This window comes from Notolepis coatsorum (assembly GCF_963971535.1).
Source record: "Notolepis coatsorum genome assembly, chromosome: 6".
In the NCBI taxonomy this organism is placed as follows: domain Eukaryota; kingdom Metazoa; phylum Chordata; class Actinopteri; order Aulopiformes; family Paralepididae; genus Notolepis; species Notolepis coatsorum.
In genome coordinates, this window is record NC_140170.1 from 174,208,585 (window position 1) to 174,280,673 (window position 72,089).

Here is a 72,089-nt window from a genome sequence, read left to right on the forward strand (position 1 = left end):
ATTTCTTTGAAAACGTTCTGGGTTATTCCAGAAAACATTGAAGTTGTCAATGAATTTCAGGCCGTGTACGAGACATGCAGCCCCTAACCATGAATAAAAATTTAGGAGTAGACTGAATGCTTCCTGTCCTCTGCGAAAGCATGCAATTGGTCCACTGATGGACACATCAGTGTTTGTGTACACAGACTGATGTTTGTCTAGTGTGTTCATTAAACGTGTGAAATCGTCTTTCAAAGTCTCTGTGCCAGTCTTCTTTCGCAGGATGTCAAACGATCCAGAGTGAATGACAATTTTTGTTATTCCCGGTCTGATTAGTGTTGGAAGTTTTTCGGCCAGCTCTTTGACAGATGTATTGTCTAGACAGATATTTTCTGTGTTTGCCATCTCCACATACCTTGTTGTGGAATCTCCAATCAGTATACAGTCTATTTTCTGTGTGAGGTTAGCATTTTTCTTTCCAACAGTTTTGGGGCCGTTTGTTTTTGGGCTAGGCCTAGTCTGCCGGTTCTTTCCACAGTCCTGTGGCCTTGGTGAAGCCTCGTTAGCCTTCTCAATAGCCGGCATGTTAACGCTGGTCCCGTACCTTCGGCGTTGGCTACCGCGACGTTCTCGGCGCATGATAGTCTCTTCGCTGTTAGCCGTTCGCTCGGTCTGGGTCGTGTTTGCTAGCCGTGTCGCTAGTGGCTCTGTTTTCCTCGTCGTCTCGTCGTTAGCGTGTGCTCCGATGTGCCGGCTGTTAGCTTCGCTAGCATTAGCGTGAGCTCCGGCATGCCAGCTGTTTGCTTCGCTAGTGTTAGCGTGAGCTCCGGTATTCTTGCTATTAGCGTCGTTAGCGTGAGCTCCGTTTCGCCCGCTGTTTGCTTCGTTAGCGTTGTTAGCCACGCTTCTATGTCTCTTTGCTTTGGGTGTTGATATGCATGTTTCTGAGAGTAGGTTGAAACTATTTCCTGGCGGTACCGGGGGTGAGGTCCTGGTTCGTTTTTTTCTTTTTTCCTTGACGGTGATCCACTGCTTTGGTCTAGTTCCTTGGTTGTGCCAAGGACCGTCTTTTGGGTGGTGCTGTTCTGTAGCTACTAGCATAGGCCAGGTTTCAATCATGGTATTGTTGGCTATATTTGTAGTAGCTTCAAACATAGAGTCAAGGAATTGCTCATTCTGCCGTATTTGGTACAGGGCAGAAACCCGAGCCTCCAGCTCTACAATCTTCATACTCATCTTCAAGCAATTAGTACATTCTGTGGGAGAGCCGAGTCCCGGCATATTCCCTTATTTCCTGTCTTTTCAGGTTAGGCTAAACTGAAGCTAAGCTAGGTACTTAGCTGGTGGTGGTGGTGATGATGGTGATGGTGGTGATGGTGGTGGTGGTGGTGATGGTGGTGGTGGTGGTGGTGATGGTGGGTCACTCACTTCACAACCGGGGTCTTTATGAAATATCATACAGGAGAGCTGTCTGTCGCTCTCTCCTAAACGGGGCAGCTTCCGTCGCTCTCTCCTACACGGGGGAGTTCCGTTGCCCTGGAGCTGTGCTATTACTCAGACAACCAAAACCACTGTCGTCTTCCGTCTTGTTAAAACTCAAAATGAAGTATGAAGTATTCTCGCCTTTCATAAATATCCTCGACTTCAGCAGTGCCCGACATAGTCCTTTGTGTGTAGCTGATAAGACGGAGACTTCTTCATCTCGTCGGTCCTCCCACGGAGAGATCTCGCTACTCGTCCTTTCGGTGAAGTACTGCGGTCATAAATCTAAATAAATAAATTCACAGTTCTGGAGAAGTACCATAGGAACTGGGAGTTAACATACAGAGTATTTAGAGTTGAAAGGGCTATAATAAATCATTAAGGTAGCGATAGGTAGAAAAACACGGAGCGACAGTGAAAAGCAGCTTGCATAGCAGAAGCAGGAAGTGAGGATTATAGGAGATCTGCGCTATGTATAATATGTATGCTTTCTATTACTATTAAAGTGATTATTCAACTTTGTATCACTGTCCCCTCGCAGTTAATAGAGTGTCCGCCATTTTGTGTACCTATACTGTCTGGCTAATTAATATTCTTTAGTAGTGGTTTAATCTAGCATTTCAATACAGTCAGGGTTGTGTAGCCCCTTAGCTACAATTGGTCCTTCGAGCCGGAGGGTATTAGTGATAATATTAGTGATAATATGGCCAGCGGCGGACACTCACCAACCAGATCTCCCCCATTAGCGCGCCCTAGGCGCCAGCGTCAGCCCCCTCCCTACTTGGAGGGCTACGCTGTAGATTTACCTCATAGCTTATCCAAGAGGACGCTAAGCAGGGATAACATTGGTAGCTCAAGCATGCCCAACCTTACAGAGGAATCAACCCTAGATGTAGAGACCCAAGCTAGTTTAAGTGAAACTAACTTAGCTTACAGGGGGGTAAGTACCGGGGGTAAGTAGGGGGGCAGTACCGCGCCCCCGAGATGGACCTCGGAGCGTGTGAGAAGACAAAGTACCGCGCCTCCGAGATGGACCTCGGAGCGCGTGAGAAGACCCGGTCGCCGCCCAGCCCAGGCAGCTCCGAATCAAGGTCATCAGCGTCATCCCCAAGCGGGGCCGATAGGAGGCTAGCGCAAGTCCTGATCGCCACGATAACCGCCTCGGCTGAAAGGGACCGCCTCCAGGCGCAATGCGAGAGTGAGCGTGAACATCTCAGACTGGAAGAGAGGCGCCTCCAGGCTGAAGAGAGGCGCCTCCAGGCTGAAGAAATCATGGAGCGAGACCGCGTCAATGCGCAGCGCGAGGCAGAACGAGACCGCGTCAATGCGCAGCGCGAGGCAGAACGAGACCGCCTACAAGCACAAATGATGGCGCAAGCGCTCCAGAATGTAACTCCCCATTCTTCCACCCGAAGCTCCCGGAGATCATCACGCCAAGGGTCGAGGGCACCCTCCCCTCCCCGACGAAGCTACATGGGACTCCGCCTAAGAGAAGAACCTGCTTACGTTGCAGAGCAGCTAGCCGAGCGACTACAAAGCCTGACTGAGGACGAGGGAGGGCAGAGGGCCCACCCGCACTACTCCATATCAGACCAGGAGGCACAGCGCAGCCCCGGTCTCAGTCACGACACGCTGCGTCATGAACCCCCAACACGCCCCAGTGGGGAGTTCGAGCACCAGACGGCACTGAGGACTAGCGCCTGGCAACCCAGCCCCTGGTTCCCGCCCAGCACGAACCAAAGCCCCAACGTACCGGGAGACTCGCCGAGAACGCCCCTCCCCCAACGTGTGTCAGTGTCACAGCCATCTATGGCACCCTACATTGGGACCCCCATATTCCCAGGCTTCACAAGAGAAGACCAAGCGCAGTATACCGAGCTGCGTATGTGCCTAGAGACAATCATGTCAGGAGTACAGGACGAGCCATACAAGTACGCCATTCTCCTTAAGCATCTCAAGGTAACTAGAGCGCACAACATAGCGCTGGCATACTCCAATTCACAAACTCCCTATTCTGACGCCCTGGCTGGCCTCGACGGGGATTATGTCATTCAGGAGATACGTGAGATCGAACGCCTCCCCCCGGCTAAAGACAACCGAGCCCTGGATGACTTATCCGTCAAGGTACAGTCCCTAGTAGGGATGCTCGGGTCCCAACGAGAGAAGGGGATGTACGAGCTGTACGCCAACTCCAACGTGGAGCGCATATTAGAGAAGCTCCCCCCATTCCGCCAAGAACGTTTTCGACGGCAACGAAACTACCGTGACCAGAATGCCCAAGAACAGTCACTGCTGGATCTTGCTGACTTCCTAGCCAGGGAGGTTAGCAGCCTAAGGATTGACACCTTCGCTTGGGGTGGCTCGAACTGTAAAGAGGGACCGAGGAAGTTTAAAGACCAAAGCAGGCCCATCACAGTGATGCACCAGGCCGAGTCGGTGTCACGGCAGAAGAGTCACAACCCCCCCGCCAAGGGGAAATGGAAGATCGCATGTCAATACTGCGACAGCGAACACTGGCTGTCACAGTGCGACGCATTCAAGAAACTGACCACCGCCGAAGTAAGTCAGTGGATTAAAGCTAACCGCCGCTGCTTCCGCTGCGCGCGTGGCCACATGGCAGCAGAATGCCGCCTTAAGAAGAAGTGTGGCAAGTGTGACGGCGCTCACCTCGAAGCACTGCACGAGAGCAACAAGCGAAACCCAGCCCCACAAAGCAACTCGAGAGCAGAAGTACTCTACATCGACCCTGCGAAGAGTGGGAGCTCCAGAGTGCTCCTCAAAGTGGTACGAGTACTCCTCAGTCACGGGGACAAGGTACTCGACACCTACGCCGTCCTCGACGACGGGTCGGAGAAGACACTCCTCCTCGCCTCCACCGCGACTCAATTGGACCTGCAGGGCCCAGAGGAGACCATGACCCTCCGTACCATTCGTCGAGACTTAAAGACAATCAAAGGTGAAAACGTCTCGTTCACCATCGCAGCGATCGACCAGCCCGAGAAGCGGTACGCCATCAGCAAGGCGTTCACGAGCTACGACATAGGTTTGTCACGCTACGATTACCCCATCCCACAGCTGAGGGAAAAGTACGACCACCTACGCCAACTGCCCATACCGCCTATCAGCGGCGCTACACCGACCCTACTCATTGGCTCCGACCACGCGGACCTCATTGTCCCAACTGATGCGGTCCACATCGGACCCAGAGGATGCCCAGCCGCGGTTAAGACCCGACTGGGGTGGACGCTCCAGGGCCCCCTCGCCGGGCCTTCCAGCCGACCAACGTCCACACGCTGCCTTTATACCAAGGCGAGCGACACAGACAACACTCTCCTACAGCACGTTGAGAGGCTATGGACACTAGACGAGCTGCCATTCAAGAACGAACGCAAGATGGTTCGGTCCAAGGAGGACAAGTATGCCATCGCTCTACTAGAGCAGAAGACTACGAGGGTCGAGGTCGACGGAGTGCTAAGATACGCAACCCCACTCTTGAGGCGGGAAGGGATGCCCACTCTGCACGTGCCTAAGGGAGCGACGCACCACTACCTACAGAGCACCGAGCGGCGCCTCGCCAAGAATCCCCCACAAGCAACAATCTATCGCGCCGAGATCGAGAAGCTGGTAACGGCCGGCCACATAAAGAAAATCGATGACCACGAGGCAGAAGGGACGACAGAGTCCTGGTACGTGCCCCACCACAAGGTCACCCACAACGGAAAGAACCGCATTGTGTTCAATTGCAGTCATCAGATTGGACAGTAGAATCTGAATAGCCTACTCCTGCCCGGTCCTACACTCGGACCCTCTCTCCTCGGCGTCCTGATACGCTTTCGTCAGGACAAAGTGGCCATCAGCGGCGACATCAAGGGGATGTTCCTACAAGTTCGACTGATGGAGGAAGACAAGCCTTTACTGAGGTTTCTGTGGAGGGAGAGGCTCGACGACGAACAACCCTCGATATACCAATGGGAGGTACTCCCCTTCGGCACCACCTGCAGCCCGTGCTGCGCCACGTTCGCATTACAGAAGCACGTGGCCGAAGACCCCGGAGCTGACGATGATGTCCGACACAGCGTTGAACGAAGCTTCTACGTGGACAACTGCCTACAGAGCGTATCCACGCCAGAAGAAGCAGAGAGCATCCTAATGAAGCTACGGGCTTCGTTAGCCAAAGGTGGATTTGACCTCCGACAGTGGGCCAGTAGCGACCCTCAAGTTCTCCGGCACCTCCCTCCAGAGACTAAAGCCGCTAGCAGCGAGACCTGGATGGCGCACACCCCAGGCGAAGCGCAAGAGATGACCCTGGGCCTCGTCTGGCGCTTCAAGACAGACTCGCTTCACTACCGACACACACCTCTGAGGACGGATCAGGAGACGTCCACGACTAGACTGACCACTCGGCGGAGTGTGTACCGAACACTCGCCAGCCAGTACGACCCAATGGGGTGTATTCTCCCCTACACCACCCGGGCGAAGATGATGGTGAGAGAACTGTGGGCCAAGGAGCAGGGCTGGGACGACCCCATACCCGAGCACCTAGCCACCACATGGAGAAAGTGGGAGGATGAACTTGTCTTACTCCGCGAGGTTGCCATCCCGCGGAGTTACTTCCCCCCTACCGTGCGACTGGAGACATGTCAGATAGACCTGCACGTCTTCAGCGATGCCTCTGAAGTGGCATACGGATCAGTGGCCTACCTGAGAGCTCGAGAAGAGGGAGGAGAAGTCCACGTAGCCTTCGTCCTGGCCCGCTCGAGGATAGCTCCCCGCAAGCAGCAGTCGATCCCGCGACTAGAGCTCTGCGCAGCTCTGGTAGGCGCGCAACTCGCCAACATAGAGTCTGCGTTATCCCAAGTTTGTCTGCGGCTCTCTGGAGTAGGAGCTCCAGAGAATTACCGTCTCCACCCGCCATCTTGCTTTCCCCGTGCTGCTCGCTTCTTCTCACTCCATTCCAAGCATCAATGGTCGAGTACTCGTAGTTCAGGACTATCGTTACCTCTGACATTGTTGCATTGACATTATCGTATTAAAGGAGATCTGCGCTATGTATAATATGTATGCTTTCTATTACTATTAAAGTGATTATTCAACTTTGTATCACTGTCCCCTCGCAGTTAATAGAGTGTCCGCCATTTTGTGTACCTATACTGTCTGGCTAATTAATATTCTTTAGTAGTGGTTTAATCTAGCATTTCAATACAGTCAGGGTTGTGTAGCCCCTTAGCTACAGGGACCTTTCAGAGAGAGATGACAGGTGACAGATCCAGTATTTCCCAACCTACTGCGCGATTGGTTCTTGACAAGCGCGCAGTCGTTCAGTATTCGACAAAGCCTATTTTGCTGGAACGATTTATTTCGCACTATACAGTACGTATTCGTATAAGTACAAGTATAAGTCTTTATTTGTCATCAGATTAACACACACACACATGCACTGAGTCGCGAGTCGTGAGACGTTTGTGTGTGTTTGTGTGTGTGTGTCAGTTTGAGATCAGTCGCAAATCGCTTCCTGTTGAATGGATCAGACAGCGATCAGATGCCGAAACTCGGCTGTTTTACACATGCCTCATTCGCCTTATAAGGAGATGGTGAGTGTGTCTGTATGCAAATGATTTGAGCGCGAACGCGCATTTGAATTTAAGAATGAGTGGGATTCATCATGCAACAGACCTGGGTAAGAACAGATTTGGACGTTAAGAATGGCTTGATGAATGTGGCGGTGGCTTTTCTTATTGTTCTCTTAACAGACAGGTAAGCAAGAATATAAGAAAAATAATAAGAGAGTATTGTTGAATGAGGCCCATTGAGTATACAGTACAAGTAAAAAAAAAAAAAAAAAAATGGAAAATTTTATCCAAAGCGCTTTACAATTTGTTCCTCACATTTTACCCATTCACTCACACATTCACACAACGATGGCAGAGGAAACCATGCAAGGTGCCAACCTGCTCATTGGAAGCAGTTAGGGGTTAAGTGTCTTGCTCAAGGACACCGGGGACCTCCGGATTACCAGACGACTGATGTATACCTCCCAATCCACTGTCACCCTGATATAGAATAACACAAAGATAAAAAAAAAGATAAAAACAAGTAATCTGTATGATAAAATCAACTTTAAATAAGATAAAAACAGGGGGCGGCTACGTGGTGCAGTGGGCAAAGCGCTCACCACGAATGCTGGAGACGCTGGGTTCGCCTGTTCGCGCCCAGCGCTCCACATTGCTTTCAGTTTAGCTGGTCGTCCGTACTAATACACATTGGCAGTATTAGGGGGTGGGAAACTGATGGGTGGGGATTGGGCGTTGTGGACAGCGACTCCTACAGGTCGGTTGGTGCGCCTGCGCAGTAGAATCAGGAAGCGACGGGGGCGGGGCCCCTCCAAAGCGCAGACCCCTGACGCTGAAAGATCGCGCCGCACAGGTGAGAAGATGCGACTGCTGTTACCTCGAGTATCGGAGGGGACTCGTGCTATGTATGACTTAGTCCACATTGCAGCCGGCTTGTGGGAGGCAAGAAACAGCGTTCGAGACAGGGGAGGGTTGAATTGGATGATATGAAATTGAGATGGGAGAAAAATAGAATATGGGAGAAAAAGTGGATCAAAAAATAAATAAAAAATATGATAAAAACAGGAAAAACAGACTAAAAGCAATTCCAAAATGTCATACAATGGTTATTAATCAAAGCTATAAATTGTTCAAAGGTTTGAAGACTATTAAACTCTAAAGTGCATTGAAGAGCGTTCCAAGAATATGGAGCACTAAAAGAAAAGGCAGTTTTAACTCAATTAGAACTAGCTCTGGGATGATTGATAGAATCCAGAATTCCAATCCAACATTGTTGTAATGTAAGGGGGTTGCTTACCAACAAGAGCTGAAAATAAACAAATAGTTGGTTAAAGTCACCCGTAAGAAAATCACTAGAGTCAAAGTCTCAAAGTAGCTCACATTAAATGTACTACTTAAGTATCAAAGGTATCTGGTGTTAGAATGTACAGTACTACATACAAGAGAGATGAGAGAGAAAAAGAGAGAGAGAAAGAGAGAGAGAAAAAGAGAGCGGGGAGAAAGAGAGAGAGAGAGGGAGAGAGAGAGAGAGGGATAAGAGAGAGAAATGGGGAGAGAGAGAGAGAGAGAGAGAGAGAGAGAGAGAGAGAGAGAGAGAGAGAGAGAGAGAGAGAGAGAGAGAGAGAGAGAGAGAGACTTTTGATGTTCTTTATTAAAACATGTCAACTAAAAACAGTCAGTAGAGACACAAAAAACTCACGGCATCTTCATAAAAACAACACACACACCCACACACTCACCCGCACACACACACACACACACACACACATACACACACACACACACACACACACACACACCCTCACACACACACACACGCACACACACACACCCCAAAAACTCCTTCAGCAGTCAGCACATAAAACCCACTTGACCTTCAAATGCATATGAGAGAAATGGGGAGAGAGAGAGAGAGAGAGAGAGAGAGAGAGAGAGAGAGAGAGAGAGAGAGAGAGAGAGAGAGAGAGAGAGAGAGAGAGAGAGGGAGAGGGAAAGGGAAAGAGGGAGAGAGGGATAAGAGAGAGAGAGGGAGAGAGAGAGAAAGGGGGGGTAACTGAGAGAGAGAGAAAGGGAGAGAGAGAGGGAGAGAGAGAGAGAGAGAAAGAGAGAGAGAGGGAGAGAGGGATAAGAGAGAGAGAGGGTAATGTCAGCGCTGTGTGCAACAGTTTGCTCTGAGCTCCACCATGTATTTTGAGTCACTGCTGTCGTAACTCTTGTAGAATGTTGCTGACTGACTCAACCTGACCTGCAGCAGACTTCACACTCCAGCTCACAGGCTGTTCATACAGTAGCATGAATACCGCCAGCCACTGACAAGATGTCGCTCTACTCTGGTTTAACCCTTTCAGTTTCACTGCCACACGACAGAAGGTTAACGGTCGCCATCGGTAGTGTGATAGTAAAGGGTTAACCTTCTGTTGTGTGGCAGTGAAAGGGTTAACCTTCTGTGAATTGTCGCAGTGAAACCTTCTGTGAATTGTCGCAGTGAAAGGGTTAACCGTTTGGTAGTGCGGCAGTGAAAGGGTTAATGATGCTTCGCTCTGCTGTAAGAGACGTCAACCGTCACTGTTCAACCCGTGTTGGGAAATGTTTTTTATTTATTTGTTTGTTTGTTTGTTTTTAATCAGAGAGAACAAACTCCTGACGTATTTAATGTCTAACCTGACGTATTTAATGTCTAACCCGATGTATTTAAACTCTAACCTGATGTTCCTCAAGTTCAAGTTCAAGTTCAATTTCCACACTTTGGGGTCCAGTGGATCCAAACACCACGTATGTAATATAAATGTGCATTCAATGAAAATGTGTTCTTTTATACAGGTATGCTCTTCACGTAAAATGATCCAAGGCCAATGAGCCCCACTGACCTCCCACAGACACAAGGGTTAACACTTTGGGTGCCGGGAAACGCTTAAACACGTCATTGCACGTCGGACCCGGCGACCTTTGCCGAATGTCTTCCCCCATATCTCTCTCCCATCCTTCCTCTCTGCCGGACTTGTCCAATAAACAAATGAAAAAGCTACCAAAACATATTAAAAAATAATTATGATTTTCAGTTTTTGAGAAATGGTCAAACTTATCCAAATATGGTATTTTCATGGAAAACAGTGCAGCTGCAACAGATAGCACTTTAGTGATAATTTTCTGTAATCCAAAAAAAAATATTAATCTCAAGGCACCCCTGGCAGCTCTCTGCGGCACCCCTGTTGAGAACCGCTGATCTATAGTACCTTTAAATGTAGAGGACATATAGGCCTACCATTCCTGGTATATGTAAAAATGTACTTGGCAAATGAAGAGATATTTAATCTAGAGAGGGCCTCCCAGCAACGACAAGAATATTGCCTTGAAGCTGAAGGTTTATAGCCTCAGGCCTGGGGCACTCTGCCAGGACATCTGAGGAAGTAAAGCCTCGGGCCTGGGACATCTGAGGAAGTAAAGCCTCGGGCCTGGGAAGTTAGTTACATTTGTTAGTTTCATGGCCCATACACACGTTTCCTCTCAGAATAACATGCATATTGACAGGACATACAGACTTCGATTCGATTGTAAAAATGTATATTCGAATTGTGTGATTTTTTTAAATAAAAAATAAAACAGCCCCGTGGTCTCCCTCTCGGCTTCTCGTGTGTGTCTGAACATGCTGCATGACAGACAGGAGAGACGTGACAGCTATATATATTCATCAAATATCGCTGCGCCCTTTACGTGCACCTTACAAAAGCACTGGATAAAAGTACACGTTCACACTAATAAAACGAATTGTCTATTGGCTGAGCAGCCTGGCATTTGTGTGACATCATGTCCGGAATCAACCAGGAAATATAGCTAACGGCTGTTGTCGTTGTCGAAAATGTATAATAATCACAAGATACATTCAGTGCTGGATCTAACCAAATGGATTTATGGAGACACATTTGATGGAAGTTCAAGACCGGACCACCAAGCTTCTGGAAGGGTTAGAATGACACGCGACGGCGCTTCCAATTCGTGATGATGGCAGAGAGTTCAGATCCCAACTCGGCTCCGGAGAGAGTGATTTGCACTCCAAGCTCAATCTGAAAAGCCCTGTTTAGAAATACTTCGGATTTATGCTGAACCAGTTAGCGTTAAGTCAGCCAAGTTACATGTATCTTTTTGTGTGCTATGTGCTAACGCTAGTGTTTTGAGAGTTATAGCGTCAAGAATTTAGGCGCCGTAACTTTTGCATTTTTTATAGCACTTTTAGAGCAAAACGACTTTGTTTAGTCACATTTCTAGGAATGTGTGCCTTAATTTCATTTAAACAAAACATGAAACAAGTATGTAGGCTAACGTAGGCTTACTGAACAGATATTGAATAATTAACCTGTTCCACCCGTGGAATATTTTCGCCTAAAATATATACCTAGGTAAATGGAATATTGCTCCACTTCTACAAGGGCCATTTGCATATTCTTGGTATCTAGGGACATCTATGGACCTCAGGGAATGTATTCACAGTGTCAGAAATATTGTGTCTATTACTAGGCTTGCTTAAATTGTGATGAAACAAAGGAGAATATGAATTATGATTTTTCTTTGCATCTTTGACAGTGAATAACAGCATGCTAATAATGACCAAACTTAAAAACCTGCCACTGATCTCGTTCAGTACCCTCTTGAGATCATGTGTAAAAAGAAAAAAAAATCGAAGGAAATTAATAAAGGGAAGATGATTAAACCGAAGGTTCTGTAGATATAGTACTGAATTCTCCCATCCGGACCAATGCAATTTGAAATATTATTATAGAATATAGAATATGATGCTTATAAATTACCTTATTATAGCCAATTCGCACATTTATATATATACATATATTATCTTTCAAATGCCCGAGTTCAATTTGGATTTAGTATCACCAGGCATGCATAAGAACAGATAATGAAATCTACTGTAATCTACTGTACTTTTTCATTTTCCCCACAGTGCAACCGTTTTGAAACTAATTTCAGATCTAATTGTTCCTACATGTTAACAATAGGGAAGAGAAACTAACTGCGTTTTAAGATTTGTCAAAAACATTACATTTTGTGGCTTATTATCCCGAATAATAACAGTTATTGAAATAATTCATACAGAACTGTGAACCTTGAACCCCATATAATCTTCCAGGAAGTGTAGTTCGGAAAAATTCCAACGCTGATCGACAGCTATGCAAGGCCTCTACAAAATGGCCGCAAAAAGACTACAATTCCCACTGTTCAAAATGTCCAAAATGGTCGCCCTCACGACTAGACTTCACCAAATCGAAACGTTAAATCTATCTAATGGCACTTTTAACCTATTGCTAAACTAACGTATTGATGATAATATACATTCTACATGCTTTTGTGACATGTTAGTGATGTTAATACTTGAAAACGTTTGATATTAAAATCGCAAATGTTATGCAACACAAATATTGATTTATGACCAGATGCCATTTTGGGACCGGTACCGGTCCCGTCGGGTGGAACAGGTTTTGACAGAAGAATCATACGGATCCCCAGGGCCAGGAAATATAGTGCGAAATATAGCCCCAGTCAGGCCACTTTTTAAGCGGTGGGTCTGGGGGTCCCCCACCAGGAAATGTTTTGTTACATAGAATTAATTCCCTGCATTCTGGTGCAGGAATTCTTTTAATTTTACCCTTTAAATGCCAGTGTGTGTGATGGCATCGCAATTTATTGTTAAAAAAAACACACAAAAAGTTAAATATTTTCAATGTGTCAATGATTAGCAACAACACTGATTTTGATGGATTTTTTGTTTTTTGTAATGTCAGATTTAACAACAACTCTTTTCAGAAAAGTGGGAGTATTTCATTTTTAATCTGACATTACAAAAAAAGATTATCTAAAAATAAAAATGGTTATGATCAGGGCTGAAGGTGAACAAAAATGTATGGAAAAAGAAAAGTTGAAAAGTATTTCAACGTTCAGCGTTTTTGAAGAGGACAATTTAGTCCAATTTTGTCCCCTAATGGAAACTTTAGTTTTCAGACACAAGGGTTCAATTATTGATTGTTCAGTTTCTTGGCAGCTTTAACATTGGGCTTTTGACAGGGGACTGCTGCCAGACATCCAACTACAACTACTAGGAACCTAAAAAGGACAATAACACTACCTTATGCATACTGCACCTTATGTGAATACTGTATATTTCAGTTAGTTAGTTAGTTAATTATATTGACTTGTTATATTGTTTACCCTGCTTGTTTTTACTACCTGTACCTGCCCTCCCCTTCCCCCATGCTGCTATGATGCCTGCATTTCGCCAAGGGGATCAATAAAGGAATATCTTATCTTATCTTATCTTAACTAGAAACACTGGCCTGGCCTGCTTCTACGTTCAGTGACCTGACTGCGGGAAAATAAATAAATAAATAAAATAATGACAATACATTTTAATCTAATGTAATCTAATTGATTGATTGATTGATTGATTGATTGATTGATTGATTGATTGATTGATAATTGTATTAACAGATTGCAGAATGGGTGCATACAGTACAGCTCAATACACACAATTTTAGACCCATCTCACAATTATCAAAAATCCTGGAGCGCATAGTCTACATACAGCTACAATCATTCCTTGAACACAACAACATCCATGATAAATTCCAATCTGGCTTTAAACCACGACACAGCACTGAAACGGCCCTCCTCCGTGTCTTAAACAACCTGATTTCAGCTGCTGATGCAGGTAACCAATCCCTACTACTACTCCTTGACCTCACAGCCGCCTTTGATACGGTAGATCACCATATCCTTTTAGCTCGCTTCGAGCATTACGTAGGCCTTAGGGGCCCCGTCTTAGACTGGTTCCGGTCCTACCTAAGCAATAGGACCTTCTCTGTCCAACTTGGCAACTTCACTTCCTCTGTGGCCCCCCTCACCTGCGGGGTGCCCCAAGGCTCGATATTGGGTCCCACCCTCTTCCTCCTATATATACTCCCCCTAGGCCAGATCTTGGCAAAACATAACATCTCATTCCATTGCTTCGCCGATGACGTGCAGGTCTACCTCCCCTTAAAACCCACCCAAGGGAAAACATCAATAAAACCACTACTTGACTGCCTGGCAGAAATCAAGTGCTGGATGTCTGAAAACTCCCTGACACTAAACGAAGGGAAAACCGAGGTCATTGTTTTTAATAGTGCCCCCCCCCCCCGGCCCCCCTCATTGATGCACTTGGTCCCCTGGGTCCAAACCTCTCCACCTCTGTCAGGAACCTCGGGGTCATCTTCGACAGCAATTTTAAATTTGACAAACAGGTCAGCGCCGTAGTCAAAAACAGCTTTTACCACCTCAGACTCCTGGCGAAGACAAAGGCATACCTCTCCCAAAGTAACCTAGAGATGGTGATACATGCCTTTGTCACCACTCGCCTCGACTAGTGCAATGCCCTTTACACCGGCATCGACAAATCCCTGCTTCGCCGCCTACAACTGGTGCAGAACGCAGGCGTGCGCCTCCTCACCAAAACAAAAAAACATGAACACATCAGCCCAGTTTTGGCCTCGCTCCACTGGCTGCCTGTTCGCTTTAGGATTTTAAATGAGCCCTAAATGTTTTTAAATCACTAAATGGCACGGCGCCTCCCTATCTATCCGAGCTCTTGCACCGCCACATCCCCCACCGATCCCTCAGATCAGCTGACCAGCTGCTATTGGTGGTGCCTAGAACTAGGCTCAAGACTAGGGGAGACAGAGCCTTCTCCACCGCAGCGCCTAGATTGTCGAACAGCCTCGCCCTCAGCGTACGGGCCGCCCAGACCGTGCAGGCTTTTAAATCACTTTTAAAAACCTACCTGTTCTCCTTGGCCTTCCCCCCCACTTAATCACCACTAGACCCCTGGCCCTTCTATCATCTTTGTTTTACTGTGTCCTACCTGTTTTTATTACTTTCATTGCTTTACTATGTTTTTAATCTTATATCTTGCATCATATTATTTTGTTTTTATCAACCTGCCTATGAAGCACTTTGGTGCCAGCTGCCGCTGCCTGGAAATGTGCTATACAAATAAAATTGACTTGACTTACATTTACATTTACATTTAGTCATTTAGCTGACGCTTTTATCCAAAGCGACTTACAAGTTCTGTACGACAAGCCATCAGGAAGGGCACAACTCTATCAGCTGAGCAACAATGTTCATCAAAGTGTTGAGTGCTACAGTGTAGGTTAGTTTATTAGGACAAGTGCATGACAATTTGACTTGACAATTGTTAAGGGGATGCAGACCAGAAAGACTTTCGTCTTGTTGATTTTGTCTGAAAAAGTCCACCATCATCCCTGTACCCAAAAGAAATACGGCCGCTTGCCTCAACGACTACCGCCCTGTAGCTCTCACCTCCATAGCCATGAAGTGCTTTGAGAAACTAGTGAAGGGCTACATCTGTTCCTCCCTCCCCATCAATCTGGACCCCCTGCAATTTGCATACCGCCCCAACAGGTCCACGGAGGACGCCATAGCCCATGTGCTGCACACAGCAGCATCACACCTGGACAAGAGGCACGGGAACTATGTGAGAATGCTGTTCATTGACTACAGCTCAGCATTCAATACCATAGTCTCCTCCAAACTCATAGCCAAGCTCAGGGACCTGGGCTTGAACTATGACCTCTGCCAGTGGGTCTTGGACTTCCTAACGGGTAGACCCCAGGTGGTAAGAGCAGGAAACTGCACCTCCTCATCCATCACGCTCAACATAGGGGCCCCCCAGGGCTGTGTTCTGAGTCCCCTCCTCTACTCCCTGTACACACATGACTGTGTGGCACAGCGGAACAACAACACAATCATCAAATTTGCTGATGACACAGTAGTGGTGGGCCTGATCTCTGCCAACGACGAGAGGGCCTACCTGGAAGAGGTAGAGAATCTGTCGCAGTGGTGTCAGGTGAACTGCCTCTCCCTGAACGTCAGCAAAACAAAAGAGATGATTGTGGACTTCAGGAGGTCGGGGGTCAGGGACTACAGCCCCCTCAGCATCGACGGGGCACCAGTTGAGAGAGTGAACAGTTTCAGGTACCTAGGAGTCCACATATCTGAGGACTTGACATGGACCACACACATTGACAGTGTTGTGAAGAAGGCACAGCAACGCCTCTACTTCCTCAGGCGCCTAAGGAAGTTCCAAGTCAGTCAGAAGATCCTTAAGAACGTCTACTCATGCACAATAGAGAGCATCCTGACTGGCAATATCACCTCCTGGTTTGGGAATAGCACCGCACAAGACCGCAGCAAACTACAGAGAGTGGCCCGTTCAGCCGAACGCACAATTGGAGGGGGGCTTCCCACTCTCCAGAACATTTACAACAAGCGGTGCATGGGTAAGGCTAAGAGAATTATCAAAGACTCCAGCCACCCAAACAACTGCCTCTTTGAACTGCTGCGGTCAGGCAAGCGATACCGGAGTCTCATGGCAAACACAGAAAGACTCAGAAGAAGCTTCTATCCCCAGGCCATCAGGTTGCTCAACGAACAATAACACTATGCAACAACCATCAAAAGCACTCACAGCACACACATCCACACGCACACACTCAGTTTAAACAAACAACTCACTGCAGCACCCACTCTACACACTTTAGAACATCTAAACACACTTTATATTTATTGGCAAAGAATTTGCACTACAACCCATACCTCAGTACACCTTACTGTAAATTGTACCTAAATTGTACCTCATCCCATTTCTGCTTTGCACTATATAGTATATTGTAATTAGTATATTGTATAGTATATTGTATGGTAACTCAGTTACTTCTACTCTGCATTGAACATTGTACATGTACATACTGAACACTTGTGTCTACGTACGTGACTTCTATTTTATACTTGCTATACTTATTTTATTTTATACTTATCCTTTTGTCTAGCACAGTCTCTGGAGCATAACAGAAAGAAGCATTTTGTATAAAAGTATTCTGTACTTCTGTATGACAACTAATAAAACTTGAAACTTGAACTTGAAACTTGAACTTTTCTAAAGACTAAACTCCTCTCGGGAGTTACTTTGGGTCGGGATCCTCTTCTTGACCTAGATGCCTCTTCTGAGCTGAACTGGAACTTTTCATTTGAAGTCACAATCTCACTATTTCATAAGATATGCACATGATTACACTTAAGGCGCATCAAGGACGCTAAAAGAGGGAGTGGCTAAGTGGTCTATTGCAACAGGGCCACCTGATTTCAGAGAGTTGCACTGCTCTCTCACTTTGTGGTGGCTATGTGTGAACTGTAGTCACCAGGGTGACGAGAGAGTGTGTGTGTGTGTGTGTGTGTGTGTGTGTGTGTGTGTGTGTGTGTGTGTGTGTGTGTGTGTGTGTGTGTGTGTGTGTGTGTGTGTGTGTGTGTGTGTGTGTGTGTGTGTGTGTGTGTGTGATAGAAATAGGGAGTGTGTGGTTATATTATAGGTAGTCACTATGTGAGAAAAACTAAGAAGATAATGCATGCGTATGAGAGAGAGAAACACACACAGAGAGAGAGAGAGAGAGAGAGAGAGAGAGAGAGAGAGAGAGAGAGAGAGAGAGAGAGAGAGAGAGAGACGCACAGGGGGTGTGCTTGTTGTATGTACAGTCAGTCATTGCGAGGTTTCCTCTACTGATGTCGTCATGCAAGAGGGGCGGGGCTTAGATGTTGCAATCCTTCCCTGTTCGCTCATCAGCAGCGAGAGACACACACACACACACACAGCCACGCTGCCAGTCTGCGGGAGGAGCGACGGGGACACAGACTCATTTCTCACCGGACAGTATAGGAAACTTGTTTTTGGACTTAATTTAACAGGATTACTGTAGTTCAAATCGGACAAAGCTCATTTAAACCCGAGAAGAACAAGACACAACTATACGGACCTGAAACTCACTTTGAATAAACTGTACACCTATTTGGAAACATTAAAGCCTGTAGCCTATACCGTACGTACACATCGAGTTTAATTAATAACCCGATATGTTGGACCCACAACAACACGTAGTCGGATTCAGAAATAAAGACACTTTGAAAGTTTGAAGGACTTTTTGGACGATCACAGAATCCCTTTTCACAAGAAAGACTCAGGAGTGCCTACATTGCGAGAGATTGCCAGCGTACAGATCATGCAATCAACTTGAAGAAGTCTCATTTGAATGACTGCTATATATATAACTTAATATGACTTGTTTAACAGTATAGGCAGGTTCATCACATCAACTACAAGACTCGAGTCAATTTAAAATTCGGTTCGTATTCATTAAACGTGTCTCAACACTCAAATGTTTGTATAACCGTATCATCAACTTGAACTTTTTCAATTTACCATATTTTCCTTTTTATAAATTAAAGATCGGGCGGTTCCCACTCCTCGTTGAATTTCTCTGTATATAGTTCCAGATTCCAGGATCTTATTTATTTGTCAAGCTTTTAAAATATTTTCGCCTGTTTTCCAAAAACAAGTCAAGCTCCTTGTTGCGCAACAGCTGAGGGAGCGCGTCAGGGAACCACCACGCTGTGAAGAGGGGAACAAAGACGCGTCACAAAGAGAGAGAGAGAGACGGAGGGAGAGACAAAGACGTCACCATCTCCAGAGAGAGAGAGAGAGAGCCCCGTTGTTGTCTCACCGCGCCGCCGTGCAGCACAACAGTAAAGTGTCTGAGTTGCGCTCCTATCCGCCGGCTGAGCTGAAAGTATTAGAACCACTTTTCATTTTCACTTCTGACAGAAACCTCAAAGAAGGAGACTTTTGGAGAAGAAGCGACTCCACCCGGACTCCAAATTGGCTCAGATATATATATATATTTTTCCCCCCACCAGTGTTTCCCGAACAAAACTTTTTACATCTTTGGGACTTTTATTGTGGAGAACTTTGGAACACAACTGGGCACAAACAAAAGACGCACATTTGAAGCCCGACTCCTGCCCCCCCTGGTAGCCAAGTGCCAACAAGCGGGCGTCTCTACTAGTCGCCGTGGGTCCAGACCTGCTGCACCACAAGCCGCCTGGTCCCTTCTCTCCACAGTGCAGCCAGCAGGTCTATTGTTCTCGCAGCTCTGGAGGCTCCTTTGTCTGCGCGCCTCAAGGTAAGGACCGGCGCCCCACGCTGCTCTGTCACCTTCTGCAGCCGCCGACAACTAGAGAAACACTGGGATTTCCCCACTATTACAATTTTTTTTGTTTTGTTTTTTTAAACACAACTCTCATACATGAATCAACGGTTCCATGCGGTCTGGGTTGCTCTCACCTTCAGTTGTGACATAGTTTACTCTCAGACCACTGAGGTTTGAGTATTTTTTTTTAACACAACACTCCTATTCATTCAGGATGGAGATTGTCTCCCTGCCGTTTTGACTGCATCTTTGCCTGACCACTCACTCAGGACAATTTTAGTTTAGATTTCCCCTTAGTTTTTTTTTAAAAAGTGGATGTTTGTTTTTAATTGAAAGTAGTGTACTGGAGCACACTGGTGGTATTCTCGCTTCTTCACAGTTACGTGGAAGCAATTCAAACCAATGTCTGGGGTCAACATACCTTCTTCAGGGCATTTGGAACAAGATCCAGACGAGAAGATCTGTTTGACCCAAACGTTGGTTTTTATTTAATTATTTCCACATAAGGAAGTGATGATACCAGTGTGCTCCAGGAGATTCCTTTCAATTCAAGACGAGTGTCCAACTCCGAGAACCTGGAGGAAAATTAAGGTGTGTGTGAACTTTGGGAATGAATTAAAAGTGGATATTGTATATATTTACCACAACCTTGAGTTGCAGTTTTCAGTAGTGATTGTGAAACAGCAGTTTGAAGAGAAAACGATGAAGCAATCTCTTAACCCTCCCCCTCTCTTTCTCTCTCTCTCAAAGGTAAATTCTCCCTCTTTTTTTTTCTTTGTATCTATCTATATCTATCCTTCAAATGTGCAAAAAAGTAGTTTTAGTTTGCCTATATCTACCGACGCCATTAGGCCAGTGCAACATATTGAGACATTATGTTTGGGTGTGTATGTATGTATATATATATATATATATATATATATATATATATATATATAAACTAAAAGGAGAAAACCTTCAAGGGAAAGAAGGGATATATATAATGTTGCCTTCAGCAGGACAGGAATAGGCAACTCACCAAATCGAAATGGTGAACAAAGTGCTACATACTACTGGTCGAAGTTGTTGGCAGAGTTGCCCAACTGCACTGGTTCAAAATGTTCCCTGTTTATCACAACCTTTAGAAAATGCATTCATGGCATTGTACGGCGCCTTGTGCACATTTTGTGTGTGTGTGTGAAACTACCCTGACGTCACCTTCACCCAGTAGTGACTCAGAGAGAGAATGTGGACAGAGTGAAAGTGAGTCTGACTAACTGTTGATTTCACAGATCTGATCGACACTCAGACACGTCAGCAGCCGGTTGTCAGAGAAACACCCAGAACAGACAAGAGCAGTCGCCACACTCTGAGAAACACTAACTTTATTTCAACTGGATTTACAGGAGGAAGTGATTCAGGGTCACACAGCGACACCGTCAATAACGGCTACGATTACTGCATGACTTCACTGTCTGAGTGAGGGCTGTGTGTGCACTGTGCCATCTGTTGGAGATAGTAGTCGAGTGTATTTATAAAGCATGTTTAAAAAAACAACCTACGTTGACCAATGTGTTGTACAGACCAGTGCAGGTAGTAGTAGTAGTAGTAGTACACAAGGAATAAAAACTAAAAACATAAAGAGCTAACATACGCATCAATAGTAGTGCCTAGGCACAAATCAACATATTAAAAACAACAGATCATAGGCACAAATCAACATATTAAAAACAACAGATCATAGCCACAAAACACATTAAGACCATAGGCACAAATCAACATATTAAAAACAACAGATCATAGGCACAAATCAACATATTAAAAACAACAGATCATAGGCACAAATCAACATATTAAAAACAACAGATCATAGCCACAAAACACATTAAGACCATAGGCACAAATCAACATATTAAAAACAACAGATCATAGGCACAAATCAACATATTAAAAACAACAGATCATAGGCACAAATCAACATATTAAAAACAACAGATCATAGGCACAAATCAACATATTAAAAACAACAGATCATAGGCACAAATCAACATATTAAAAACAACAGATCATAGGCACAAATCAACATATTAAAAACAACAGATCATAGGCACAAATCAACATATTAAAAACAACAGATCATAGGCACAAATCAACACATTAAAAACAACAGATCATAGGCACAAATCAACACATTAAAAACAACAGATCATAGGCACAAATCAACACATTAAAAACAACAGATCATAGGCACAAATCAACATATTAAAAACAACAGATCATAGGCACAAATCAACATATTAAAAACAACAGATCATAGGCACAAATCAACACATTAAAAACAACAGATCATAGGCACAAATCAACATATTAAAAACAACAGATCATAGGCACAAATCAACATATTAAAAACAACAGATCATAGGCACAAATCAACATATTAAAAACAACAGATCATAGGCACAAATCAACATATTAAAAACAACAGATCATAGGCACAAATCAACACATTAAAAACAACAGATCATAGGCACAAATCAACATATTAAAAACAACAGATCATAGGCACAAATCAACATATTAAAAACAACAGATCATAGGCACAAATCAACATATTAAAAACAACAGATCATAGGCACAAATCAACATATTAAAAACAACAGATCATAGGCACAAATCAACATATTAAAAACAACAGATCATAGGCACAAATCAACATATTAAAAACAACAGATCATAGGCACAAATCAACATATTAAAAACAACAGATCATAAGCACAAATCAACACATTAAAAACAACAGCTCATAGGCACAAATCAATACATTAAAAACAACCGATCATAGGCACAAATCAACACATTAAAAACAACAGCTCATAGGCACAAATCAACACATTAAAAACAACAGCTCATAGGCACAAATCAACACATTAAAAACAACAGCTCATAGGCACAAATCAACACATCAGAGGAATCCAAAGGCTAGCGAATAAAAGTGTGTTTTGAGCCTGGGCTTAAAGGAATATTAACAGACTGTATTTTACTACAGTATTACTATAGTACTCACTGAAACATTTAGCTCTTGTCATAATGTAGAAAGAGACATAATAGAAAGAATAAAAAGATGCCATTAGTTGAAACATTCAATCTGAGAAGCCATTGTATTGCGCAAGGCAGCCAGGCCGAGATAGAGCGAGGCAGACAGACAGATATAGCTAGGCAGGCAGACAGACCGATAGAGCTATAGGCAGACAGACAGACAGAGCTATAGGCAGGCAGACAGACCGATAGAGCTATAGGCAGGCAGACAGACAGAGCTATAGGCAGACAGACAGACAGACAGAGCTATAGGCAGGCAGACAGACCGATAGAGCTATAGGCAGGCAGACAGACCGATAGAGCTATAGGCAGGCAGACAGACGTATAGAGCTATAGACAGACAGACAGACAGACAGAGCTATAGGCAGGCAGACAGACAGACAGATAGAGCTATAGGCAGACAGACAGAGCTATAGGCAGGCAGACAGACAGAGCTATAGGCAGGCAGACAGACAGAGCTATAGGCAGACAGACAGACAGATAGAGCTATAGGCAGGCAGACAGACAGACAGAGCTATAGGCAGACAGACAGACAGATAGAGCTATAGGCAGACAGACAGATAGAGCTATAGGCAGACAGACAGACAGACAGAGCTATAGGCAGACAGACAGACAGAGCTATAGGCAGACAGACAGATAGAGCTATAGGCAGGCAGACAGACAGATAGAGCTATAGGCAGGCAGACAGACAGATAGAGCTATAGGCAGGCAGACAGACAGATAGAGCTATAGGCAGACAGACAGGCAGATAGACAGAGCGAGGCAGACAGACAGACAGAGCTATAGGCAGGCAGACAGACAGATAGAGCTATAGGCAGACAGACAGGCAGATAGACAGAGCGAGGCAGACAGACAGACAGAGCTATAGGCAGGCAGACAGACAGAGCGAGGCAGACAGACAGAGCGAGGCAGGCAGATAGACAGAGCGAGGCAGACAGACAGAGCTAGGCAGGCAGATGGACAGAGCAAGACAGACAGATAGTTAGAGAGACAGAAAGACAGACATCCAGATATAGAGAGAAAATAAACTGCTGTCAGTCAGGAGATTTAACCCTTTGTGTAAAGCGTTATCTAGTGATGCAATGTTCTGTAAGGTAAACATTAAGCTATAGCATGTCCCATCTTACAGGACATTGCATCATTAGCCACATAGAAGGGCTTTAAATGGGTTTTTTGTATATTAACAACAACCTCATGCTGATATATCTGCATCCTGTGGGAGGACGTTTGTTTAATCCCAGCCTGTCTTTTGTCTCGGCTTTCAGTTGCGATTGATTTTCCAAGAAATATTTTTGACACGGTCTTTACCAGATAATTGGCTCTAATGTTTTAATTCCTCAAAAGCTCTATTTATTGTATTAAGTGGAAGAGACAACAGTTGCTATGTGCAAAACAACGGTTGCTATATGAGAAATATATCAACAAAAACTTTAAGGTAATCTGATATTCTACTACTGGATCTTGTAAACACGTCGGAGTGAAACTGTAATATCATGTTTTTCCCGTGGTTTACCTGCTCTACCACCGCACAGAAGTTAGGCATTACAGTGGTTACCAATGGTTACAGGCAGCCATGTTGGAAGAAAGAGGACTACACAAACATTCTGTGCAAGGCCTCGTACTCTCCCTCCATGAGGCGCTATGCTATTTCATCATTTCACTGAGCTGTAACTAGCTCTATGATTCGCTGTTCTCCAATGACATCACCGGGGGCGGGGGGGGGGGGGGGGGGGGGTTCAGACTCCTTTACTCTTAAGTAAAGTTTTGCGAGACTCTTTTACAGGTTTAGGATATTATTGTTAGGCAGTGAAATACCCCTTTTTAAAGGTATGGCTGTGATAAATATTAAGCTAGTCATTTGCCATCTTACGGAACGTTGCATCATTATGCCAATAGAAGGACTGGAAAGGGTTAAATGTACATTCAAGTGGATTTCCTGCATGTTGGACTGTCGTTCAACAAAATGAATTAATCAATTCAAGCCTCTTCCTGCTGTTGGGTGAGTTGTGTGAGCACAAGTTCTCAAGATCAAGGACGACGCAATGTAACTGAAGCGCTCTGCCTGAGGTGCTTGAAGGCAAACGTACAAACCATCCTAAACAGTGAGGAGTCTGAACGTGCCACAGACAGAAACCTTCCTAAACAGTGAGGAGTCTGAACGTGCCTCAGACAGAAACCTTCCTAAACAGTGAGGAGTCTGAACGTGCCTCAGACAGAAACCTTCCTAAACAGTGAGGAGTCTGAACGTGCCTCAGACAGAAACCTTCCTAAACAGTGAGGAGTCTGAACGTGCCTCAGACAGAAACCTTCCTAAACAGTGAGGAGTCTGAACGTGCCTCAGACAGAAACCTTCCTAAACAGTGAGGAGTCTGAACGTGCCTCAGACAGAAACCTTCCTAAACAGTGAGGAGTCTGAACGTGCCTCAGACAGAAACCTTCCTAAACAGTGAGGAGTCTGAACGTGCCTCAGACAGAAACCTTCCTAAACAGTGAGGAGTCTGAACGTGCCTCAGACAGAAACCATCCTAAACAGTGAGGAGTCTGAACGTGCCTCAGACAGAAACCTTCCTAAACAGTGAGGAGTCTGAACGTGCCTCAGACAGAAACCTTCCTAAACGATGCAGAGTCTGAACGTGCCTCAGACAGAAACCTTCCTAAACAGTGAGGAGTCTGGCCGTAACCCAGACAGAAACCTTCCTAAACAGTGAGGAGTCTGAACGTGCCTCAGATAGAAACCTTCCTAAACAGTGAGGAGTCTGAACGTGCCTCAGACAGAAACCTTCCTAAACAGTGAGGAGTCTGAACGTGCCTCAGACAGAAACCTTACTAAACAGTGAGGAGTCTGAACGTGCCTCAGACAGAAACCTTCCTCACTTAATATTTTAATAGTATTTAATGCAATGTTTCAAACGGGGACCTTCTTCAGACATGGACTGAACCATTGCATTGTTAAATAAATCCTATATTGAAGTGAGGACAGTGTCCTGGCTCCTCCATAGCTTCACAAAGACTTTTATTCGGGTGTGTTAAGAGACCTTTGATGACTTATTCCTTAACATTCTTAAAATTATGATGATTTATGAATGATCATTGCATTTATATAGCGCTTTTTCTAGACGCACTCAAATCGCTTTCTTTTACAATGTAGGGTGGAAATTGCCTCCTTCACCACCACTGTGTAGCACCCAACCTTGCTAGGCAGGCTCAATGGCTGCCATACACTGTCACCAGTCACACATCACACTACACAATGGCTGAAAGGCTCAGGAGACAGCGATTGATATCAGCCAATTAAGGGGGGGGGGGGGGTTGATTAGGTGGCATTGATGTTAGAGGCCTGATTGGGAATTAGGCCAGGAGCGTTGTTACAGCCAAGTCCAGAGGACAACAGCACTTTCTTACGACGGCCTTGACCAGCGCTCGAACCTGTGATCATTCCGATCATGAGTCTCTGGAGCCATATAGCCGTGCTGCCGGACAGATTTAGATGTTTAATATGGGAATGTAGAAGCTTTGGATACCATGCACTTGCTAGGCTGGCTCTAACGAACTCTTCAGAGTCTGCTGAGGTTTCTCTGATGTAGCCCACGGGGATTGCTCTGATTGGACCACCTGTTTTCGATCAGACCAATGGCGTAGAAGTTCAGCTCATTTGGGTGGAGCTGGATCTATTCTGCGCAGGACCACATGAATAATGGGAGCACAACGTGGTGGTTTGAGCAAATCACCTATGAGCCTATGAACCATGAACACACCATGAGCTATATTATGAGAGGAAGGTGAATGTGACCTACAGTCTCTCTACAGTAGGGCTGTCTTAAATACTTCAAGGCTTTGTTTGATGGGCATGGGATTGGAATGGAATTTTTTGCTCTCTCTAATATAATAAAAAAAAAAAAAATGTACCTGCTAAATCAACTCTGTCTCTCTTTTAACTACAACAAGCAATGCCGTTTGTTATTTTAAGATGAGGTCGGACTCGGCACTGACAGATTTGTGTTCATTGTGCTGCTTTTATAAAGCCTTAAATAAGATTTAAAAAGGTTTAAACTTTACAGCACTGACAATTCTCTATAGTATTTTTTATAGTGTACATATACATATGAATATTTATATAATTGTTTGCTTTATAGACTAAGGTTGCAACATAATTATGTAATGTAATGTTGTTGGCTGTGTAACGGAGAGCAGCTGCCCAGGCAGCGCAGCTCCCGACTCATTATTAATTAAATTAATTAATCCAATCCACTTTATTTATAGAGCACATTTAAAAACAACAAAGTTGAACAAAGTGCTGTACAAGTCTCACAAAAAAAAAATTATTAATATAATAATAATAATGATTTTTTAAAAATGTATCTCGAAGCTTCGAATTAAAATCTAATCTCGGCCCCGAAGCTTCGAATGCCAAAAAAATCAATTCGATGGTCAGCCCTACTCTACAGTATGATCTACTGTCTCTCTAGTATGATCCACTGTCTCTCTCTACAGTATTCACGATAAACAATTGAGGGAAGAAATATTATTATAAGATAATTAACATAATGATGTCATCTGTCCCCTTTCCTCCAGATGAGTGTGGGCGTGGCGTCAGCGAAGTCGCAAGGCTGTCTAAAGAGGCTATTGGACGAGCCCCAGGAAAACGTCCTGAAATGCAAACGAGTCCGCTTGACTCCTCCCCCTTCCTCCCCAGGCCTGTCGCCCTGCCTCAGGCCCAGGAGTCCCGCCCCTCCGCAGACTCACAGCCAATTGCCGCTGAGCATCGGTCAGTATTTCCTGGTCGAGCCGTGCGAGGGGGCGGAGACTTACAAAGCCATCCACAGGCACACTCAGCAGCTGTACACCTGCAAGGTAAACACACACACACACAGACGATAACCCAGATAGGCTCTGGATTATGAGAAATGCTTTATATATTTATGATCAGACATACCTCCTGGGGCGTGTAAACAAAATGGGATTTCACAGTTTCTGTTTTCTTAGTTTTAATATTAATGTAATATTCAGAATATACGTGTTTACAAGGATATTGCTGATCGGGATATGAAGATGTATACAAGCAGTGTCTTATAAGACCAGGATATTAGTCTTCATCTACAATACTTCATCATGTGTATAAGACCAGGATATTAGTCTTCATCTACAATACTTCATCATGTGTATAAGACCAGGATATTAGTCTTCATCTACAATACTTCATCATGTGTATAAGACCAGGATATTAGTCTTCATCTACAATACTTCATCATGTGTATAAGACCAGGATATTAGTCTTCATCTACAATACTTTATCATGTATATAAGACCAGGATATTAGTCTTCATCTACAATACTTCATCATGTGTATAAGACCAGGATATTAGTCTTCATCTACAATACTTCATCATGTGTATAAGACCAGGATATTAGTCTTCATCTACAATACTTCATCATGTGTATAAGACCAGGATATTAGTCTTCATCTACAATACTTCATCATGTGTATAAGACCAGGATATTAGTCTTCATCTACAATACTTCATCATGTGTATAAGACCAGGATATTAGTCTTCATCTACAATACTTCATCATGTGTATAAGACCAGGATATTAAGTCTTCATCTACAATACTTCATCATGTATATAAGACCAGGATATTAGTCTTCATCTACAATACTTCATCATGTGTATAAGACCAGGATATTAGTCTTCATCTACAATACTTCATCATGTGTATAAGACCAGGATATTAGTCTTCATCTACAATACTTCATCATGTGTATAAGACCATGATATTAGTTGTCATCTACAATACTTCATCATGTGTATAAGACCAGGATATTAGTCTTCATCTACAATACTTCATCATGTGTATAAGACCAGGATATTAGTCTTCATCTACAATACTTCATCATGTGTATAAGACCAGGATATTAGTCTTCATCTACAATACTTTATCATGTGTATAAGACCAGGATATTAGTCTTCATCTACAATACTTCATCATGTGTATAAGACCAGGATATTAGTCTTCATCTACAATACTTTATCATGTATATAAGACCAGGATATTGGTATTCATCTACAATACTTTATCATGTGTATAAGACCAGGATATTAGTCTTCATCTACAATACTTCATCATGTGTATAAGACCAGGATATTAGTCTTCATCTACAATACTTCATCATGTGTATAAGACCAGGATATTAGTCTTCATCTACAATACTTCATCATGTGTATAAGACCAGGATATTACTGTTTCCTTTTCAAACCCCTGACCAACCAGTAGCCGTAACCCAGGCGACACTAACTAACCACACCCCTCTCGTTGTCGCCGGTCACCAGGTGCTGCCTCTCCGCGGTTACCAGGAGCGCCTGGCCCCTTACGCCCGGCTCAGTCGCCACGACAACGTCTGCGGCCTGACGGACGTGGTGGTCGGCCGCGACAGGGTGTACGTCTTCCTGCCCCGGAGCTACGGCGACATGCACGCGTACGTGCGCGGGCGCAAGCGCCTGGGCGAGGCGGAGGCGCGGGCGCTGTTCGCTCAGATGGCGGCGGCGGTGGAACACTGTCACCGACACGGCGTCGTGCTGCGGGACCTCAAGCTGAGGAAGTTCGTCTTCACGGACGCTCACAGGTCAGCAGGCGCTCGCGTCGTGTGTTCCTACAGCGGGTGTTGGTGGCGCGTTACTATAGGGGGCACAATGATGACGATTAGGGCTGCAACTAATGACTATTTTGGTAGTCAACTAATCTGTCGATAATTCTTTCGATTAGTCGACTATAATCGAAAAACAATTATATAAAAAAAATATATATATATATATATTATAATTTTTTTCTTTTTTTTTCTATTTTTTTGCACTACCTATCTTTGTGAAAGTGGCTTCTCAGCTCTGGTCCAGCTGAAGACAGAGCAGAGGAACAGATTGGACATTGAGCATGACCTCAGAGTTGCTTTGAGACTCTTGTCAGGACCAAACAACATCCCCAGTTATCCCATTAGTTCCCCCAAACTTACTGTCTGTCTGTTATGTTAAGCTAAGAAGTCTTCAGCTGGACCAGAGCTGAGAAGCCACTTTCACAAAGATGGGTAGTGCAAAAAAGAAAAATTATAATAATATATATATATATATATATTTTCTTTAATGACTAATCGACGCAACAATTTCTCGTCGACGATTTTTAATCGTTGCAGCCCTAATGACGATTAAAGGTGCCATAGATGACATTCAGCCACTAGATGTCGCACTAGAGCCCCAGCGTGTCATTTATCCAATCAGCTGCGTTCTACGTGGGGAAATGGGAAGTAGGGAGGGGATACATGCACACAACATATAAACAACAACATTAATTTTGGACCCGCAATTATTTTTTTAAATGATACATTAATGAATCGAAGCAATACTTTTATTCCGCACCTTTCTAAAAGCTCTGTGGATGTATTATTTAAAAACTCACTACATAATTTATTTGTTTAAATCTATAGCACCTTTAAATCTAAGCAGACTACTGTCTTAATGAACTATACATGAGTTTCATTGATTAGTGTAGCAGCAGAGCAGACATATTAAATTCTAAAGTTTCACAGAGAGGCTCGTCGGAGAGGAGAGGCTCGAAGGGAATTTAGTTGGGAGTAAGCACTTTTAGTGGTTGAATCTACATGGTCCTCATTCAATACAGTCCAGCGATGAGGACCATGAATATCAATCGCTAGATGACCACTACGTTTTAGTGCTCCTTCCAACAGCTTCTGTGATTGGTTAGAATCATCTTGACGGCTGTGAACTACTGACACCGACGGCAGTGTTTCTTGCATTTTGATTTATGAAAATATATCTGACCAAGGCTTTATGTAGTTGTTTATTTGTTTATTTTGGATCCCCATTAGTCTTCTTCACCATGGTGAAGACTACTCTTCCTCGGGGTCCAGACATATACAAATATAACATTAAAAACATTATCCAGCACACAATTATCTCAAAAGCATCACATAAAACTGTATAATGTCCTTAACATCCACAGTATTATAAGAGATACAATATTACAAATATTGCAAAATACACCATTACAAAGTGCATATTATAAAATACAAAATTACATATCCAAACATTCAAATCGGTATACCAAAAGAATCTGTATTAAAATCAGTATATAATCAGTTTATTATCTTCCTTGATGTACTTCTTAAATCTGTATTTACTTGATGTTGTGAGATCTTGCGGAAGCCTGTTCCAGTATGTTCTAGCTCTATAAAGGTTAGGGATGGGTACCTTTCACATTTGAACCGATACCGGTACCTGTGAATCGATACCGGTACCCTACGGTACCTTTTTTCGGTACTTTAGTCTCAAGAAATTTCATTTACCTACCTCAGTCGTAAAAAAAAAACTTCAAATAACTACAATTTCGACAGTTTTCGGCTTGTCATTGCTCCGACTGCTTTGTTGTTGAATCAAGTCAAATCCTAGGTAAGCATATATTGTGCGTGTGAACGTTGACATGAAAAGAAAAAAGTTTAAAAAAAAAAGTAAAAAAAAAAATTAATAAAAACATATTTTTATTTTATTTTTATAATTTTTTTTCGGTTTCTCACTTGATTCGATACTCGGTAGTACCGACGTGTTTCGGTTCGGTACCTCAAAAGTACCGAATTCGGTACCCATCCCTAATAAAGGTGGTGTAAACGGACCTTTCAGCGCCTGCCTGCCCTGTTCATCACAGTGTCTTCTTCTCTCTCCAGAACCAGGCTGGCTCTCCAGGGCCTCGAGGACTCCTTCCTCCTCCACGGTAACCACCACGACGACTCTTTGACGGACAGGCACGGCTGTCCCGCCTACGTGGGCCCCGAGCTCTTGACCAACGGCAACGCGCCGTACTCCGGCCGCGCCGCCGACGTGTGGAGCCTGGGCGTGTCTCTCTACACCATGCTGGTCGGCCGCTACCCGTTTCAGGACACTCAGCCCGCCGCGCTGTTCGCCAAGATCCGCCGGGGGGCGTTCAGCGTCCCCGATTGGACGTCGCCGCAGGCCAAGTGTCTGATTGGCTGCATGCTGAGGAAGTCGCCCCCGGAGAGACTGCAGGCCTCCGAGCTGCCGATGCACCCGTGGCTGACGAGCCCCCCGCACACGCACCACGCGCACAAGAGCAACACGCACACGACGCACACGGGCAACACACAACACCCTCAGATACACACCGGCGGCAAGCCCTGCGACGACCAGGTCGTGCCCACGTTCACACAGGCATCCTAATGCACACTTCGGAAGACGCACTGCACTACACACACACACCACACACACACACACACATCCAGTAGCAGTATTGCTGTGTGTTTGCCGTTTGGACTGAAGAATGATTTTGATCCTGGAAGAATACTTGATGTACTTGACGTCCTGGTGCCTTTTCTGTCGTATTAAACATGGATCAGCAGGAAATATGGATAATTTCCCAACATAACAACTTTATTCATCATTTTAAACAACCAGAATATGGAGAAATCACGTAAAATGTAACACTATCCTACGGTTGATCTCGATAAATAAGCCGTTCAAACAAAGACGATTACAAAAATAATAATCTAGAAGATTTTCATTTAAATAAATGTCCGTTAAGTTACTATCTTATCTTATTAACTGGGTTACCGTGGCAACGATCCATATCTCGCGCTGATCCATATTTAATACGACGCCCGTCTCCCTCTGTCCGTGTTTACACTTCTTGGTTAGTTTAGAGTGACTTTGACGCCGGCCAATCCAGATCTCGAAAAAGCTGGAGCCAGCCAATCGGGTGTCTTGTTTAAAAACCCTGCCGCTTGACCATCGGCGACGAGCAGAATAATTTCAATCGACTAATTCCCGTCGACTAAACCAGGAGATGTTAACATACCTGGTCCCGAAACCCTCGCCCTGCATGGCGGCCTTTAATTGAAGCCAGGCGATGATGAAATGAGCCCATGGCCACCCAGACAACAACACTGATTGAAGAATGTAAAATGGCTTTGAACGGGTTCTGCCGGCTCGCCTAACGCGCCCAATTAGACGTCAGATTCAAAGATGAACCCTTTACAAAAAACAGGGCTCAGAGATGTGAGAGATGTGAGTAGGAGATGAGACTGTGTGGAGGGAGCCTTTAAAGTCGTAACACCAAAAGGAATCTGTGTTACAAAAAAACAGTTCAAAGCTTCTCGGAGGAAACCCCGCTGGCTGCATTTAACCCCTGAGAAGCTGCTTCTGATTGGCTACTTCACAATAAAAGACCCTCCAGGATTGGTTGGACTGAAGCCGAAGTCTGCTTGGTCAGTTGCTAGTGGTCTCTTGGCAATTGAAGGAAAAATTAGTTGATGATTTAGTTTTTTGATTATTTGTTATATCACTTAATTTATTTAAAAGTATAAGCACTTATCTGGAATTGCAACAAAGAATTGTACCTTTTTATTAATCCCCTTGGGGACATTCGTCCTCTGCATTTGACCCATCCTAACTATGTAGGAGCCGTGGGCAGCTACACACAGTGCGGCCCCCGGGGACCAACTCCAGTTGTAACACCAGTACCTTGCTCAAGGGCAACGGCAGGAAACCTACAGTAGCATGCATGTCTTTTGGTGCGTGAGGAAATCGGAGTACCTGGAGGAAACCCACGCAAACACAGGGAGAACATGTCTACACAGAGGCCACCTGCTGGTCTAATGCTATATCTAAACACATTTGTTTTTAATTTAATTTAGCAGGATTAAGAATTTAGGAAAGGCAGGTGTTTTTACAACAAATTAAGTTGTCTATTTTCGATTAGTCAATGAAAACGGATTTATCAATGGCCCAGGGATATCTTGAGTCGGGACGTCTAGTCTAAACACTAAATGCTTCTTTGGAACATTGCCTGAATATTTAAACGGGACAAGAGTTCAGTGGAGCCAGACTGAGGTTGCTGTTTCACAGCTACGTTACCTCAGCGTCCTGTCAGGAACCAGCAAGTCTCCAATAAGTCCACAAGAGTTACAAGAAGTGGGGTTTCCTTGTGTGCATTTCATGTTTAACATGTCATTCTGTTGTCAGTGGTTTGCGTTGGTTCTGGAACATCGCCTTCATACCGGTCCTCAGTTATGGCAGAAAAAAAGATTGGAGATTGACCTTTTCTGTACGACACCATGATAACAAACATGTCTCCTTGTTGGAAGGGGAGGGGTTCAAATTATTTCCAGTGTCACACAGTTGTCAGTCTGAGTGATGGATGAATTGATGCACTTTTTGTATAATGAAAGTATTTTTGTTGTTGCCAGTAAAAAGTCAAAAACCGACTAACTGACTGAGACTTTTATTACATCTTTACTACGGTTTACTGTCTGTCTCTGTCTGTCTGCCTATGTGTCTGTATGTAGTAGATTATGATTATAGATTATGAGTGAAGAGTGATATCCGATATACCGATATTGTCCAATTCTTAATTTCCGATACCGATATCAACCGATATATGTGGGGTTTCTCCCCCCAAAAAACGGAATAATTTCAGGTAATTAACATTACATATCTCTTGTTGTGGAAATAACACAACATTATGCATACTTTTGACAATAAATCAAATAAGAATTTGTTCTTACTTGCTTGCCTGTGTAAATAAAGGTTAAATAAATGTAAAAATATATATTTGAATACCGATAATTTCATTTTAATGCCAATATCGGCAGATAATATCGGACATCCCTAATTATATGTTATGACTAGATTATTAGTATGCATTATGAGTGAATTATGATGATAGATCATGAGTGGATTCTTATAGATCGAGTATGAATTATGATTATATAATATGAGTGGATTATGATATTAAACCTGTCTGTCTGGTTTTGGCAAGAACATTTTGAGGCTCTGGCTGAGTAAGGTTCTCAGGTCACAGTAAAGCTCTACTCAGGTTAGTAGTCCATGTTACCAGGTCAACAGGTTAGTAGTCCAGTTACCAGGTCAACAGGTTAGTAGTCCAGTTACCAGGTTAGTAGTCCAGTTACCAGGTCAACGGGTTAGTAGTCCAGTTACCAGGTCAACAGGTTAGTATACCTAGTCCAGTTACCAGGTCAACAGGTTAGTATAGTCCAGTTACCAGGTCAACGGGTTAGTAGTCCAGTTACCAGGTCAACAGGTTAGTATAGTCCAGTTACCAGGTCAACAGGTTAGTAGTCCAGTTACCAGGTCAACAGGTTAGTAGTCCAGTTACCAGGTCAACAGGTTAGTATAGTCCAGTTACCAGGTCAACAGGTTAGTAGTCCAGTTACCAGGTCAACAGGTTAGTAGTCCAGTTACCAGGTCAACAGGTTAGTAGTCTACCAGGTCAACAGTTCATTACAGATCAGTTCATTACAGATCAGTCCCTATAGGACAAGATATTGCTAATTTTCCATCTACATCATTTCATGGAGCTATAATTAACAACACAAGGATTCAATGTCCCCGATGACATAACTGGTGGCCATATTCAAACTAATCAACTCTCAAAAACTGTCAAACTAAATGAATGTGTGCAAAACTGTTGTGTGTGAGATTATTTTACATTTACATTTTACATTTAGTCATTTAGCTGACGCTTTTATTCAAAGCGACTTCCAAGTTCTGTATGACAAGTCAGCAGGAAAGGCACAACTCTTACAACTGAGTAACAATGTTCATCAAACAGTGCTGAAACTTGGGTGCTGCAGTGATGAGTGCATAGTAGTAAAGACATAATAGTATAGTAGGAAGAGTGCATGATAGATACATTTATTTATGTGCAAAATAAATCTGTATTGTCTTTTGGTGAAGTGCCCCTTTTAACCTGTTAAGCCTTAATTTTCTTTATCATAAATCGATCAATAGAGACCGTATTCGATCCACAATTATCATATCCTGGGGGATCATTGCTCATTGGAAAGCCACACTCATTGGCTACAACCCTCTGCAAAGATTTTCGAGATCGCCAAATGATTGACGGAGCTAGCGCCCCGGGAGTCGGGGGTGGTAATGTGTACTTTTGCGTACTTTGGGGCACGCCTCACATATCGGCATGTAACTCGAGAACCGCTGAACGGATTTTGTCACCTGAAAGGGCACTCGACAGGCAACAAATAGTGCTTTAATTCTATCTATGTATTGTATTAAAAGAAATGCACACCCGAGCCACTAGAGGAATCGTCCACATGTGGGCCCTTGGATGTTAAGAGGTTAATGTTTTTAAATATATTTTTTGTAGCCAAGAGTAAAGACCATAACCCTATCAAAAACAGTAGTCAGAGTGTATATTTTCATTTTTACCAATGTTTTATACGATTTATCGGAAATATACGAATTTATCTGAAAATGCTAATTATCATAAAAACCACAAGGAACTGACTAAATCCAGATTCAACCCTGCCATTGGAAAGAGGAGCATTTTCCCTATCCATAGATGTATGATTTGGCCATAATAAGGTCAAGTTCAAGGTCAAATATGAATTTATAATTAAAATCGATTATCATTAATTACTGTATCTACAAATCCTTCTGTTTCATCTTCCCTTTATTCATTTGCTTAGATTTTTTGTACACATGATCTCAATAAGATGGTGAATGAGCTCAGTGAGCATTTTCTCGTACCCCGCAGATTTAACATGGTATTATTCACCATCAAAGATGCAAAAATAAATCATAATTTATATTCTCATTTTCTTCATTACAATTTACTCAGCCTAGTAACAGACACAATATTTCTGACACGGGAAATACATACCCCCAGGTCCCTAGATGTTCCTAGATACCAAGAACATGCAAATTGACCTTGCAGAAGTGGAGCAATCTTCCATTTACTTAGGCATGTACCTTTAGGCGAAATATTCCTACAGCTTAACAGAACAGCAAATACCACACACACTCACACAAGAGAGAATTAAAGCATTAGAACTCAGTGGTTCCCAAAGTCGGGGTCGCGACCCAAAGGTGGGCCGCGAGCAGCCACGGGAGGGCTGCGAGATGATTAAAAAAAAAAAAATTGTCAGGCCACTGAACTTAGAAGCAGGCCAGGACAGTGTTTCTAGTTGTATTCTAAAATTCTATTCTATTGTATTCTAAAATGTGACCATAGGTTTTTATATTAACTTAATAAATAAACAAAAACGAAAAATCTACTTATTTCAACGAACATTTCAAACTAAATAACAGATTATGCACATAAAACGCTGAAAACAACCGAAGCAACAATAGTATTTTAATGAGGCTATTATTATTATCATTATTATTTTGCAACAAGTTAGCCCTCTCATAAATAGCACATATAAATGAATAACTAACTTGAACTAACTTAATAGGATTGAAGTGATATTTGGCTTAAAAAATCGGTCACCTGGCAAAAAAGAAAAAAAGAAAAGCCTGACGATGTGCATTGGGCCGCGGCTCTCTGACGCCTTATTTTCTGGGTCCCGGCCTGAAAAGTTTGGGAACCCCTGGTCTAGACTATTAAGTTAACAACGTACTAACTGTACATACCCCGTTAGTATAGTTAAGAATGCCTCCGCTTGTACTGTACAAAGGAAATATCTATTTATTATTCTTCAAATTAAATGAAGGGACAGCTTGTTTTTATTAATGTCAGACAGAGTCTGTGAGCTGGAAGCAGAACCAGGTGAAACTACTTCCACGCTGGACGAGCTGCAGCTGCGTTCACACTGCAGGCAAACGTGGCCCAAATCTGATTTTCTCTGATTATTTCATGACAGTGTGAACAGCACTAATATTTCATATGTGGTCCTAAATCAGATACAGGTCAGATTCAGGCAATGCAACCTCAGGCATGAACAGTCTCACAATTCGGCGCTGACGGGAGTCACTCTGCGAATAATACAAACATGGAAGACAGCTGTGATGGAGGTGGTCAGTGGAGGGACAGTGAGGTGTTTACCATATAAGTATTTGGAGTGATATACAAGCAGATATATCTGTACACAAGCTAAACGTATCATAACCGCTCTGTGTTTGAAAGCATATTGAAAGAAGAGATGGCTCTCATTCACCTCCTCCTCGCCCCCATTATCATCTACTCACAAATTAGCCTCCACTGCACATCGACTTATAAATTAAACCATAAACTGTGACATGTTTACATCCATCTTCGTTATTGTTCATTTGCGCATACGGGTCAGTTCAGGAGTGTGACCAGTTCTGTCAGGGTTGACAAAATGTTGGTACCTCTGTGTCCTGGAGGACTGACCATCTAATTGATCAAATCACTTTTAGGTCTAGTCAAGATTATAGTTTAAAAAAAATTATTTACTGATCAAAGAATAAATGCTGCAAAAAATAGACCGTTCACAAGATATAGAATATTCTGGAGAATATAGCACATATTGATACCAGTAGCTGTCTTACGATTCACATGAGAGCCCCAGACCCTTGAATGCATAGAGGTTTTATACTTTCTTCATTGGTTTTGGATGGTTGGTCACATCCGTTGTTCATGTGAGTGTACATTTTTTTTCCCTTTCCTTTATTTAACAAGGCAAATCAATTAAGAACACATTTTTATTTACAATGACGGCCTGGCAAGAGACAACGCGCCACAATGCAAACTTTTACAAACCCAGCTAAAAGCACAACCATCTTAAAAAGTTAAAGGACAAAGGGACACGTCCAAATATACCAGTCAAGCAATATACAATTATGACATTTGCGGCATATCTTCCACTTACTCATGACAACAAGCAGAACAATAGAAACAAGCGCAGAGAACAGAGCGTAGCACACCCGTGCATACAGACAAGCGAGAGGCATAAAGCAATATAGCAGTGGGAGGGGCACCATGACAGACAGGGGGTTGGTAGGCTGGTAAAGATATGCCTCCTAAAATGTCTAAACGGAAGTACAGGAAGTACCGGCTACAGCAGACCTGGGCATTGTACGGCCCGCGGGCCAGATCCGGCCCGCGGGATGATTCTGACCGGCCCGCGAAAGATTACATGATAATAAAAAAAAATAAAAAAAAAATAAAAAAAAAATTTTTTTTTTAATTTTTTTTATTTAATTTTTTTACTTTTTTTTTTTCATGTCAACGTTCACACGCACAGTATACGCTTAGGAGACATGCTCAGAAGATGTTGGTTCTCTTTGGATCCACCTACATATGTGAACAGACATTCTCAGTCATGACGTTTACCAAGTCCAGGTACAGATCCTCTCTCACTGATGAACATCTGGCAGCTGTGCTTCGCATCTCCACCTCAGACATGCAACCTGACTTTGATGGACTTGTTAAAGCTCAACAGAGACTGGATTTCTCACACTGAATGAAAAAAAAGAACTGAAGAACACTAAAATGTGGAAATATAACAAGTGAAATGGGACACTTGATCTTTTTTTTTCTTTTTTTTGCACAGTTCTGAAAACATAAAATGTTTAATATAGGCATGTAAAGTAAAAAAGGCTACAAAACTGGGACACTTTTCTTTACACAGTTCAGTGACATGTCTTGTTTATTTTTGCTATAAGATGATGTGATGTCTTTAGAAAGCTAAGAAAATCCTTGTTTCAATAGTATATGAAACTCAAAATTCCCTTTGTTATTAATGTTTCACATTTTGTTTATCATTTTGGAAATAAATTCTATTTGAATAAATGATATTTTTGAAAGCTATAACCTCACCTTTTAATTGCCAAATAATAACATACACTCTTACCAGGGGTCAAAACAATGCCATTTACTGCTTTTTGTATAGAAATAAAATGTATATTATGCATAATTGAGTTTGGAATTTTGGCCCGGCCCCCCAACATATTTTCAGTTGCTCATTCGGCCCCCCGGGAAAAATAATTGCCCACCCCTGGGCTACAGGCTTTCCGGTTTCAACAAAACAATTATAGAAACGTGTGAAGTGCACAATATTTCCTTGTTTAAAGGAAAACTCCAACATTTTGGGAAATTAGCTTATTTAACATCTTCCCTGGAGTTAGACAAGAAGATACATACCTTTTTTGTCTCTGTGCGTGCATTTAGCTTTGGGAACAGTCGCTCTGTTAGCGTAGCTTAGCTTCATCACTGGAAGTGGGGGAGATCCGGAGCCCGACGTTCCCTTACACTGTATACAGTCACGAAATACACTCCAAATACAACTCCAAAACGTTCATGTAAACATGTTGTGACCTGTGTATTCACCATGTGGAGAAATAAAAAATAACCCTAACCCTAACCCTTCCATAATGTCCTTCTCAAGTATTGTCCAAAGCGGTTACACTTTGAATATCCAGCGATGCAGGCACGCACAATGTTGGCCATCATGGATCATAATGAGAACCACGAGACAAAGCGTGAACAGGCACAAACAGCAGCGGGTAAGTACTATACAGAAAAACACTCCTCTTACCCTAACCCTAACAAATGGGGTCAGTTATGATACTGTATGTCTAGGCCAGAAATTATATACTGTATATCATTACAGACATTTCTATGGCTGAAAACTCAAACACCACTGGGTAAGAGGAGTGTTTTTCTGTATAGTACTTACCCGCTGCTGTTTGTGCCTGTTCACGCTTTGTCTTGTGGTTCTCATTATGATCCATGATGGCCAACATTGTGCGTGCCTGCATCGCTGGATATTCAAAGTGTAACCGCTTTGGACAATACTTGAGAAGGACATTATGGAAGGGTTAGGGTTAGGGTTATTTTTTATTTCTCCACGTGGTGAATACACAGGTCACAACATGTTTACATGAACGTTTTGGAGTTGTATTTGGAGTGTATTTTGTGACTGTATACAGTGTAAGGGAACGTCAGGCTCCGGATCTCCCCCACTTCCAGTGATGAAGCTAAGCTACGCTAACGGAGCGACTGTTCCCAAAGCTAAATGCACGCACAGAGACAAAAAAAGGTATGTATCTTCTTGTCTAACTCCAGGGAAGATGTTAAATAAGCTAATTTCCCAAAATGTTGGAGTTTTCCTTTAAGCCACTGCAACGGCTTTGCCTGAAGAATTTACTACATGACGTTATAGCTTGTTTGCCGACAGGATTCGGGAAACGTTTGGTCCATTCGGAGGCAGCTTCCAGGGAAAGTACATACACCGGAAATTCTACCCCACAGACACTTTCGGCAGTAGTTCTTTACGAGGCTTTATCTCACGGAGATAAAACTGGGAACGAGGTTAGGGGGTTGGGGATGTTACTGGGTTGAGAGACAGCTGCAGGAGTCAGTAAGAATGTTCACAAGAGAGTGCTTGAAAGCTGACTTAGGTATAAAGGTGACCAGTTTGTGTGTTCACATGAGACCATGTTGATCTTCTTGGTTGAGCTGCCGTTAGTGGTTTCAGTTCCCAGGGCGGTATTTAGTCAGCAATGATTGGGATTCCCTTGTTAGAAGCAACATCCTGTGGCCTTATTTGGGCATCGACCGGGCAGCGCCACATTCTCAACTTCCGACCAGTTGCGACACCCCTAGAATGTGTCAGCTGGGCCTTCAGCCTGTTTTGGTTCTTGTTTTATTCTACAGTTCACACTGGAATCTGATATTGGCCATAATTAAAAAAGAATGTGAACAGCCAAACAAAAAAATCGGATAAACAGAAAAGTTAAAAGAACAACAAAAAAATAGCTAGCAATCGAAGGCCTTTTGAAACAGAAATGTTTTCAGGTCGCTTTAAAGGCTCTGTGGTGCCCTCAGCTGGGTGGGGAGGCTGCTTTAAAGGCTCTGTGGTGCCCTCAGCTGGGTGGGGAGGCTGCTTTAAAGGCTCTGTGGTGCCCTCAGCTGGGTGGGGAGGCTGCTTTAAAGGCTCTGTGGTGCCCTCAGCTGGGTGGGGAGGCTGCTTTAAAGGCTCTGTGGTGCCCTCAGCTGGGTGGGGAGGCTGCTTTAAAGGCTCTGTGGTGCCCTCAGCTGGATGGGGAGGCTGCTTTAAAGGCTCTGTGGTGCCCTCAGCTGGATGGGGAGGCTGCTTTAAAGGCTCTGTGGTGCCCTCAGCTGGATGGGGAGGCTGCTTTAAAGGCTCTGTGGTGCCCTCAGCTGGATGGGGAGGCTGCTTTAAAGGCTCTGTGGTGCCCTCAGCTGGATGGGGAGGCAGCTTTAAAGGATCTGTGGTGCCCTCAGCTGGATGGGGAGGCTGCTTTAAAGGCTCTGTGGTGCCCTCAGCTGGATGGGGAGGCTGCTTTAAAGGAGTCCAGGCTCTGTGGTGCCCTCAGCTGGGTGGGGAGGCTGCTTTAAAGGCTCTGTGGTGCCCTCAGCTGGATGGGGAGGCTGCTTTAAAGGCTCTGTGGTGCCCTCAGCTGGATGGGGAGGCAGCTTTAAAGGATCTGTGGTGCCCTCAGCTGGATGGGGAGGCTGCTTTAAAGGCTCTGTGGTGCCCTCAGCTGGATGGGGAGGCTGCTTTAAAGGAGTCCAGGCTCTGTGGTGCCCTCAGCTGGGTGGGGAGGCTGCTTTAAAGGCTCTGTGGTGCCCTCAGCTGGATGGGGGGGCTGCTTTAAAGGAGTCCAGGCTCTGTGGTGCCCTCAGCTGGGTGGGGAGGCTGCTTTAAAGGCTCTGTGGTGCCCTCAGCTGGGTGGGGAGGCTGCTTTAAAGGCTCTGTGGTGCCCTCAGCTGGATGGGGAGGCTGCTTTAAAGGCTCTGTGGTGCCCTCAGCTGGATGGGGAGGCTGCTTTAAAGGCTCTGTGGTGCCCTCAGCTGGGTGGGGAGGCTGCTTTAAAGGCTCTGTGGTGCCCTCAGCTGGATGGGGAGGCTGCTTTAAAGGCTCTGTGGTGCCCTCAGCTGGATGGGGAGGCTGCTTTAAAGGCTCTGTGGTGCCCTCAGCTGGATGGGGAGGCTGCTTTAAAGGCTCTGTGGTGCCCTCAGCTGGATGGGGAGGCTGCTTTAAAGGCTCTGTGGTGCCCTCAGCTGGGTGGGGAGGCTGCTTTAAAGGCTCTGTGGTGCCCTCAGCTGGATGGGGAGGCTGCTTTAAAGGCTCTGTGGTGCCCTCAGCTGGATGGGGAGGCAGCTTTAAAGGCTCTGTGGTGCCCTCAGCTGGATGGGGAGGCTGCTTTAAAGGAGGCCAGGCTCTGTGGTGCCCTCAGCTGGGTGGGGAGGCTGCTTTAAAGGCTCTGTGGTGCCCTCAGCTGGGTGGGGAGGCTGCTTTAAAGGCTCTGTGGTGCCCTCAGCTGGGTGGGGAGGCTGCTTTAAAGAAGTCCAGGCTCTGTGGTGCCCTCAGCTGGATGGGGAGGCTGCTTTAAAGGCTCTGTTGTGCCCTCAGCTGGATGGGGAGGCTGCTTTACAGGAGTCCAGGCTCTGTGGTGCCCTCAGCTGGATGGGGAGGCTGCTTTAAAGGCTCTGTGGTGCCCTCAGCTGGGTGGGGAGGCTGCTTTAAAGGCTCTGTGGTGCCCTCAGCTGGGTGGGGAGGCTGCTTTAAAGGCTCTGTGGTGCCCTCAGCTGGATGGGGAGGCTGCTTTAAAGGCTCTGTGGTGCCCTCAGCTGGATGGGGAGGCTGCTTTAAAGGATCTGTGGTGCCCTCAGCTGGGTGGGGAGGCTGCTTTAAAGGCTCTGTGGTGCCCTCAGCTGGGTGGGGAGGCTGCTTTAAAGGCTCTGTGGTGCCCTCAGCTGGGTGGGGAGGCTGCTTTAAAGGCTCTGTGGTGCCCTCAGCTGGGTGGGGAGGCTGCTTTAAAGGCTCTGTGGTGCCCTCAGCTGGATGGGGAGGCTGCTTTAAAGGCTCTGTGGTGCCCTCAGCTGGGTGGGGAGGCTGCTTTAAAGGCTCTGTGGTGCCCTCAGCTGGGTGGGGAGGCTGCTTTAAAGGCTCTGTGGTGCCCTCAGCTGGATGGGGAGGCTGCTTTAAAGGCTCTGTGGTGCCCTCAGCTGGGTGGGGAGGCTGCTTTAAAGGCTCTGTGGTGCCCTCAGCTGGGTGGGGAGGCTGCTTTAAAGGCTCTGTGGTGCCCTCAGCTGGATGGGGAGGCTGCTTTAAAGGCTCTGTGGTGCCCTCAGCTGGGTGGGGAGGCTGCTTTAAAGGCTCTGTGGTGCCCTCAGCTGGGTGGGGAGGCTGCTTTAAAGGCTCTGTGGTGCCCTCAGCTGGATGGGGAGGCTGCTTTAAAGGCTCTGTGGTGCCCTCAGCTGGGTGGGGAGGCTGCTTTAAAGGCTCTGTGGTGCCCTCAGCTGGGTGGGGAGGCTGCTTTAAAGGCTCTGTGGTGCCCTCAGCTGGGTGGGGAGGCTGCTTTAAAGGCTCTGTGGTGCCCTCAGCTGGATGGGGAGGCTGCTTTAAAGGAGTCCAGGCCCTGTGGTGCCCTCAGCTGGGTGGGGAGGCTGCTTTACAGGAGTCCAGGCCCTGTGGTGCCCTCAGCTGGGTGGGGAGGCTGCTTTACAGGAGTCCAGGCCCTGTGGTGCCCTCAGCTGGGTGGGGAGGCTGCTTTAAAGGCTCTGTGGTGCCCTCAGCTGGATGGGGAGGCTGTTCCACAGGTGCGGTGCAGCCGAGCAGAAGAACTGTCTGTATATCACATGAGGGGAAAATACAAAAGCAAAGTATAGGACTATCTTCTGTCTGTACTGTGGAAAGATCTATACCAGTTATAATAACCGGGGAGTATCTCACATTTTCATGACAGTCGGCATATAGACCACTACAGCGACAACAGCATGGGAACACAACAGGAAGAAAACAGGAAGGAAGTGAGGTTGTCTGGTTGCCCACAATGCCACGACTCTACTTCCCACCACAGACTAATCTAACTGGCGTGTACTCGTTTACCCCAAGACAATACCAGTTGTATAATACAGTAAGCCATATTTTACTTTAGTAAAACACATTCACAGTGTAGCGTCCACAGAGCAGAGCAGTCAGCTGTCCCACAGAACTGAGTCAGCGTCTTATCCTCCATATCAATACAAGTGAAACTTCTTTAAAGACATGTACAGTATTCAAAACATGAACAACGGGGTGGCCCCACCATGAATGTTCAAAACATGAGATTGAACATGTTTTTTCATACCTAATTGATTGACAGGACTTTTAATTCAAAGGCAAACTGTATGCAGCAGCTTTACAGAGTGTTGAATGTATTTTGATGCTCTAAAACGGGCGTCGTGTGGGTAAAATAATTTTTTTTTTATAATTTTATATATATATATATATTAGTGCTGTCAGGCGATTAAAAAAATTAATCTAATTAATTACAGGATTTGTAATTAATTAATCGAATTAATCGCATTTTAATCGCATAACCATTTTATGCCTGATATTTTTCAATATTATTCATATTTCAAATTGCATGTGTCCGGATGGCAGAATTCAGTACTGTATCTACAAAACCTTCTGTTTAATCATCTTCCATCTATTAATTTGCTTAGATTTTTCAGGTCTGGTCAATTTGAGCATGGTGTTATTCACAGTCAAAGATACAAACAAATGTATTGATATTCTCATTTGGTTCATTACAATTTACTCAAAAAATTTTTTTCATTCAATCAATCACCGCGCAGATTGATTGATTGAATGAAAATGTTATTAACAGATTGCAGAATGGGTACAATACAGTACGGCACACAATTGTTAAGGGGATGCAGACCAGAGAAAGACTTTCGTCTTGTTTACATCAGGGTCCCCCATTTTTTATTCATAATGAATTGTAAGTAAGGGTGCAACTTGCACCGTGCAATCCATTCTTTGTGGATCTAGCCCACCGTATTTCTGACACTGGGAATACATTCCCTGAGATTCATAGATGTCCCTAGAATCAGATACCAAGAACATGCAAATGGACCATATTAAAAAAGAAAAAAGTCTGTAAATGTGTATTCTACATTCTTATGGAATGAATGAGATACAAAAAAAATATTATAAAAAAAAAAAAAAAAAAAAAAAAAACTTTTTTTTGTAATTAATTTTGAGTTAATTTTCATAACGCGATAATTTGCTGTGTAATTAATTAATCTAATTAACGCGATAAACTGACAGCCCTAATATATATATATATATATATATATATATATATATATATATATATATATATATATATATATATATATATATATATATATATATATATATATATATATATATATAAAAATGCACATTTCAAGTGTAAACATACAGCTATACTATTCCATGGGCTAGATTTAATAAGATTCGAGCTGAGTAAAGCGCTTCCCACACCTCCAGGGCGGCAAATGTGCAGAGGCCAGAGTTCTTAGTTTGCTGACGGACCCGTTTTAAGGTGTGGGAATGGCTTTAGTAAGCTCGAATCTTATTGGCTAGTATTGGTTTTGGACTCCACATACATGAATCACATGGTGGAAGCTGGAGAAAGACACCTCCCCTCTGCCTCTCCTCTCCTCTGCTGCAGTGACTGCCTCAGTGAGTCTGACAGTGTGTTAGAGAGAGTGAGAAGGAGAAGAGGGAGAAATAAAAAAAATAAAAAATTATAACACAGAGATGAAAAATAATGATTTTTTATTATTATTGTAAACTATATACATATATATATATATTTTTTTTTTCATATTTTAATAATGGGGAAGCCTGGCTTCCGTTGGCTTCCAGGAGGATTCGCAACTTTACACTTGTAATGTTTGTATAAAACTGACATTAAATAAACCTTATAAGTATAAACCAAGCCAAAAGTCTTCAAGAAGGGTGCTCCAGTAGCACACCATGTTACCGCGCTGCGTCGCGGGACTCCGTGCTGCGTCACGGATCTGGTTGACTCCGAGTTCGATTCCCGGACTCGCCGTCATTTGCCGAATGTCTCCCCCTGCTCTCTCTCCCGTTTCACCCTACAACTGTCGGTCATGCTTGACCAGAAAAGCGATAAACGCTAAAAAAAAAAGTAAAAAAAAAAAAAAAAAAAAGTCTTCAAGAATCTATATAGCTGTACCAAAAATGTGTTTGGTCAAAGAATTATGGATTGGCACTTTAAGTGAAAGACGGATGTTGCTGGGACAACTTACTTAATATGTTTATAGACAGTACGTTGTTTTGACATGTTTTCACAATAGCTGCGTGAGGGAGTGGTGATGAACTATACGGATCCCCAGAGGGCTCAGAGGGGTTGGCCTCTTTATGTCCCGTCGTCAGTCTGATGAAACACACGTTCAATCAAAACACTCACATTTTCATTGCCTGAAGAGACAGTCTGGTAGGAAGCTCTAGAGACCAACCAGTGATGTAATCAGAACAGCACAAACTGGGAGGAGCCTAAACTAAAACCACCACTGGAAGGAACATGTAAACCAAGAGAGACAGCCCAGTTGGGGGGGGGGGGGGGGTTACAGACATGTGATTGGTCAAAAAGCAAGGAAACTGGACATTTTCAGTAGGAATGACCGGGTGTCCAAAACAACCTATAAACGGTTCCATAGAAAGTTCCAGAAATATAAGAAGCGAGTCAACCTGATATGACTGCAGACGCATCATTTACAATAGAACCATCAGCCAGAGTCCAATACTTACATAATATACAATAGAACCATCAGCTTCCAATACTTACGTCATTTACAATAGAACCATCAGCTAGAGTCCAATACTTACGTAATTTACAATAGAACCATCAGCTAGAGTCCAATACTTAGATAATTTACAATAGAACCATCAGTATAGTCCATCATTATATAGCTATATATAACGGTCAGTAAAGTAGGAACTAGAGGAACAGTTGATTCTCAACAGGTCTCTGAGAGCCTGATAACGTCACACCCACACAGAAACACATCCCAACAGAAAGATGGATTATAGACACATCTGGATGAGTTTTCATCATGCAGGCTATGGTTGCCCCCCCCCCCCCCACCCCATCACCCCCACAACCACCACAAACACTTGCTGTTATTTGGCCGGCGTTTCATCATGCCGACTGTATCACCATCACGTCGTGGTTACATCACATGGATCTATCAGGGCTGCCATGGTTACGTCAGCCTCTCTGAGATAGACTGGCTTTGTCTGTCGGAGAGGGAGGGCGATGGTAGATGACCCTGGCTGTAGGGGTTCAACCACCACGTCCAAAGTAAAGACACAAGAACAGACACTCACACTGTGGTGCCGCGGAATCCAGTTGGTGTTGCATCCCAGTTTCTCTCCCTCTTATATAATGTGCTGGGTATATATATACGGTATATTTATAATGTATGTATTCATATATACTGTATATACATTTTTTTATATATTAATATTTAATGTATATCCATAATGTATATATTCATTATATATATATTTATTCATATATACGGCATATCCATAATGTATATATACATATACATCATGTATATCTTCATAACATATATATTAATATATACTGTATATTCATCATTTATATATGAATATATACTGTATATCCATAATGTATATATTCATAACATATTAATATATAGACTGTATATTCATTATGTATATATTCATAATTTATATATATATATATATATATATATATATATATATTATGAATATATACATAATGAATATACAGTCTATATATTAATATGTTATGAATATATACATTATGGATATACAGTATATATTCATATATAAATGATGTATATATATTCATAATGTATATATGAATATATAATGTATATTTATAATGTATATATTCATAACATACAGTATATTCATGTTTATATTTTGTATGTATGTATTCTATACATATATGTATATCCATAATGTTTATATTCATATATACTGTATATTCAGAATGTATATATTCATATATACTGTATATTCAGAATGTATATATTCATAAAATATATAATTATATTGAATGTATATACATCAAAAGTAGGCACAGCCACAGAAAATTCTCTTCCTGTACAGAAATCGATCCAGCTTTCCCGTGATTCGTAGAAAGAGGGTTGTTGAAACTGTTGTGATTGATGTGATTTAAACCGCTGGACTCTGTGTATCATTCTGCCCTCAGATTTATTACTGATGACAGATATGATATGCTGGGCCACTGTGTCCTTTATGAAAAGGTTGGATGGCCTTCTCTGGTAAAAAGGTTCATTGGTATTTGTTTATTTTTAAAGCCCTTATTGGCAGTGTTAATTTAGTCAACGAAGCTTTCCCCCCTGACTAAATCTAGACTAAAACAAAAAAGACAAAACCGAGACTAAAACTGACTAAGACTAAAATGAAAAATAAACGAAGGTGACTAAATATGATGAAAATGAAGCATTTGACACATGACTAAGACTAAAACTATTGGTTTGATTATGTCTTGTGGTGTATATATGTGGAGCACTTCTATGCTCTATATGTATATATATTAAGGCTGTCAACCTAACAAGGCCACTGGCCATGACAACATCCCCTCCAAATTCCTCAGAGACGCAGCAGCCGCCATCACCCCAGTCATCACACACATAATAAACCTCTCTATAAGACAGGGGCACGTCCCCAAGGACTTCAAAATTGCGAGAGTGACCCCTCTACACAAAAAGGGCAGCAAATTAGACCCAGGCAACTACCGCCCTGTTTCTATTCTTACCTCCATCTCGAAAGTCATGGAGAAAATAGTCTACGAACAGGTCGAAAAGTACCTGGCGGAAAAAAACCTAATCTACGAATTCCAATCTGGCTTCAGAACGTCCCACTCCACTGACACATGCCTCCTCTATTTGAACGACCACATCAAACAAGAGGTGGACGCTGGCAAATACTGCGGCATGGTCATGCTGGACCTACAAAAGGCCTTCGACACTGTCAATCACTCCATTCTAATGGACAAGCTAAAAGCAATTGGTTTTGATAGCCTATCAGTGAGCTGGATGCAATCCTACCTGGAGGGGAGAGAACAGATGGTAGAGGTAAACGGTACTCTATCCCCCCCCCTCACAGTGAGCTGTGGTGTTCCACAAGGAAGCATACTAGGACCGCTACTCTTCCTAATTTATGCAAATGACATGTCGTCAGCCTGTGACTGCAACTTGTTCCTGTTTGCGGACGACTCAGCCCTGCTGGTCTCTGACAAGAACAAATTGCAGGTTGAAAAAACCCTCAGCACGGAACTAGGCAAAATCTGCATATGGCTCGCTGATAACAAACTATCATTACACATGGGCAAAACAGAGTCCATTCTCTTCGGTTCAAATAACAAACTCAGCAAGACCGACGGATTCTCAGTTACAGTGGGTGACAATATTGTCACAAGGAAAGACGAAATTACCTACCTGGGTTCCATCCTAGAGGCAAATCTTTCCTGTGACAAAATGGCATCCAATGTAATAAAAAAAGTCAACCAACGAACTAGATTCTTGTACCGGATCTCCTCTCTGGTAAACAAGAATACCCTGAAGACTCTGGCAGGAGCACTCATTCAAGGGTACTATGACTATGCGTGCACCTCATGGTACCAAAGCACCTCAAAGGCGCTTAAAACAAAATTACAAACATCACAAAACAAACTGGTCAGACTACTACTTGACCTGAACCCCAGAACCCACCTCACCCCTGCCCACTTTGCCAACCTAGGATGGCTTAGAGTAGACGACAGAGTACAGCAACTTGCAATGGGCCTGGTCTACAAGATACACTATACGACCGGGGTGCCCATGTACATGTCAAAATACTTCCCAAAGGTCAGTGAATACCACAACCACTACACCAGAGGAAGCTCAACAAATCATGTTAAACCCAGATTCGGCTCAAACAAGGGACTAAACACGTTTCGCAATTATGCCACAACAATGTGGAACGCCCTACCCAAAGCTGTAAAGGAATGTGAATCCCTGCCCACATTCAAAACCGCCCTTAAAGAGCACCTACGGGAGGCTGCAATTCGAAACTGGCCACCATAAATGCCCAAAACCCCCACCACCTCCTAATAGACAGTCTCCTCCCCACCGCATGTATATATTCCCTCCCCGCCGTATGTATATTTCCCTCCCACCCACCCACCCCCTCCTAATGTACAGTCCCCTCCCCATCATATGTATATACTCTGTCAGGATCTAGGGGTAACAGTACTGTATATTTGAATACCGCCTATGTCACAAATGTATCAGTAATAAATACCTATATGTCCCTATGCCATAAATGTCATGTATGTTGTGTATGTCATAAATGTCTATATGAATTGAAAATGGGGGACCCTGATGGAAACAAGACAAACGTCTTTCTCAGGTCTGCATCCCCTTAACAATTGTATGTATTGAGCCGTACTGTATTGTACCCATTCTGCAATCTGTTAAATAAAGTTTTCATTCATTCATTCATTCATTCATTCATTCATTCATTCATTCATTCAAAGTTAACGTGGTATTACTTCACTCAGGTGTATTATTGATGCTCTCGTTGATACTATGTTTGTTTCTGAAGTGTGTGTGTGCGTGTGTGCGTGTGTGCGTGTGTGTGTGTGTGTGTGTGTGTGTGTGTGTGTGTGTGTGTGTGTGTGTGTGTGTGTGTGTGTGTGTGTGTGTGTGTGTGTGTGTGTGTGTGTGTGTGTGTGTGTGTGTGTGTGTGTGTGTGTGTGTGTGTGTGTGTGTGTGTGTGAGAGATAGAGAGAGAGAGAGTGGGGTGAGAGAGATGAGGAAGGGGCAAGAGAGAAAGAGAGCGGAGAGATGTGATTACTCAGACCTTGTGTGGGTGAATGTAACAAGTTCCTAACGTTTTCTTTCCCCTATTATTTCATGCACACTTTATTTATTGTTTTAAATTATTATTTTCTTTTAACTTATTTTGTGCATCACTCTGTTTTGAATTTGATGCAAATTTGCAATGCATGAGGGTCATCCTTTTGTGTTAAATGGCTGCATAAAGCAAGCATTTGTTGACTCTCATGTTGATAAGAGTATAAAAACTTGAAAAAGATCTGTTTAAGGTAGATACAAAAAATTATTAAAAAAAAATTGATTAATTTGCGATTAATCGCGAGTTAACTATGGACAATCATGCAATTAATCAGATTAAATATTTTAATCGCCTTGGCTCGGGCTGATCGCTATACTAACTCGTTTGGCTGAGTTAGGGGGATGGGAGCCGTGGGTGGGTCCTGGGCGTTGTGGACAGCGACCCCTACAGTTCGGTCGGGGCGCCTGCTCAGCAAGGGTAGGATCTGGAGAGAGGTAGTGCGACCTTCCACACGTTACACTCTCCCGGTGAGAATCTGCGCGGCCAGGCTGGCTGCCGGCTGGCTGCACATGCGTCGGAGGAAAGCATGTGACAGTCTCCGGCCTCTCAGACAGTAGGGGAAAGTGCGCAACAACCAGGAAGGGGGTTGGGAATTGGCATAACGACTAACAGTGGGATGGGAGGGAAAAAAAATATCGATTGATAGCACTAATATATATTCTTTTTGTACAACCAGGGGTCATGTCTGCTTCACATGGGCTGTGGAAACGTTCGGTTCACTTTACTGTTTTTGTTATTTTAAGACTGGTGAGGGTCTTTAACACTTTCAGAGCCCTTGCTTAACCTTGATTTACCGGTTGAATGCCCACCATCCACTTCAATGTTAGCATTAAAAACGCCTAATCTATGTTTTAAATTATGGCTATGTGTCTAATCTGCCCGTCGCTTATCAATGACTCGTTTTCCAGTCAACATTGTCGAAGCGGATTTTGAATTTTGAAAAGCCCTCGTTTTCAAGGAAAATATAAAGATTCCATGATAAAAGACGTTTACTGGAATATTCTAGAATACACAAAAACGTTGTCATTTTTCGGCCTATTAATGAATCGTTTTCAAATAAACGCTAGATTATCGATAGTATATGTGTACGTATGCACGCTAGAGACGCAAGCTGAAAATTCGATTCTCTTAGTTCCTCATCAGCGATCGCGCACACACACACACACATAGGGCAAACGCTGAGATCTCAGCGAATACAACTCTGATTATCCCAAGACTGGTAAAATAGATTCCTTACCTCAGATCAGATGTTCTCCAGAAAGATCATTCCAATTCCTGATCGCCATTCCAAATATCGATCACGCTTATTGATTGAGTATTGGCTACTGTGAATATATATTCCAGGCTGATTCCCGTCCCGCGATGACTTCCATGTTGAGCAGACAGCTTGCCAGCTCAAGGAGCCAGCTGGCTCTGCGTCTACATATCGACTGATCCCAGTCTAAGCGACTGACCTGCAGTTACACAGGGATAGACGATAGGGGGCGCTTTTTCCATTCTGAGCTGCTGGAGGAGCTGCTGTACCAACGGGAGACTCGGTTGATGAAATATGAAATCAGATCGCTAATAAACAAATAAAACTATATTTGTCGTCGTGGCACTGAAAGTGTTAACTGTTTACATCTTTAACTCATTACGTTATGGGGGGAGTAGGGAGAGGGGTGTCTACATGAATCTATGATCCCAATAGAAATGTATGTGAATTTGACTGACTGTAGCGGTACATAGAATTGCATTACAAGAGAATAAAATGCAACGAAAACTAGACAAAAATGTCATCCGTTTTCTGTGACTAAATCTAGACTAAAACAAAAAAGACAAAATCGAGTCTAAAACTGACTAAGACTAAAATGCTCAGACCTGTAGTTGACTAAAACTGACTAAACGAAAAATAAATGAAGGTGACTAAATATGATGAAAACGAAAAAGGAGCATTTGACACATGACTAAGACTAAAACAAAAATTGAATTGGCTGCCCAAATTAACACTGCTTATTGGTAAGATTCCCCCTTACATCACAACACTGTTGGAATTGAATCTCGGAACCTATTCTATGCGTTCAAATGACTGGTTGGTTCTTAGGGTTCCTCCAGTTTGCTCTGAACTAGGAAAACAGCCTTTTCCTTTGATAAAGGTTTGAAATTAAATATGGTCCATGTGACCTGACCACTGATCCTAGATCAGTACTCAAACTCTTATAGGCGTACACATTTAGACTCCCACTCGTACACATTTAGACTCCCACTCGTACACATTTAGACTCCCACTCGTACACATTTAGACTCCCACTCGTACACATTTAGACTCCCACTCATAGACATTTAGACCAGCCCCACTTCAACAGCCTAGGGTGGCTCAGGGTGGACAAAAGAGTATCAATGATGAAATGATGCCTAGTCTATAAATGATTTATAAAGGGGAGGTGCCAAGTTACCTATACAATTACTTCCAATATGTAAAAGATGATCACTGCCATGAAACCAGAGGTAGAGACACAAACATAGTCCCTTTTAGATTTAAACTTATTTCGTACAGTCAGCAGACCCTCCTTTACTCAGCAGCAGTACTGTGGAACAGCCTGCCCAGCAGCATTAAACAGGCCCCTATAGGTTAACTGGCTTCAAAAAGTCTGTACGGACATGGCTATCGGTATAGGAAAGAGAGGCTAGCATATTTATTATTCTTTTATCTTCTATACTGTATTATGCATATAGTCTCTTAATGTTTTATTATGTTCAATGTTTTATGTTGATGTATGTCCTGTTATCAAGCGGGCAGAAAAGTGGCAATTCTTTTACTTGAACTTGAGGACTGCATACTTTTTTTGCAAACCAAAACAACATACTTTATACTTATAGCACATACATGAGCCTGGTTTCTTCTGAAAGATGACATTCGGAAGTTTTAGTGTTCACTTTTAGTGCTAAGGTAATAGAGTAACATAGGTCTGAACTTGAGTTGTTGAAAAACTTGTTACTCAAGTTTTTCTGTAGTAGTTAGTAGTCCAGAGGTAGTATTTCCCCAGAAGGTGTTATGGCTTACAAATCCATACGGACCCATAGCCTGAAGCCTTATGTATTATATGTCCAAATAAAGATACATAAAGATTCATAAAGATCCATTCAGAAATGAGTGATTAGGAATGATTTTGGTAAACTGTGTACAAAAGAAAAACTGAGTTTTCTCATAGACTTCAATTCATTCGGCTGTTTTTCTCTTCCTGTTTTCGCTCGTTAGTTTTTGTTTTGTTTTTTAGATTCATACATCCCCACGTGGTGTTTCATTAGTAAGCCACACTCATTGGCTACAACGATCCACAATAATTTTCGAGATCAGATCTAGATTGACGGAACTACTGCACCAAGAGTCGGGAGTGGTATTTTGCGCAATACCGTGTACTTTGCACAAGCCTCAAATACCGGCATGTAACTCGAGAACCGCTGAATTTTTTGTCGGATTTTGTCGCTATCGACAGGCAACAAATAACCCTTCAATTCGATATATATTATTGTATTACAAAATATGCACCCCCCGAGCCACTAGGGGTCGCCAAAGTGCCGGTGGGCAAATCGTCCTAAAAGAGGGGACCATGATGGCAAGAAGTGCTTGCATCTTATCATGTTTTTATCCCTTGGCTGATTTGTATTTTATTGTATTTATTTACTAACACAAAGAGTTCAAATAAATAAATAAAATAAAATAAAATAAAAAAAACATAATCATATTGTGCAGGAGAAGTTTAGAAGCCTAGAGGCTTATCGAGAACTTCCCCTGTTTTGTAAAATCAAACATGAAAAAATATACATATTATTTAAAAAATACCAGTAATACATTCAAAAGATGTGTAAATACAAACATACATACACACAGTACATACATGCATACTGCATACATAATAATACATAACCACCCACCCACCTGCCTACAAACCTACCCACCCACATAAATGCATACCTACATGTATGACCTATTTATCTATCTACTATTTTTTGGATATGAGCATTTATTTGTAGTTTGCTTTAAAAATAAGCAGAGATGGAGATGTCTCTAATCCACAATTAAATCAATCAATCAATCATAAATATGGGCCCAGACCTTCGTTGGAGCCTAGTGCTGTCAGCATCCTTGTGGCTCACTGGAGGTATAGGAGGTTGGGTCAGTGGCATCATACTCCCCGTTACCACTGGGAGACTAATTATTTAATTTTATTAATTGACTTACCAGGGACAATGCACATTAATAATTTATGTTCAGTTTCCACATCAATGAAAATGTGCTGGAGTTGCAGCTAATGAGCACATTTTCATCCCTAGTTCCTTCTAACATGCATGAACATGTGAACTCCACACAGAGAGACCTCCAGCAGGGTGGAGCCAGGGCATTAAGGACCTCCTGCAGGGTGGAACCAGGACTGTTCTGCTGTTTTTTGCATATTTTGTAATGTCAGATTTAACAACAACTATTTTTACTCTTGTGAGTATTCTTTTTTATATGACATTACAAAATAAAATAAAAATCCATGTTATCACAATAATATGTGATGCCATCACACACACTGGCATTTAAAATTCTAAAATGTATTGAATATTTGGTGGTTATGATCAGGGCTGAAGTTGAATAAAAGATTTGTGAAAAAAAATTGGAAAATTTGTTCAACAATATTTGTATGGTGTTTTTGAAGAGGACCATTTGGTCCCTTAACTCAATCAGTGCCAGACCCGAGGATAGTCGGGTTATCTCGCCAACCGTTCAGCGCCAGACTCGAGTATATGGGTTTTCATCGTTATTTCTTTTATTCAATATCTCTATTCATTTCAGGCACACGGACATCGGGGTTAACATGGGGATTCATCCTGAGATCGCCAAAGTGCAATACCGGCCGCATCCAGCCAGGTGGCAGTATCGAGCACCCTTTGAAACCTTATATCTTGCCCTGTGTTACGTTCAAATGTTTCCAGGTGCAGTTTTCTTGGTCAGGCGAGTCTAGCGGTTCACTCGATGGCATTGAGACGCGTCCAATGCCTCCGATGCATCTGTTGTGGTGGATTATGTTGGCGACACGATGGACACCAATACTGGGACTCGCGATCAGACAATTGGAATATTCTTTTTGGGGTACCTCCTAGTGAAGGTAAGGACTATATGACATCAATCCTGCTTTGATCCAACCATGATTTCACATCGATCGCAACGTGTGTGTGTAACATTACTCCACAACGTATGCCGTTGGTGACGATCAAAGCATAAAAAAATTACCCCCCCCCCCCCCCTTTCATGCATTCATGATGAAACATAATACCTATTATATACATTTGATTTGGAAAGGGCGGCTACGTGGCGTAGTGGGCAAGGCGCTCGCCACGAAATCTGGAGATGCTGGGCTCGTCTGTTCGAGCCCAGCGCTCCACATTTGTTTTCAGTTTAGCTGGTCGTCCGTACTAATACACATTGGCCGTATTAGGGGGTGGGAAACTGATGGGTGGGGATCGGGCGTTGTGGACAGCGACTCCTACAGGTCGGTTGGTGCGCCTGCGCAGTAGAATCAGGAAGTGTCGGGGGCAGCGTGAGCCTCCCACGCGTTACTCCTCGCCACTGAGAGATCGAGCTGCGCAGGTGAAAAGATGCGACTGCTGTTACCTCAAGTACCGGAGGGGACTTGTGCTATGTATGACTTAGGCTGAGGTTACACCTTTCGTATCATCTTCGTATTGTTTTCTTATACGCATCGCCGCGTATCGCCGCGACGTCATGCGCCTCGAGTCACACTTTCGTTTTTTTTTCGTTTTTGTCAGCCAAGCACACTGATGTAGTACACTGCCAAAGCAGTAGGTGGCAGTAGGTGGCAAACATGAAGGCAATTTCAACCAATCAGAACGAATGTGCCAATACACTTCCTGGTGGAAGCTCCACCAAAGAAATGTCAATAAGGCAGCCTATGCCGCGCCACCATCTTGTTTACTCAATGCAGCAATAATTTTTCAGCAAAGCCTAATAAAAGTGCAATAAACAAAACGGATACATTCACTGTGTGTTCTGCCTGTCATTTGTTGATGAAACAAAACTAACATCAACACAAGTGACCACCAAGAGCAGATAGTTTAGTCTAAAAACGATCGGTAGCATTGTTAGCTGCATGCTAACGTCAATGGAGTATGCCATTATAATAATATAGCATTGTGGCTAGAAGCTAACGTTAGCTCACGCTACTTAGCCAGCACGAAACTGATGATATCGCGAGCTATCAGTAGTTAGATAACATTAGAGACAACGCTGTGTGTATTAAACAAAGGTGAATAGATGACTGGGCCATTTTGTTTAATGCTTGTTAAGTTGAAAGAGGAACTCTGAGCTAACAGGGTCTGAATCCTGATAGCTCACGTTAGCCAGTTCATGCAATCGGTAATGCTAGCAGAATGAATGGATGTAAACTTTATTTAACATATTGCATATGGGTACAATACAATACGGCTCAATACAAACAATTGTTAAGGGAATGCAGACTGTTGTAGCTTGGACTGGGGTCCTTATAACAATAACTTGACAACACATGGTAGCTGAAGCTATTTGGGACACGGAGCTCTTTCCCAAACACACACACTGTACACAGGAAGGGCACGCAGATGGTATCTACTGCGCATGGGCGTTTTCGCAACAACTGCTCCGTGCTGACTACACGCTGTATTCCTGGCGTTTTTTTTGCGTATCTCCAAACGCAAACACAATTTTGCGTTTCAGCCGTATCCACAAAAAAACGCCAAAAAACGCGTTTCTGTGTAGATAGGACATGATACGTCGTCAAAAACGTATAAAAAAACGCCAGGAATACACTAGTCTAACCTCAGCCTTAGTCCACATTGCAGCCGGCTTGTGGGAGGCAAGAAACAGCGTCCGTGACAGGGGAGGGTTGAATTGGATGATACGAAATTGGGATGGGAGAAAATATAGAAAATGGGAGAAAAAGTGGATAAAAAAAAAAACATTTGATTTGGAAATAGTAGCGTGTCCAGGCGAGAAATGCCAACGCTTTTAGTGAAATTCACGTATTAACCAGGATCACTCTAAAACTATACTTACATCACAGTATAACACGCGAACGTATGGATGAAAAAATTAATTATTTTTCACATATTGAACGATAGATAGTTGATGTCAAATAGGTAGGTGACAGCGCATTGGCAAAAAAAATAAAACTCCGATCAAGTTGTCCACCCGGCAGCTGTGTGTATTTGCCATGTCTCGCCCCTTCATCAATGGAGGCCAACACACAGTATTCCAATACACATCTCACTACAATACATCCTGCGAGGCTGCGCATGTATAATCGCGGGAGGGGGCCGGGGGTGTGGTCTTTTGTGTGTAACCTGGACGCGTCTATTCTTTTACCAACGGATTTCCAGTTCCGCGTTCGCGTTCTGCGATCTGATTGGCCACTGACGTTTCTGGTGCGATCTGATTGGCCACTGACGTTTCTGGTCATGTGACATGTGCGCCCAATCGCATGACACGCCCATTTCCGCCTCGAACAGCAGCAAACTACCTAACGCCTAGTTTATCACTGGTTAAGCTTAGGCGACTCTTTCGAAGTTGGTTAAGGTTAGAGTTTGGAATCAGGGCTGGTGTTCTATCGCCCTGCTCTAAGACAAACTCTAACCTTAACCAACTTCGAAAGAGTGCCTAAGCTTAACCGGTGGCAGAACTTGCCGTCACACGATTGGCGCGACCAGAAACGTCAGTGGCCAATCAGAGTGCAGAACGCGAACGCAGAACTGGAAATCCGTTGGTAAAAGTATTCAGGCAACCTGGACTCGCAATGGATAGGTTTGTTGTCAGAAGCGGTGTCGGTTGGTCGCGATGAAATTGGCTCTGTGCCTAACCAGCTGCTATACCACACTGAAGTGAGATGGCTATCTCGAGGCAGAGTATTAAATCGCCTTTTTTAACTCAGAGAAGAAGATTTGCTGAAAACAACCGATTGGCAGAGAGATTTGCTGATAATGAGCTGGATTACGAAACTCCATTAGTGACACTCCAGGTTAATCAGCTGAGATTTTGGGGTAATTCGTCTTTCGTGCGACGAGCTACTGAAAGTCAAGTTCACTGAACAGGCCCCCGCAAAGTTCTGGATATCAGTCCGGAACGAGTACCCAGTCCAGTGTTGTGTAATGCTGCGCTGAGAAAGCTTGTCATCAACATACCTCTGTGAGGCTGGATCTCCGCCAAAGCGCACATGAACGCATTTTCTTTTCATGTTCTGGCAACATATTTTGGCTAAATAGGCCTCGTTTTATAAATGTTTATACAGAAACAATTCTGTTGCTTTTGTTGATAATATTCATTAATTTCATTGATAACATAGTGCTGCGATTGAATTTCCTAATAAATATGCATGATCAAGTTCAACAACGTGTGCTTTTATTTTGATATTCCTTATTTCCATGTTGAAATTACGCGATACGTGTGGGGTCGCCAAAAAAATTCCTAAATCAAATGGGGTCGTGGTATAAAAAAATTTGAGAACCCCTAGCTGTCTTAGAGCGTTGGCGTGGTAGGAACAAAAGATGCTCAAGTCCGTGGCGTCCAAAGAGTTAAGCACATATGCATCGGGCAAAAATGGGGCTAGTTTTGCATAACACGCCTAACGATTGCATACCCAAAGTAATATGTGATTTATTATACTTACAGCACATGCATGAGTCTGGTCTCTTTTGAAAGGAAACATTCTGAACTTTCTTCCACAACAGAGAGGAATCACTCTGAGTGCTAATGAAAGAGTTACAGAGGTTTGAATAAACTGAAGTAAACGTTTTGCGTACTCACATTTCTGTTTACTTGTTGCCAGATGCCAGTTTTTGAGTTCCAGCTGAGAGGTAGGAGCTGGAAAACATAACGGTTCCATAGCCTGAAGTCTTATCTACAGTAGCCTACAGGTCCAAATCACATTGTAAGAAGTAGCATCGTCTGCCAGCACTGAATAACCTGAGAGAATGTTGGAGCTGTGACCTCATCCACTTCTTATTATCCCAGGAGGCTCAGCTAAGGCCTGTACCATGTTTTAGCTCATGACCTAGACTGACCTCTGACCCCCCCCCCCCCCCTCTCTCTTCTTTTCTGTCCTTCTCCACTGCACATGGTCTAATAAAACTAAAATACTCTAAATAAAGATCATCTTTAAAAGCAGCAAAAACAACTAAACAAACGTGTCTCACTGGATTCAAATGTTAAAACAAGCGAGGTTCTGAACGGGTTTAACGGGTCCTCACGTCATAAGACTCACTTTGAAGTCATTGAGAAGGTCACCACCCTCTGATCAATTTGCAATATGAACCCAGAAGATATAATACAAACATTTTTAAAGCTTGGCTTTTCAATAAATAAAAACAACTTGAATAGACTTAAGTGCAGAAACTTGAAAAATTTGAAATGTAAAAACATTGGTGTGTAAAGGTTTTGGTCGCTCAACCCGACTCATGTAATCTCTCTCACCACCCACTCCCCATCTCTGTGGAGCTGATAGGAGCCTGGAGAATAAACACCTCCCCCTAGTGGTCAGTTATGGTTATTACAACCCTGTTTCTCTCATAGGGCATGTTTTTGCTGGTGGACTTCAGACGTGACCCCACAACTCCCCCGGCTCTGGAGATAAATGGCCAGAAAATTGAGCGCGTTGAGGAGTACAAATATCTTGGCACCACCATCGACCATAAGCTCACCTTCAAGACCAACACAGATAACATCGACTCTAAGTGATGAAGGATTGCACTACAACCCGTACACCTTACTGTAAATTGTACCTAAATTGTACCTCATCCCATTTCTGCTTTGCACTATATAGTACTGTACATTAGTACACTGCATAGTATTGTATATTATATGGTAACTCAGAACATTGTACATATGTCTATACCGAACACTGTGACCTCATTTTCTTCTTCTAAATTACATGCTATACTATGTTATTTGATACTATCTTGTCTAGCACAGTCTCTGGAGCGTAACAGTAAGAAGCATTTTGTATGAAAGTATTCTGTACTTCTGTATGACAACTATTAAAGAAACTTGAAACTTGAACTTGAAGTGCCAACAGCGACTGTTCTTCCTCAGGAAGATGAGGAAGCTTTAGGTCCGACCATCAATACTGCAGGCTTTCTACAACTCCTTTGTGGAATCGATAATGTCCTTTAACATTACATCATGGTTTGGAGTGATGCGTGCCATCAACCGGAAACCTCTCGAGAGGGTCGTTAAGATCAGCGGCAAGATAATTGGGAAGGACCAGGAGCCACTCAGCAGCATCCACAAGAAAGTGGTGGAATCTTCTAAATCTTCCACATTACTGCCACTGGTATGGATCATGGCGGCACGGTGGTGTAGTGGTTAACACTGTCTCCTCACAGCTAGAAGGTCCAGGATTGGATTCCCGCTTGGGGACCAGGTTTCCGTGTTGCCAGGTACCCAGGTGGGGTATCTCCCTGGCCTTTCTGTGTGGACTTTGCATGTTCTCCCCGTGCTCGCAAGGGTTTCTCCTCCCGATAAGATAAACCCAATGGACAAACATGCACAACAGATCGCTAACGCTGTTGCGGTCCCTGGCGAAGACGGACAGGAGCACTTGGATTGATCCCCGGGGTGTGGCCCCACGCCGCAGCCCCTATCTGCTCCCGGCTGCCCATGGGGGGGGAAGGACGACGGGATGGGTCAAGTGCAGAGACTCAATTTCATCGGCGACCCAAAAAATATATAATTGCATGTGTGTGTCACTGCATGATGAATAAACTTCTTCAAAAAGTCCAGTTTATTATTTATTATTATTATCTGTAAGCTCTTTAAAGAATAAATCAGAGCCTCTAGGTGGCAGAATACACATGAGAGAACAGTCAATCGCCCCTACGTTGTAGAAGATCATCTGATAGTGAGCTGGATGCAATCCTACCTGGAGGGGAGAGAACAGATGGTGGAGGTAAACGGTACACTGGGGACCCCTCCCAGTGAGCTGTGGTGTTCCACAAGGAAGCATACTGGGACCTTTACTGTTCCTAATTCATGCAAATGACATGTCATCAGCTTGTGACTGCAACTTGTTCCTGTTTGCAGGATGTATATATTTTTTGATATCTTTTTACTACACAGTTCTGTATGTCTTGTATGTCATAAATGTTCTGATGAATTGAAAATGGGGGACTCCGATGTAAACAAGACAAGTCTTTTTCTTGTCTGCATCCTCTTAGCAGTTGTTTTGTATTGAACCGTACTGTATTGTACCCATTCTGCAATCTGTTAATAAAGTTTTCAATCAATCAAGGAATAGGAGTTTTCCAGCCAGCATGCTGATTATGTCATATTGTGTTGAGGTCTGGGGGAATGTTTATAAAGCAAATATAGATCCTATTATTAAACTACAGAAAAGAGCTATTCGAATAATAAACAAAGCTAGTTACCTTGAATCGACAAATCCATTATAGATATGGTGTACATAAAAACCTTGGAAATAATTGTTCGTGCTAAGAGTAAAAGCCTACCAGTTTGTATTCAATGTCTCTTTCAACCAAGAGAAGGAAAGTATAATTTAAGAGGGTTATGTATTCTTAAAACATGTAAAAAGGTAAGAACTAATGTAAAAGCTAGATGTGTTTACATTTTGGAGTTAAATTATGGAATAGCCTTAGTGACGGGTTGAAGTTGTGTACTTCTCAGGGGAGATTTAAAAAAGCCTTAAAGGATAAAATAATTCAGGAGTACAGTTTTGAGTAAAACATCAAACATGTTTTTTTCTTTAAAAAAAGTATATCTTGCAGCATATTTTAAGTTTTTCTTTCTTATATTAAAATATATTTCGTTTAAGAATTTGTAAAGGATAGGCAAAAATAAGCATGTGCTTCAGCCTATTCCTTTTTTTCGGTCGTTGATTTTGGATTTTGTGTGTGAGCTTGCCTTGAATATGTACATTTGGGATTTTTTATTTTATTTAAAAAAAAATTGCAAGTCCACACGGGTGTTTGATTTGTCTGTAAACAAGACCGAAAAATAAACTTCATTCATGATCCCCCCCCTTGCTGGCCAAACACTCTAGAATGCAGGCTAATCCCCTCTGGCTCAGAAAGGCATTTTCCCATAGAAAAGACACAGCTTTTTAAAGATTAAGAAGAGTAGATGCCTTCAACATGGAATATATCCTCTAATAACTTTGTATACATTTTCTTTACCATGAAGTCACCCAGAGCTGTACGTTCGTGGAGTTGACTAGTACAAGTAGACATCATCTATCTATCAGCTGGTGAAGTTGACTAGTAGAGCAGACAGCATCTATCTATCAGCTGGTGAAGTTGACTAGTAGAGCAGACAGCATCCATCTATCAGCTGGTGAGGTTGACTAGTAGAGCAGACATCATCTATCTATCAGCTGGTGAAGTTGACTAGTAGAGCAGACAGCATCTATCTATCAGCTGGTGAAGTTGACTAGTAGAGCAGACAGCATCTATCTATCAGCTGGTGAGGTTGACTAGTAGAGCAGACAGCATCTATCTATCAGCTGGTGAGGTTGACTAGTAGAGCAGACAGCATCTATCTATCAGCTGGTGACGTTGACTAGTAGTGCAGACAGTGTCTATATCAGCTAGTGAAGTTGACTAATAGTAGAGCAGACAGCATATATCTATCAGCTGGTGAAGTTGACTAGTAGAGCAGACAGCATCTATCTATCAGCTGGTGAAGTTGACTAGTAGAGCAGACAGCATCTATCTATCAGCTGGTGAAGTTGACTAGTAGAGCAGACAGCATCTATCTATCAGCTGGTGACGTTGACTAGTAGAGCAGACAGCATCTATCTATCAGCTGGTGAAGTTGACTAGTAGAGCAGACAGCATCTATCTATCAGCTGGTGAGGTTGACTAGTAGAGCAGACATCATCTATCTATCAGCTGGTGAAGTTGACTAGTAGAGCAGACAGCATCTATCTATCAGCTGGTGAAGTTGACTAGTAGAGCAGACAGCATCTATCTATCAGCTGGTGAGGTTGACTAGTAGAGCAGACAGCATCTATCTATCAGCTGGTGACGTTGACTAGTAGAGCAGACAGCATCTATCTATCAGCTGGTGAAGTTGACTAGTAGAGCAGACAGTGTCTTTATCAGCTGGTGACGTTGACTAGTAGAGCAGACAGCATCTATCTATCAGCTGGTGAAGTTGACTAGTAGAGCAGACAGCATCTATCTATCAGCTGGTGAAGTTGACTAGTATAGCAGACAGCATCTATCTATCAGCTGGTGAAGTTGACTAGTAGAGCAGACAGCATCTATCTATCAGCTGAGAGACACGTACTGAGAATGTTCTGAGCCACAGGACCACGTTGTGAAGCGGCCTCTTATGGCTTCTGTATAATCAGCACATGCGCTGGGTGAGACGGCCATATTGCCATCCTTCCTCCAGTTCTACAATACCTCCATGGGTTCTTCAGAAGTGCTCACTCACTCTGTCTCAGTGCTCAGGGGCCTCAGTGGTTTGTATGGTGAACTGCAGGGCTCCCAGAGTAAGGCCCTACACAACATTATGTTTGGCCCTCGAAAGGGTTCCAGAGAATTACTAGATATTGTATTTCGCTGCTGTCGGGACAAAACCTCATAACTCCAAAAACCCAACTTTTCAGCAGATGAAAAAAACTAACACAGATTTGAGGGTGAATAGAGTTAGGAGGTTTAGACAGATGATCGGTTTAATGCTTTTCCATTGTTTAAACTTTGTAAAACCCACACACACATATGGAGGATGATCTACGGAGTTGATTTATATAATAAAAAAAAATTCAAAAAATGGAGTTATGAGGTTTTGTCCCGACATCAGCGATTTGGTCTATTATATACAATGTATCATAATAGAAGGGATTTTTTTTTATTATTAACCAGCCTATTACAAGGTACAAACACACCTAACATTTGACCTAAGATTAAATTATCAATGTCAAGTTATATCTTTAAAAAAAATCGATGATCACAAATATATATTTTGTTTTCATTTTAGGTTAGGGCGGTGTCCACCAAAGTTAAGATTAGGGATAAGGTAAGGGTTATGTTCATAAACAACTTTTTAGGTTAAAATGATGACGAGTTATGTCGTTACAGCTTGACCAACAAGTGAGGACCATGTTAACAGACCTCAGTGGAATTGTGTTGCTAGGCAACGGCTTGGGCCCAAGTTTTATTTCCTGTCAACGGTTGATATTGTCAGACACCACACAACAAGAACACTATAAAAGAAGGAAGGGTCGTCGCGTCAGAATACCAGCGTTCTATAACAAGGAAACTATAAAAGAAGGAAGGGTCATCACATCAGAATAACAGTGTTCTATAAGAAGGAAACTATAAAAGGAAGGTACGTCACGTTAGAATACCAGTGTTCTATAACAAGGAAACTATAAAAGAAGGAAGGGTCATCACGCCAGAATACCAACGTTCTAGAACAAGGTAACTGTAAAAGAAGGAAGGGTCATCACATCAGAATACCAACGTTCTAGAACAAGGTAACTGTAAAAGAAGGAAGGGTCATCATGTCAGAATACCAGCGTTCTAGAACAAGGTAACTGTAAAAGAAGGAAGGGTCATCATGTCAGAATACCAGCGTTCTATACCAAGGAGACTAAAAAAGAAGGAAGGGTCATCACGTCAGAATACCAGCGTTCTATACCAAGGAGACTAAAAAAGAAGGAAGGGTCATCACGTCAGAATACCAGGAAATATACATCAACAATATATCAAATGTTAGCTAGTTAACAATGTAACAAATATGCTGATGATTCTGAGGAGATGGCTGATCCCATTCAACTCAATGTCCACACTTGGCACCAATGTACGCTACACGGTGATGTGACGACCCTTCCTTCTTTTATAGGTTCCATGCTGTGCAACAGGAAGTACACTTGGGCCCATTTAGAATGTCTTTGTTGTCAATGTCTTGTGTTTGTCAAGAGATCCTGTGTTTGTCAAGGTCTTGAGTTTGTCACGGTCTGAGTTTGTCAAGGTCCTGTGTTTGTCAAGGTCTTGAGTTTGTCAAGGTCTTGAGTTTGTCAAGGTCTTGAGTTTGTCAAGGTCTTGAGTTTGTCAAGGTCTTGAGTTTGTCACGGTCTTGAGTTTGTCAAGGTCTTGAGTTTGTCAAGGTCCTGTGTTTGTCAAGGTCTTGAGTTTGTCACGGTCTTGAGTTTGTCAAGGTCCTGTGTTTGTCAAGGTCTTGAGTTTGTCAAGGTCCTGTGTTTGTCAAGGTCTTGAGTTTGTCAAGGTCCTGTGTTTGTCAAGGTCTTGAGTTTGTCAAGGTCCTGTGTTTGTCAAGGTCTTGAGTTTGTCACGGTCTTGAGTTTGTCAAGGTCCTGTGTTTGTAAAGGTCTTGAGTTTGTCACTGTCTTTAGTTTGTCAAGGACCTGTGTTTGTAAAGGTCTTGAGTTTGTCAAGGTCCTGTGTTTGTCAAGGTCTTGAGTTTGTAAAGGTCTTGAGTTTGTCAAGGTCTTGAGTTTGTCAAGGTCCTGTGTTTGTCAAGGTCTTGAGTTTGTCAAGGTCTTGAGTTTGTCACGGTCTTGAGTTTGTCACGTCTCGAGTTTGTCAAGGTCTTGAGTTTGTCAAGGTCTGTGGGAAAATGTCACATTTCTAAATCAGATGCAAACAGACAAGGAAGCTTAAAACATGAACAGAAGTAAAGTGACAGAAAATATACAAAATAGGATCAGAAAAATAAAGACATGCTGGAATATTAAAGATGCTATAGATAACATGTTTATGTCGAGTAATCATTTAAAAAAAGATAATATATCCACAGAGCTTTTAGAAAGGTGCAGAATCCCCCCCCCCCCCCAAAAAATATTGATTCATGTATTTATCATGAAAAGAAATTTGGCGGGTTGAAAATTAATGTTGTTGTTGCGGGCATGTATCCCCTCCCTACTTCCTATTTTTCACAAATGCAATGCAGCCGATTGTATAAATGACATGCTGGTGCTCTAATGCAATAGAGTGGCTGAGTGGTATCTATAGCACCTTTAAAAACGCATAATAATGATGTGTGTGTGTGTGTGTGCGTGTGTGTGTGTGTGTATATATATATAACAGGTCTCCATATAGTTCTGTTATGCTGACAATGAATGTCCAGACATATGCTGCTTCACGGCAGAGAGACCAAGGTGGGCTGGTCATACTGGGACCAGTATGGGCTGAGAGACCAGTGTCAACCAGTCTGGAATCAGTCAGTATGGGGTTTAGTTCTACGGAGCCTAGGAACTGGTGCAGACCAAGGAAAAAACATTCAGACTGGTTTGGATCAGATGTTGAACAAGCGTTGGATGGGGTCCTGGTCTTAATGTAGACCAGTACAGAATGTGGTGGGTCTGGTCCGGTCTTTGCTTGCTGGTCTGGGGAATCACTGAGCACCATATCTAGAGAGAGAGAGAGATAGAGAGAGAGATAGAGCAGAGTTGTGAGATGTGGGGGACCCTGATGTAATAAACAAGACGAAAGTCTTTCTCTGGTCTGCATCCCCTTAACAATTGTGTGTATTGAGCTGTACTGTATTGTACCCATTCTGCAATCTGTTTTTTAGGGCTGTCAAAGTTAATGCTTTAACTTTGGAGATTCATTGAAATGATTTAAAGCGTTACATTTTTTTTATCTAGATTAATTTATGGATTGAAAAATGTTCAACGTTCTGAACTGTCAGCAGTATCTTTGTTTGTTCTTTTTTTGCATTGACTCATGCACCTTTTTGAAAATCATCTGACATGAAGATGGAACACATTTTTGTTGTTGATATGATTTATATTACTGGTAGTTCATACAAGACATTATCGTCCTCTACGCCAATCTGCACTTTAACATAGGCCTGGGTTGTTTTTATTTCTGTTAGCGCCGCGGATATAAGAAAGAGGTCTAGCAAGCTGAGTCAATGTTGATGGTTTTGTTGAACATTTGTATTTCACAGGAGAGAAACTGTATTGAAAGAAAGCTATTAAAATAGTCTTTGAATCTAAATATACTTTCTTTGTGTCGATTTTACATTAATTCCATGATTTTACTCAAGTAAATATCTGTTACAAGCTTCGGTCTTAAGTAGAAAAATGTGATTTTTAATCTAGATGAATCTAGATTAATTACAGAAAATTGTGAGATTAATTAGTTACAGTTTTTGTATCTATTGACAGCACTAACATTTTTCAATCAATCAAGATGTCAGGAAGAGATGCGAGCAGCACATCTATAAACCTTTGTAATGAACCCAGAGTTGTCTGACCTTACTAACATGGCAGAGAAACACTTACCTCTGTCTGACCTTACTAAGATGGTGGATAAACACTCACCTCTGTCTGACCTTACTAACATGGCAGAGAAACACTCACCTCTGTCTGACCTTACTAACATGGTGGATAAACACTCACCTCTGTTGACCTTACTAACATGGCAGAGAAACACTCACCTCTGTCTGACCTTACTAACATGGCGGATAAACACTCAGCCCTGTCTGACCTTACTAACATGGCAGAGAAACACTTACCTCTGTCTGACCTTACTAACATGGCAGATAAACACTCACCTCTGTCTGACCTTACTAACATGGCAGATAAACACTCACCTGTCTGACCTTACTAACATGGCAGATAAACACTCACCTCTGTCTGACCTTACTAAGATGGCGGATTAACACTCCGCCCTGTTGACCTTACTAACAATGGCGGATAAACACTCACCCCTGTCTGACCTTACTAAGATGGCGGATAAACACTCACCTCTGTCTGACCTTACTAAGATGGCGGATTAACACTCACCTCTGTCTGACCTTACTAACATGGCGGATAAACACTCACCTCTGTCTGACCTTACTAAGATGGCGGATAAACACTCACCTCTGTCTGACCTTACTAAAATGGCGGATTAACACTCACCTCTGTCTGACCTTACTAACATGGCGGATTAACACTCAGCCCTGTTGACCTTACTAACATGGCGGATAAACACTCACCTCTGTCTGACCTTACTAAGATGGTGGATAAACACTCACCCCTGGCTGACCTTACTAAGATGGCGGATAAACACTCAGCCCTGTCTGACCTTACTAAGATGGTGGATAAACACTCACCTCTGTCTGACCTTACTAACATGGTGGATAAACACTCACCTCTGTCTGACCTTACTAACATGGCGGATAAACACTCACCTCTGGTCGTCCATGTCCTCCTCCAACTCCAGATCCAGCTCTGAACTGAAGCTAGAGTCCCTAGGGGCCACAAACACACTGACACACACACACACAGCCTGTGAGCTACAGACAGACATATGCAGTAGGGCTTTACATTTAATACAAATGTTAAATCACAATATGGCCTAGTGCAACATCCAACTCTCAGGAGACTGTAATGTTTGATAAAGGTGAAATATGCACCAAAACACCATTCTAGATGAAGTATTGTGGTGCAGCAGAGATGACCTGGTCTACAAATGATCAGAATCATCAAAGAAACTTATTTTTTTTATCAAATATCGTGGAATAATTTCACAATTGCAATATCTGTGAAAATAAAAAAAGGTATACTTTTTTGCCAGACCCAGAGGGCTGTCCTACAATAGAAGCGAACGTCCCTGACTGACTGACTGACTGGTGTTGTGGCTTGTTTTCATATTGTTCAGCGCTGATATGAATGAGGAGGGAGACTGTAGTAACAACACATGACAAGCTAGCCTAGTTTAGCACAAATCAAATCAAATCAAATTTATTTATAGGGCCCGACAACACACGTTAATGTCCCCATGGGCCGTACAGGTCTTCTTTAAACAAGTCAAGAAGAAAACATAACAATAAGTCAAGAACAGAACAAGAACACCATAAGGTCCAAACATTTTTAGATGAATGCAAATAAATGAAAGAATGCAAGCACTCCCAGATATACCCCACGCGAAGGTAAGGAAAAACTCACTAAAACCTAACAATAGGGAAAAAAGCTCCACAGGCAGTGTGGAGGAGAGAAACCTTAGAAGGGCCATTCAAGGGGGGATCTCCCTTCTTAGATGTTGGTGATAGTAGTGTTGCAGACGGACAGTTGGTAAGCATGCACTCATGTGTGTGGTGAAACACAGATGAGTGCATGCAATAGCAACTGTACATTTTGAAAGATTTAAAGATAGAGCTAATAGCGATAGCAACTGAACATTTTGAAAGATTAAAGATAGAGTTGATAGCGGATCTATTTGAGGCACAGGGGCGGCGCAAAGAGGGTCACGTCCTCCCCATCTTAGTCACGGGACATTCAACACTCCGGTCGTTGCTCAGGGACAGCCGCAAATTAATGGAAGTGGATATGGACCAATAGCCTAGCTCTCCCTAAATTTTAAGCTAGGCTAGTGGTCCGTATAAATAATTAATACATTTGATCCACTTCCATTCATTTGTGCTAAGCTAGGTTAGCTTGCAGCCGGAAAGCTTTCTACTGAACGCACAGAGAGGAAATTAGTATCTATCTTCATGTCTGACTCTGGAGAAGATGATAAGTACAGCTCCCATAATGTAGGCATGTTCCTTTAACACCAAGTACTGCTACAACAGTGGCCTACTGGTGCATAATAATCATTATCATCATCATCACAACACCAACCTAACAGACCGGCACGTGAAGAAAACGATTCTCTTCAGTCGTTTGTTGTAGAAGAAATAGTTAAAAGACCAGAGGTTCCCCTCCTCTCCGTATGGATCAGAATCCAGGTCCGGGTTGTAGCTGCAACCACAAACACAGAGTGTTTTTGAAACGTTAAGAGAGTGTTTTTGAAATGTTAAGAGTGTTTTTGAAATGTTAAGTGTTTTTGAAATGTTAAGAGTGTTTTTTAAATGTTAAGAGTGTTGTTTTTGAAATGTTAAGAGTGTTTTTGAAATGTTAAGAGTGTTTTTGAAATGTTAAGAGTGTTTTTGAAATGTTAAGGGTGTTTTTGAAATGTTAAGAGTGTTTTTGAAATGTTAAGAGAGTGTTTTTTAAATGTTAAGAGTGTTTTTTAAATGTTAAGAGTGTTTTTGAAATGTTAAGAGTGTTTTTGAAAGGTTAAGAAAGTGTTTCTGAAAGGTTAAGACAATAAGAAAGAGTATTGCAGCAGGAGTGCAGTGATTGGTCAACATTACAAGCCCTTGCAGCAAGAGTGCAGCGATTGGTTAAGCATTACATCACGCGCGCACAGGCGTGATCTAATGAGTATAACACACAGCTTCAAGTGATGTAATGCTTTTATACAATGGCCAAATTCACCCAACCTTATTGCTATACAATAAACACAGTAATTGAAGCATAATGGAGATTTATTCACAAAACCATCCACAGAAAAAGTAGGTCTAGAAGCAGAGGGAGGTGCTACAAAGCATGCCATCTAACAACAAACTTTATATAAATCCCACAATTTATTATTGTTTTGACAATGGGTCATGACAAACCAATTACATAATCCAACATATGTGTAAACAACTAACAGTTGTTCCAGTTGACTATCTTTTTTTAATTATTCGTTACGAATATATCCATACTTCCATTGTGTCCGGGACATCCAGTGAAATCGCTTTGTGTGACGGCCATTTTTTTTTTACGTCCGCGATTTTTCTTTTGTTTCACAATGGGTCATGACAAACAAATTACATAATCCAACATATGTGTAACGAACTAACATATTCCAGTTGAGTATCTTTTTTGGAGGATTCGTTCAAAATATATTCATACTTCCATTTGTCTATCTATGGCGGATTCATTCAGTCTCATTCAAAAAAATAAATAAAAGTAATTCGGTTGTGGGAGGGATCTGGGGTCACGTGGAGTGTGTTATACGAAATAACAACGGCTAACGTGACTGTTTCAGCCAATCAGAATCAAGATATTTGCATGCCATTGTATAATCAACATTACAAGCCCTTGCCATATCTGCCAGGAAGTGTGATTATGCATGTTTCCTACCCAGGGGTTTGATTGATTGATTGAAAAGTTTATTAACAGATTGCAGAATGGGTACAGTACAGTACAGCTCAATACATACAATTGTTAAGGGGATGCAGACCAGAGAAAGACTGTACTGGACTGTACATTATATTAACATGAACACCAACCTGTAAATGTCACATTCTGACAGGGTGATTTCAGTATCCATAGCTTCCCAAAGCTGAGGCTGTAGTCGACTGAACTCCTCACCAGCTGCTGCTGACAAACTGCTGTTGACCGCATTAAATACCTACAAGACAGAGAGAGAGAGACGGAGAGAGAGAGAGAGAGAGAGAGAGAGAGAGAGAGAGAGAGAGAGAGAGAGAGAGAGAGAGAGAGAGAGAGAGAGAGAGAGAGAGAGAGAGAGACGGAGACATAGAGACAGAGACACAGAGA

At 43.0% G+C, this 72,089-nt stretch overlaps 2 protein-coding genes across 2 annotated transcripts in view; one reads left to right on the forward strand and one right to left on the reverse strand.

Moving 5' to 3' along the window:
• Nucleotides 1-18,678: 18,678 nt before the first annotated feature.
• trib3 (tribbles pseudokinase 3) lies at nucleotides 18,679-32,274 on the forward strand. Its single transcript, XM_084317802.1, has 4 exons — nucleotides 18,679-19,102; nucleotides 26,777-27,055; nucleotides 28,532-28,824; nucleotides 30,931-32,274. Exons 2-4 carry the CDS (start codon nucleotides 26,777-26,779, stop codon nucleotides 31,439-31,441), a joined length of 1,083 nt encoding a protein of 360 aa, XP_084173928.1. The 5' UTR covers nucleotides 18,679-19,102; the 3' UTR covers nucleotides 31,442-32,274.
• Nucleotides 32,275-64,600: 32,326 nt separating this feature from the next.
• Nucleotides 64,601-72,089, reverse strand: part of maf1a (MAF1 homolog, negative regulator of RNA polymerase III a) — a 14,969-nt gene continuing 7,480 nt past the window's right edge. Inside the window, exons 4-7 of the mRNA XM_084316799.1 lie at nucleotides 71,822-71,943; nucleotides 70,341-70,460; nucleotides 68,909-68,986; nucleotides 64,601-67,136 (exon numbers count right to left, since the gene is read on the reverse strand). Of these exons, the coding sequence (XP_084172925.1) occupies nucleotides 67,121-67,136; nucleotides 68,909-68,986; nucleotides 70,341-70,460; nucleotides 71,822-71,943 (336 nt within the window). The 3' untranslated portion in view covers nucleotides 64,601-67,120. The remainder of the gene's footprint in view (nucleotides 67,137-68,908; nucleotides 68,987-70,340; nucleotides 70,461-71,821; nucleotides 71,944-72,089) is intronic.

Coding starts and splice junctions, on each gene's coding strand:
- trib3 (XM_084317802.1), top strand. CDS start 26,777: ATGAGTGTGGGCGTGGCGTCAGCGAAGTCGCAAGGCTGTCTAAAGAGG. Junction 27,056..28,531: donor AGCAGCTGTACACCTGCAAG/GTAAACACACAC, acceptor GCCGGTCACCAG/GTGCTGCCTCTCCGCGGTTA. Junction 28,825..30,930: donor GTCTTCACGGACGCTCACAG/GTCAGCAGGCGC, acceptor TTCTCTCTCCAG/AACCAGGCTGGCTCTCCAGG.